This window comes from Leptodactylus fuscus, chromosome 2 (genome assembly GCF_031893055.1).
Source record: "Leptodactylus fuscus isolate aLepFus1 chromosome 2, aLepFus1.hap2, whole genome shotgun sequence".
Lineage (NCBI taxonomy): Eukaryota > Metazoa > Chordata > Amphibia > Anura > Leptodactylidae > Leptodactylus > Leptodactylus fuscus.
The window spans coordinates 89,680,799-89,734,874 of NC_134266.1; the positions used below are offsets into that span (position 1 = coordinate 89,680,799).

General features: G+C 40.8%; 1 protein-coding gene across 2 annotated transcripts; it reads right to left on the bottom strand.

The window, feature by feature from the left end:
* Nucleotides 1-445: 445 nt before the first annotated feature.
* RBBP5 (RB binding protein 5, histone lysine methyltransferase complex subunit) lies at nucleotides 446-31,412 on the bottom strand. Of its 2 annotated transcripts, none has more exons than XM_075264094.1 (14): nucleotides 31,228-31,412; nucleotides 28,227-28,252; nucleotides 25,518-25,690; nucleotides 22,780-22,920; nucleotides 19,696-19,858; nucleotides 19,504-19,613; nucleotides 17,983-18,102; nucleotides 15,733-15,886; nucleotides 14,698-14,769; nucleotides 12,752-12,869; nucleotides 6,850-6,919; nucleotides 4,055-4,284; nucleotides 3,687-3,764; nucleotides 446-1,241 (listed from the first exon to the last, which is right to left on the bottom strand). In XM_075264094.1, the coding sequence occupies exons 1-14, from the start codon at nucleotides 31,244-31,246 to the stop codon at nucleotides 1,213-1,215; spliced, it is 1,503 nt and encodes a 500-aa protein (XP_075120195.1). In that variant the 5' UTR covers nucleotides 31,247-31,412; the 3' UTR covers nucleotides 446-1,212. The 2 variants fall into 2 exon arrangements, with proteins under 2 accessions (XP_075120195.1, XP_075120194.1); XM_075264093.1 differs by having other exon boundaries at nucleotides 3,573-3,764.
* Nucleotides 31,413-54,076: the final 22,664 nt, after the last annotated feature.

Here is a 54,076-nt window from a genome sequence, read left to right on the forward strand (position 1 = left end):
TGGTATCGGTATCCTGTCTTATCTATTTCACCAGCTGTACACCAGAATTCTGCACAGCACCATAACATTTTGCATCTTGTAATGATAAAGTATTAACTCTGCCCCAGTCTACACATAACATTAATAGTCTCTGTTCTAGTGACTTCTGTGAAATATTCTTATAGTAACTTCTGTATAATCACATAAAACCACCAAAAGGCTTTTTAAATGTAGGTTTACAATACCAAGAGGAGAAAACATTTAAAAGTAGGGGGATGGGAAAGCATTTTATTTGTTCCCTTCATGAATTTTCTGTTCTGCTTTTTGACTAACAAAAGTTATTGAAAACTTTCACATCTAAGTTTTTGGAGATTTTCAAAGTGCCAAGATTGAAATAAATACATTTGTTAAAATGGATACTCGGGGATTTGGTTTACAATCCCAAAAGCAGGAATAAACTAAAACAAAATCTTACACAAAAGAAAATAATTTTATTTCCCCAGCAGCGAGGGTAGAACAGAAATCCATGGGATCAAAATGTGTCTACACAGGAAAATAAAGATGAAAAAGGTTATTAAAAAATGACTAAAGGAAGTGTCAGATGAGTTAGGTCTTTCTTACATCAGTAAGTCTAGTCTTGAAACTGGAAAGGTCACATGAATCAATTCTTTATACTGGGCATTTGTCCTGTTGAAACTTTAAAAGTGATGTCCAGTAAGTTAAAGAAAAAGTAATACAATTATGCAGAGGGCAGGAAAAGTCCAAAAATGCAACGGGAAGATGACTGCCATATAAAAATAGAAAGGGGAATTTCCTATCCAGTGACACAGCAGAGAACAGGATTTAAAGTGTAAAATCAGGCTCATGAGATTGACCGCATGCAGTCTTCATGGCGACAGACTACAAGTTACATTCATATGCTTGTCGTCTGTCGCTATGGAGTAAGCAAAAAGCGACTGTCACAAGGTTAAGCTTTAAATCTCAGCAAGACTGAACCTACACTATAAAAACCAATATGCATGTAGAGGCAATGCCACAAAACTGCTGCACGATTCACAAATGTCTGCTATTTAAAAATAGAGCAAAATTGATGGAGGGGAAAAAATATTGACATGATAAGTCCAGATATTAAAAAAAAAAAATTCCCATGTTGTCTCTGGACATGATCATATCAATTAAAAGTCTGTAAAACTCTCCATATCGGCAACTTGCACAAAGGTCCAAAGAGTCTTCTTACAACAACTCAGAGATGGCTCCTCCACCTGAAACACAAACACAGACATAGAAAGTGACACTTTAAGAGAAGGCTCCATTTTTTGTTTAACACTGGCTATGTAGCTACCAAATGTAAAATCTTGTGTCCTCCTCATACTTCACTGCAGTTTACATTTTATTAGATTTTTAGATTTTACACATGACAACTATATAAGCAATGGAAATTAAAGTTATGGCGCTGCTTTAGAATAAGAGCGAGAGCAGTGGGACGAAGCAGCAAAGCACAGAAGCATCTAAATCTCACTGGGGATCACAAACACTAGTTGTGGGCACAAACCCATACAGATTAATGCCAGGCCTACATGGTAAATACCAGCAACAAAGAAAGATCCACATTTATGTCCAACCACCAAATGAATTGTACTAAATTTATCTCGAAGGGAAAGTGAGATCTAAGTGATCTTCTGATATGTCAGACAGCTAAAGGCTGATCTCAGATCATTACGGATTTGACTCAATTGTCTCAAGCTCAAAAGGTGTTCCAAGATATGCCATAAATGCCAGTGACAGATCCCAGAGATGTAGCTTTATCCAAATCATCAGAACCAGGCAGAGAAAGAATTGCCATCTTTCCTCCCTATTTGAGTTACAGTCGAGCTGGGTCATACAAAGAATGTCAGTCATGGCCGCACCATTCACAGTGGGATCACTTCTCTACAGCAGGCGCTGATCAGGTTTCGTTTCCTGTCATCGCTAATGCTGGAGCCGTCAGCAATCCATTAGACACTGGTTATGAAATATTAAATGACCCAGGATCTACAGCCTCTACATCCCTATGCGTCTGGTTAATACTCTTGGAAGAAGCGGGATTTGGAGGTATGGGGTAGTAAGAGCTGATTTCAGAGTATTTTAAAATGCTTTCTGTGTTTACCCCGCTGCTATGTGGCATGTGCATCTTGGTCCTAGTCAGATCATATAATTTACCCATTAACTTTCCTCTCACAGTGACCTACCATCAGTAATATAAACCACTATACAAAATAATGTCCTACCAGCCATAATAAAATGACCACTAACTTATGTGGTGAAAACTGCAAGCATCCAACCATCCTGTAGGGTCAACACTTTTCTAAGGGAATGTATGGCCTCTATCATTTTACAATCTTAAACCATGTATGGATTTTATTTTCAAACTGCAAATTTCTAAGGTATATCTTGAATGAGATTTTGGGGGTGACCATATGGACCACAGGAGCCGATGGCTAATAAACTTATATGGAAGAGTGTTCTAGGCATGCCCCATGACCTATAATGGTCACTGTACATGGAGATGGAGAAAGACAATCAGATAATCCAGATATGGATTATCAGCATTTCTTGGGACGAGTCCACCCATACACCGTGCTCTCCAGAATTGGGACATTGATTGAATATATGGTGAGCCGAATTATACTTTTTTCTATACAAATACAATCAGAGTCCATCACCTACAGAGAATGATGTATCGTGTATATGGCTCCAACTTTATAACAGAAGTCTTATCATTACAGGGGTTAAAAGGCAAGAGGAGAGTACTAAAATACTCAAAAAAAAATAAAAATATGATGCTGCATGCGGAAAGTAAAATTTACAAAAGTTAACATCTGTGTATTGCACCAAGTGCATACACATCATAGAATACATTTTATATCCAATTGCCTGGTGTCCATAGCACATTCTCTCATTTAGACTGCAAAGTCATGACCAGGTCATTCGCACATTCATTTCAATACTTTATTTTATAGGATTCTTGCTCATTTAAGCAATATATTAATAAAAGGCCATTACAACAGCTCATTTTATAAGACTCACTTCACCAAGCTTTCTAGATTTGCTATTCCTTCAGCAAAGCCATTGCATATAAATCCAATCCATTCCTCCATTAACAGAATGCGTACAACACCAACGTAACACAATACAGGGGTCATTTTAGGTACTTATTACAGATAGGACTTTATTTACTGCAGTCTAGGGAGACAAGGGTGATACTTGAGTCTTAAACCAATCATTAACAGGGGAACGACATGAACAGGCGGTCAATGAGAATTACTGAACAGAACTGGCTATAACAAGTGTGTACTGCTTGCTGTAGTGGGAAATGTGTACACAAAGAAATTAGGATATTAAAATATATGCTTTTTAAAACCATAATATCCAAGCTTCTTGCTTTGCCTTATGAACATCCTTCCATATTTTGTGTACTCTACCTTGAGTTGTTCCACATGGTTCCCACCTGGTGTGAAAGGTTTAAGACGAGCGTACAAGGAGACGACGGCTGCGTGAAGCCAGAGCCACAAGAAGCAGAGGTGAGATTCTGCACCTATATGTATAGTGCTTACCTGTCAGCACTTGTGGCAGCTCACTCTGAGCTTTGCCTTTCATTGCTGAATCCAGAGGCATGCCCCTGTCACCCTTGAAGGATTTCGATTTAAATGGAGAGTCTCTCTCTTTACCTTTAGCTCCTTTTGGTCGTCCAGATTGCTTCTTCTTGGATTTACTGTCTCCTTTAACTCCCAAAAGCGGGTGAACTTCTGTTAGTAGATAAATATGTAGAAATTACAGACTTGGGAGTTTGTTTTTTTTAAAAAATATTTTTTTTTTTTTTATAAATTATGCAAAGTTTGTATGAAGTTTGTACTATTCAAAGCATATGTACATGAGGAAGGGCACAATTTCTGGTTACAATTTCGGATATCAGACAGTACAACGTAAATAGCTAAATTAGCGATGTCTAAAGCAAGTCATCTTTGAGCAAGCAGTATCTCCAAATAATCTGGAATACCACATAGCTGTTTTTCACAAAGCAGAATCTTGCACTTACCATCACTAGGTACTCCTTGCAACTCAACCATTGTGGTCTTTGGTTTCTTCTTTGGAGGCTGTGCACCATCAGATGAAGCCTGTCGTTTCTTCTCTGTTCCTGACCCATCCTCAGTCAGTGACATTTGACCTGCATCTGGAGGTGGGCCATAAGGATTTTCCTCTGGATCCTCTACTTCTGGAGCAATAGGAAGGTATAGAAGTGCTTTTGTATCTTCCAATTCTTCATCGCTGAAATAAAGTTGTTATATTAACATTTTCTTTATGGCATATGAAAAGACAACAGTCCATTTTTATCAACGCAATTACATTACATCAACTTTATAGTGTGGTTGCAATGAACAGATTGCCCTAGACAAAATATGGTTCACACCCTTGGCAAAGTCCACCCCACTGTCCCCTGGGAAAACCGCCATCAGGTCTAGATTTCTGCAAGACTGTTTCTAAAAGACCTTTGTATCCATCATATCTGAATATACTTTACACTATGAAAGGGTATATTTCATTCTAGGTATAGATACATTGTGCTTGTGGGCAAAGACCCCTCAAAACAAAAACAAAAACTATATAACAAAATCCAGCTTAGAAGTCTGCTGTATTCATAAATAGTTCAAATGCCTTTTAAAAAGTGCCCCATATCATCCCACAACTTAATGGGTATGGAGGCCTTCTGACAAGCCAAGATGCCATTGTTCAGGGAAAAGGAGAACTGTATTTTGGATTTAGAAAGCACTTCATATACTATTTACCAATAAGTATTTGGACACCCATGCAAATGAAGATATCTGCGGTTATGATGTACGTCACGCCTTCTGCCGCTAAATAGGAAAAAGCATTGGCATTAGTTGCATGCAAGATGCCACGAAGTGCAGAGTTGTCCGATTTCGAGAAAGTAGTAATTGTCGGATACCACAGAAATGGTCGATCCTTAAGGGACACAGCAAGCGAACTGAATTACCCAAAATCGACAGTGGCCTATGTGATTAGGAAGTGGAAGCTGAACGTTCATTGTCGGAGTGTGCCCTAAGTCGGCAGACCCCCGAAACTGGAAAATAGACACAGACGAGTGCTGGTCAGAGAAACCGCATCCAACCAATGGTTCAAATACACCAGGAGTTCCAGGCATCCGGGAGTATTGTGTCGATCAAAACCATCTGTAAGGAAGCATCTGCTGGGTTCTACCAACTATTGAATATGAATAAAAAAAATTTCTATTCTACCACAGGTGTCCAAATACTTATTGGTAGACAGTGTATTATACAGATCATCATACCTCCAGAGTACTATTAACAAGTGTGACCACCTCTGACTTGTGAATTCAACTCAATGTATTCCTACCATATATCTCACATAGAAATGCCTTGAGAGCCCTAACTTCTCTTGACTAAAGTCAGAGAGGAGGTTACATGGGGCAGCGGATATTTATAGAATTGGGCAATGCAAGTTTTTTTTAAATTTATGCATAACATGACAAACACTTTCAAATGGGGGAGAGATTCAAAGTCAATACATAATGTTGAATTGAAAGTTGTGGCCTCTGCAAACATCAACAAACCTAAGGATGCTCTGCAACCAATACCAAGTATCATAACCGTATAGTGGCCTATCTGGATTTACCATCAATGCTCCTAAATCTGAGGCCCTCCTGCTGAAAGGTCCTTCTAAACCAACATGGTCACATGGCATTCCAATTCAGTGAGGGTACCACTATGGCACAGTGGTTAGCACGGTTGCCTTGCAGCACTAGAGTCCTAGGACAACATCTGAAAGCAATCTGTATGTTTCCTCTGGTTATGTCAGTTTCCTTCCATACTCCAAAGACATACTAACATGGAATTTAGATTGTGAGTCAGTGACTAACAAGGTTTGTTGAAACACTGCAGAATAGGTTGACGCTATACCAGTAAGAGAAAAATATCTTGTGTCTCAGGTGAGGCATCGTATTCACAGAGTAAACTTTGGTGGAATAGCAAATAATGCTGCTATCTATTTGTGATCAGAATTCACCTACTGAAATTATTGAAATGCCTAAATCGCTTTATCTACTATAAAACCCTGCCAACCCATTTACCTCCAAAGACAAATTTAGTTTAATTTTTAATTTGCACATTTATCTTGAAGTAGAACAGTCTCAACACAAGTCACCCTACCAACTCTGCTTCATCAATCAGATGGCCACTTGACACCAGAGACGAGTGCAAATCCTTTACTGCTCACCTCTCGGAAAGCATGGCATGCAGTGTTGGAGGGTGACCTCCATTTCTCACCCCTGTAGACAACCCTGCCTTTCCATTAGGAAACCATATTTATCATGCATGGCATGTGGGATGTATTTGATCATTCTAGTATAGGGTTTCTGCTGACTGTCTGCCAATTATAACCTTGAGGACCTGCCCGAGATCGATCTTGCACTGTCTATAACAATTCTGTCAAGCACATAGCTATGCAACCAAAATATTATCTTTTGCCTGAGGCAGCTACTTTTATATACAGGGCCCAGATGGGGGCTACCCCATCCCTACTATATAGACTGACTGACTGTTTCTGCCTGAATTTGGAGTATAGCTCCCTTCCTGGAAGCTTGGACTTTACTGTTTTTTTGTTAAAACTTACACAATTAAAAAAAAACAAAAAAAACCCCACCACACTCAAAAGAAAGTGAGGAGATTAAAAGAGTGTTGCATTAAAGGGAGAATGCGCCCACCCACCCATATTATAGTATATTAAGCAAATGCAACTTGGCCAATTTTTGTAGAGGGTTGTAAATTAATGTACGAGACATATAATGTGAGGTACCTGCTACAGAAAGCAGCAATACGGTCCACGCTAGTCACATCCACCTCTTCGTCTTCTGCTGCATCACCGCCTGAACATTAAGAAAACAGATATTATCACAAAATGGAACTGTGAGACTCTGAAGTTAGTGATGTGCAGATACAGGAATCTAGATTAGTAGTTACATCATTCATGTATCACATTATTCATTCGTAGTGTGAGGTTTTAGAATTCTAAGTGGCCACTTCTATAGAAGCTTCCCTAGTCTACAAAGGGTCTTGACAAGAAAGCAAGTATACCTTCTTCAACTCTAATCTTGAAGGTATCACTTGTTTGTTACTAGTCAAATGCAACCACAGTATTTGATGGCAAGATCACATGGCTGCTATGGCAGTCAGGGGCCTTGTGAAGCATCCCAAGCCTGCTACAGCAACATAACTATTGAAGCCTTCTTGTGGCAGGAATAAATAATTATACAGAAATTTTGCCATAGACCGCAATATAATAGTATCGCAGTCTATGCTACAAGTGATTGCAAGTCAGTACATACATATAAAAGTAAATAAAAAGAATAAAACACATTAAGCATCCATGCTTTAAATATAAAACAATCTATCCCATATGAGGAACTCTGTAGCAGAAAACAAAAACAAAAAACAAAACTTGGCGAAACGTGTAATCTTCCTCTCCAGGGTCCTTGCTTGGGTATTCTTGCCTTATGCAAGTGTTATTCCTGTGCAATTGCTTTATCTGCCATTATTTTCTGATGCAATTATCGCTGTACTGGGTGTATTCTCTATATTCTTGTATATTGAGCATCTCTCTATTTGCACAATCACAATTACATTGACTATTATATGTGAACCCTACCCTTTGTATATACCCTGGTGGGAAGTTAATATATTTATCCTGTCCCAGAACTGTCCTTTAGGTGTTTTATTTATTTATTTACAATTGTACATCTTAACTTATTGAAGATTTTACTACATACTGTGGTGTGCTTCTATTTTAGTGTTGTGACTGTGAGAATGCAGATAAGTCAGAATAACCCCTTATAGTTGTACTCCTCTCCAAGATCATATAAACTTGTAGCTTAAGCTGACAACTATTTCACCAAATATTTTATTTATCTATCTTGCTCCTTTTGTTAGATACAGCAGATCTACTTCATGTTTATAACTGTCACAGAAAGAGTAAATTTAAAACATAACTTTTAATTTTTAAGATAAAAAACAAACAAACAAAAAAAGCCCCAATGTGCGCTAAAAATTGAGAAATGACACACACTATACAGAATGATGGTGTCCGTGTGCGTTAATAAATTCCTCAATATATAACTGTAGTCACTGTATAGAAGGATAGTGACCCAATTAGGAGAATGTAGATAGGAGAGCCATGAGCAACTGCCCCTCAGTCACATATATATATATATATATATATATATATATATATATATATATATATATATATATATATATATATATATATATATATATACACATACACACATATACACACACTACCCTAACCTGTACTGGTTATAACAGTCACTCTAAACCCCTGTGATTAATTACACACCTGGGGAAGGAAAGGGTATATGGATTTGGCATAAAGTAGATATTACTGCTCTCCTATTCTGACCTAATGTGGGCTATGTACTCATAGCTCCTCTACGCGTTTCGCCAATGTATATTGCATGGCTCCTCAGGAGGACGACATTCAATATATACAGCCGCTATTGTTTGCAGTTAAAACTGCAGTTCCTGCATCCTTGATGGTAGGAAGCAGTAATGTGCAATGCCGGCGTGCGCGCCCATCCGCCGGCTAGTTAAAGGCACAAGCCACACCTCCAGGCACTACCCTCCGTGACATGGCGTGTGCTGATTGGGCACACCCACGTAGTTGTCACGTGATGTCCGTGGGCGTGGCTATGATCAGTAAAGTAACCACCCATCTAGCCTGGCTGGAGAACCTCAAGTCCCAGCCAGGCTATAAACGACTAGATGTTTGTCTGTGTGATTAACCATTCCTTTTGTAAGGCCTACATCTTGCATATATATGGAAGTCTATTCATTCCCAAAGGTTTAATTCTAATAGAACTATTGCTGATAAGTCACAGTCATTGCCTTGAAACACAAATAGATACATTTATAGATCCACACGGATTAACCTAAGGTCCATCAGATTTTTATTACCATGTCTAAGGAGATATTATAAGAACCACACATGATCCGTTGAATACAATAATAATTTGTTAGTCCATAAGCGTCCCCTCACACATGTGCGAGTCGATAAAGTTATTAACATAGTTGTGCTCTTAATGATAAATCAATATTTGCACCTTATTCCATAGTAAACAATATGATTCTAGTCATATAGTTGATCCCGTACTATGTCATGTATCCATTGTGTGGACTTTCACAGGAGCATAAATAATGCCATCTTATAGGGGTGATACTCTTACAGAAAGCAACTGTAATTGATGTTTTCATTAAGTCCTAGTGGTGCAAGTGTTTTCAGTCTATATGTCCACTCTGCTTCTTTCTGTAATATTTTTTATCTGAATCACCACCTCTTGGACTTGCCCTCACCACCTCAATTCCCTGAAAAGTAAGTATTTGTAGGTTTCCCTCATGATATTCCCACATATGCCTACTCAATGGACGATCGTCCTTCCGTCTGATGTTCCCTATGTGGTCGAGGATACGTCTACAAAACTTACGGCTTGTCTTGCCCACATATGCCTTGGGGCAGCCACAGGTTGCCATATATACAAGACCTGCCGTCTGACAGTTAATAAAACTGCGGATCTCATATGTAATACCAGTAGAGGTACTTGTAAATTCTGCCCCTGGTTTAATAAATTCGCAGGCCTTGCAATGTCCACAGCGAAAGTTTCCTAGGGGAACATGTTTACTTAACCAGGTTGAATGATTTTCTGGCCCTAGATGGCTGTGTATTAGGCGATCCTGTAAATTTCGACCCCTGCGGTATGTGACAGATGGATGTGGTGTGAGCATTTTGTTAATATCAGAATCTGCTTGAAGTATGCTCAAATATTTATTGAGAATGTTTCCGACTTCCCTATTACGATTGTCATATGTACCAATCACCCGAAGTTGACTATTATTCGTTTCTTTTGGACAGGGATTTAATAACGCCGTACGATACTGCTTAGATGCATAATCAAACACCTCTTGTAGGATGTCCATCGGATATTCACGTTCAAGGAAGCGCTCAGTAAGATCGTCACACGCTATTCTAAAGTCTGAATAGGTTGAGCAGTTTCTCCTCATGCGTAGATATTGTCCTCTGGGGATACCCTTACGCAGAGAGCAAGGATGGAAACTATTCCATGAAAGGAGACTATTTGTGGAGGTATCCTTTCTATAGATGTCAGTAGTGATGTAACCCTGCTCATCTATCATGATCTGAAGATCTAGAAAGGTAAGTTCTGTGCTGCTAATTTCTGCCGTAAATCTGAGATTTAAATCATTCGCGTTCAAACTACGAACGAACTGATGAAAGTCATCCCTAGTGCCGGTCCAAAATAATAGGATGTCATCCATATATCTCATCCAGCTGTGGATCTGTGATGTATATTGTTCATTTTCATCCACAAAGACGTGTCGCTCCTCCCACCATCCGAGATATAAATTCGCGAAACTTGGCGCGGCGGGACTGCCCATCGCAGTCCCAACTATCTGGAGGAAGGAGTGACCGTCAAAGGTGAAATAATTGTGTTTTAGAACAAAGTCTAGTAGATCCATCACCAGCTGGTTATGTGATGCTAAGGTGTTACTTCTGGCATCCAGGAAGCGCCCTACAGCCCCACACCCCAAGTCATGGGGTATGGAGCTGTAGAGCGCCTCCACATCCAGTCTGGCTATCAATGTGCCAGCTGGGAACACAGCACCCTCCGGCTGTCTAAGCACATCTTGCGTATCTCGTACATACGACGGGAGTGATACCACGAATGGTCTGAGTATTTGGTCGATATACAAACTAACCCCCATTGTCACACTCCCGATCCCTGAAACAATCGGCCTGCCTTTCAGGGGATTAACCCCTTTATGTATCTTAGGCAGACAATAAAAAGTGGGTGTAATTGGTTTCTCCGGTGACATAAAGGCCCATTCTGTGTTGGTAATCAGACCATCATTTAATGCTTTATCCAATATGTTACGTAATTCTTTGGCAAAGACTTCTGTGGGGTTATTGTCCAGGATCCGATAAGCACCCGGATAATGCAATATATCCAAACACATTTTCTTGTATTGGGGTCTATCCATTATCACAATGTTACCCCCCTTGTCCGCCCCTTTGATTATAATACTATCATCACTTTCCAGTTTTTTCAGGGCTTCTAGTTGTTTTCTATTTAGATTACTCCTGACATGATATGTCTGTGTCCCAAGTGATGCTAGTTCTTGTGTGACTAATTGCTCAAATATGTCAATATAGTGTGTATCAAACATAGTACGGGATCAACTATATGACTAGAATCATATTGTTTACTATGGAATAAGGTGCAAATATTGATTTATCATTAGGAGCACATGTTAATAACTTTATCGACTCGCACATGTGTGAGGGGACGCTTATGGACTAACAAATTATTATTGTATTCAACGGATCATGTGTGGTTCGTATAATATCTCCTTAGACATGGTAATAAAAATCTGATGGACCTTAGGTTAATCCGTGTGGATCTACAAATTTATCTATTTGTGTTTCAAGGCATTGACTGTGACATATCAGCAATAGTTCTATTAGAATTAAACCTTTGGGAATGAATAGACTTCCATATATATGCAAGATGTAGGCCTTACAAAAGGAATGGTTAATCACACAGACAAACATCTAGTCGTTTATAGCCTGGCTGGGACTTGAGGTTCTCCAGCCAGGCTAGATGGGTGGTTACTTTACTGATCATAGCCACGCCCACGGACATCACGTGACAACTACGTGGGTGTGCCCAATCAGCACACGCCATGTCACGGAGGGTAGTGCCTGGAGGTGTGGCTTGTGCCTTTAACTAGCCGGCGGTTGGGCGCGCACGCCGGCATAGCACATTACTGCTTCCTACCATCAAGGATGCAGGAACTGCAGTTTTAACTGCAAACAATAGCGGCTGTATATATTGAATATCGTCCTCCTGAGGAGCCATGCAATATACATTGGCGAAACGCGTAGAGGAGCTATGAGGAGTACATAGCCCACATTAGGTCAGAATAGGAGAGCAGTAATATCTACTTTATGCCAAATCCATATACCCTTTCCTTCCCCAGGTGTGTAATTAATCACAGGGGTTTAGAGTGACTGTTATAACCAGTACAGGTTAGGGTAGTATATATATATATATATATATATATATATATATATATATATATATATATATATATATATATATAGATGACTGAGGGGCAGTTGCTCATGGCTCTCCTATCTACATTCTCCTAATTGGGTCACTATCCTTCTATACAGTGACTACAGTTATATATTGAGGAATTTATTAACGCACACGGACACCATCATTCCGTATAGTGTGTGTCATTTCTCAATTTTTAGCGCACATTGGGGCTTTTTTTGTTTGTTTGTTTTTTATCTTAAAAATTAAAAGTTATGTTTTAAATTTACTCTTTCTGTGACAAAGTTAATAATTGAGTAAATTACCCGTCAGTGAATTTATGTTTATAACTCTGATCAATGTCTTATCACTGTATGTAAATGCTCTCTCTGGAGTACCTGCGCCCACCAACCTGTCACTGAAACCAGGAAGTGGATGGGAGAGGAGACTAGAGCAGGTGAGAAAATCCCCTTAACTCCATTTCCCACAGAAAATGATAACATACCCCCCCTTACAAATATAAAAGTTACATTTTGTGACAAGAAGTTGGGATTATGGTCTGTCACTCATTACCAGTCTGTTCAGGTTCACTCTTATCTTCATCTTCAATATCAAATTCTGATTCCCGTTCCTCATACTCCACATTTTCATCTAACTCCTTGAAATCTGGAGCAAAAGCACTCCAATTTTCCTGAAGCACAAGCAGAAAGATCAGGAAACACAATGTCTACTGGGAACATTTACCTGCACAATGGCATCACCTATTGCTCAATAACAAAAAAAAAACCAAAAAAAACAAAAAACGAACAGCAGTTTTTGTTTAAAAAAAAACAAAAAACCTATATGCAGGACTTTTGAGTCCATTAAAAAAAAAAAAAAAAAGGTTTCATAACATACGCCAAACTCCCATCATTTTTCAACATTGAAGTTTACTGGTAACGGATAGAGATGACTCCTACTGACCGTTACTAGAGATGAGCGAACACTGTTTGGATCAGCCGATCCGAACAGCACGCTCCCATAGAAATGAATGGAAGCACCTGTGACGCTGACTTTGCCGGCGTCCAGCGTCACAGATGCTTCCATTCATTTCTATGGGAGCGTGCTGTTCGGATCGGCTGATCCAAACAGTGTTCGCTCATCTCTAGTAACAGACAGTAACTGATAGCCATCACTTACTGTAGGCTATTTTGTGTCTTTTCTGCACATGTTCAGAAAGCAGAAAAAGCAAAAAAAATGGACAATATAAAAACTGACACTAACTGATGTTAATGTATGTTATAGTGAAAGTGAACCATCATGCTCTGTATGAGATGGGTACGTACAGCAGACACAAAACTTCTGAGTCCCCAGTCCCCCCCTTGGCACTGATACATGGCCATGAGTGAGCGCTGGCAAGCAGCCTTAAATGGCCTACAATCCCACCCCTCCAATGAGAGGACAGGTATACACACCTTTCGGCTGAACCGCCAACAGTATTAGTGGGCTCAATGCGCAGAGAACCAATCGTGCATCGCTAAGAGGGTGACATCACACGAACACCCCCCCACAAAGACAACAGTCTCAACAGCACACTAACCGGGACGATCTTCAATGTTAGACATGAATTTCACCTCTGATGACTAGTTGTGGATTAGCGCAACTTAGAAAAGCGTTGGGTGTCTTTAGTCCGGCAATCAAATGGTTAGGAATGCTTCCATTTGCAATATAGGGACTTCGTTTTGGTGCTGTTCCCTCTAGCTAACTAGGCTGGAGTGTTAGGGGATCTCTGTTAGCACTCAGTTTAAAACATTTAGGAGAATTCAATTAGTGGGTAAATAGGTATACAACCCCGCCCCCTACATGTTATTTGTAGACCTTTAGGTAATTAGATCAATGTGGGATAAGGTCAATTCAGTTTTGGGTGCTAGCTTGTCTTATGGTTTTTAGGAATAGTACAGTGTGATATGGTTTGAGACCATTTATTACCACTCCATCTACTCCTATGAGACGAGTCCTATCCTGTTTTTCTCCCCAACAGACTGACATGGATCGGGTTGATTAATATTTATTGCCCTGACATCACAGTAGGGGATTCAGGATTAGATTTTTGGTTACTGCTCACCCTAATTTGCAGCGCTTCTGTTGCAGTGAATAGTTGCCCCGCAATACAACAAACGCAGTGGACCGTTGCTCTGAACAATGTTTTAATCACTTTGTGCACTTTTCATTCCTTATGAGGGTCTTTTTTTTCTTTAATATTTTAATGGAATTAATAATAAAGTTATTTGTTTTTAGATATGCCCTTTATGAGTGGTTATGGACTTATCCGCTTATTTTTGTACTAGATATCTGAATTCAGTAACCACCTTATGGTCCTCCACCTGCATAATTCTGTGGGAAAATATTCTGTACAGCCATCTCTGCATAACTAACAGCTATCTTAGTACTACAGAGGAGAGGCTGTCAATCACTATGTTTAAGCAACTTAACAGATTACTTTAAAAGGGGGCTGAAAAACAGATAATACAAACACATACCACTTGGTTTTGGGCCCATATGGAAACGACTCCACTTGAAATTGATGCAATAATTGGTCGGACTGGATGCCACTGAATTAAAAAAAGTATTATTGCCATGTCTTTAGAGACTAATACATACAGATATGTAAGTTACTACTGTACTAAAGGGATTCTCCAAGATAAAAAATTTTATGACCTAACCTAAGGATCAATATTAGATTAGTGGTGTCCGACACTCAGCACTCCCATTGATTCACTGTTCTCAGCAGCTGATACTTGAGTAGAGCAGAAAGCCGACAACTAGTCTGTGTAGGGGTCAGATGTGGTACTGCAGATCAGAACCTCCACACAGAACAGAGCTGTCTGCTTCCTGTTAAACTCTGTGCATTAGCAGCTGGGAGCAGCCTGGGGTGCAGGGTGTTGTGCCTCCACTGATCTGATATTAGAGACTTCTCTATGGAATAGGCCATCAATATTTTAGCTTGAAAATCCCTTAAAGAGGACCTTTCACCACTTTTGGGCACATGCAGTGTTATATACTGCCAGAAAGCCGACAGTGCGCTGATTTCAGCCAACTGTCGGCTTTCCCGATCTGTGCCCGGTGTAAAGAGCTTACGGTGCCGGTACCGTAGTGCTCTATTGTCAGAAGGGCGTTTCTGACCATTAGCCAGAGACGTCCTTCTGCCTTGCGGCGCCTATCGCGCTGTGCTGTGGAGCGGGGAGGAACGCCCCCTCCCTCTGCTCACAGCGTTCGTCCATAGACGAGTATTATCAGGAGCGGGAGGGGGGAGTTCCTCCCGGCTCCACAGCACAGCGCGATAGGCGCCGCGAGGCAGAAGGACGACTCTGGCTAATGGTCAGAAACGCCCTTCTGACCATAGAGCACTACGGTACCGGCACCGTAAGCTCTTTACACCGGGCACAGATCGGGAAAGCCGACAGTGCGCTGAAATCAGCGCACTGTCGGCTTTCTGGCAGTATATAACACTGAATGTGCCCAAAAGTGGTGAAAGGTCCTCTTTAAATGTATAATTGATGTAATCACAAACTTACAGCAACATCTAGTAACAGTTCACCACGAGTTCCATGAAGAATTTTCACCAGATTTCCAATACTCTTCTCCCAGATGTAGAGTGCATGTTGCCTTGCAGAACCTGCCACAATATACTCACCATCGCCAGAAAAGCAACACTTCTTCCAGGGAGTCCTAAGAAGAGAATGGGGAAAAGGAAAAAATAAAAGTCTGCTTAAAATGCAGCAAGTCATCAGAAATGCAACACTCTCCTGTCCTGCTAGTTTGTTACAGTATCTCAGTTTAGGTAAAATGAATGGTCCTGAGTGTCCAGACAACTTATGCTAGGTTTACATCTGTACTCTGTGTGCACACAGAGTCCATTCCACTTTAAAATGCAGAGAGAGTCTTGTGAGCAGGACTGCTCTCTGCATTTTTCAAGCAGGAACAGAGTTGACCCCACTATAGTCTAAGGCCGTGATGGCAAACCTATGGCACGGGTGCTAGAGGTGGCACTCAGAGCCCTCTCTATGGGCACCGATCTGTGGAGCAGATTGTACTGTGTGGGTGGCCACTGTGGAGCAGTTTGGACAAAGTGTTGGCTCCTTCACTATTTATATCACACAGTATCTGTTTTATAGCAGATGTGATATTGTTACAGCTCGTAACAAAATTGCGCAGTTACTATAAAACAGATCTTGTGATGTAAATCCAGTACTAAGTTGATTGTATATTGAAAGCTCGGTAAAGCCTCATTGTCTGCAATTATAGATCTGCACAGTATTAAGGTTAAATTGCCGTGTTGGCACTTTGTGATAATTTATTGGGTTTTGGGTTGCAGTTTGGTCTCTAAAAGGTTCACCATCACTGGTCTAAGGGGTGCGCAGGTTTCTGCAGGTAACAACTTTTTAAGCAAATTGAGTTTAGTTTTTTAGGTCCCCAAGCAGACCAGAAGAATGGAAACCCAAGCGCAGATGTGAACCTAGAGTCAGTCTCATTTCATAGAACATGTGACTCTGGACCAAAATGTAACGCAATTTAAAGATTTTCAGGCAAAAAGCAGTAACATTTTTAACTAAAGTTCCTCCCTTCTAGCCAATTTATATTTAACTCATTTGTTACTAGGGAAGTCTGTTCCTAGATGCATCAGTTGAGCAAGACAGAAAGACAAAGTAGTGAGGGGAGTTTTCACTCTTCACATAGTGAATTCAGATGGGAGGGACTGATTCTACTTACAGCCTGCACAGACATGTCTGCAAACTACTGAAGATTCTGTATATCTCAGCATATAATGTTAGAAAAAATAAAAACCTGTACTTGTATGTACTTCTGGCTGTTTGTGTGGTTACAGATGGGAGATTATTTACAGACCGCAAGCAACTTTACTGCCTGTGCTCAGACTGCTCTTTTCCTGCATCATACCTGGATGACAGATGCTAGTATGTTGTGGGTATCTGCATTTATCTGCTCTATATTTGCAGTTCAGTGTTCCTGGATCTCTTCCATTAGGCTCACTTGGGCTATTTATTTTTTTTTTGCTCCTGTATAGTTACTCCTGGTAAAGTTGCATGTAAACAAACCAAATTAGTTAGAATGGAGAGGGGCAGACTGCTCCTTACTGTATAAACCCATAGCCTCAAAGTAAAATATAAATAGCAGCATGATAGATTTAAAAAAACAAAAAAACAACCCCCCCCCCCCACCACAGTCCGTTTTCTCCCTAGTCATTTCCAGCGCCACCAATTTGATTCACCATATCACTGTAGCGATGACGTGCCTGTATACAGGACTATAGCAGTCAAACATTGGTCTTATCGGTACACAACACAAGACTGCTGAGAGTAAAGCAATACATAATACATAGCGTATATGAGAAAGACACCGAGAAAGTCTAAGCAATTTTTTTTTTTTTTTTTTTTTTTTTTACACTCCTAGGGCTGGCTAATTTATTAAATAATTAGGACAACCCCGTTTAACTTTGTAGTGGATTGCTTACATTTAGCACTTATGGTATATGAATGAGGAACTCAAACACTTCAGTATGTGATGTATCTAACGGTACAGGTATACAGGAACGTGTAGTCTAGTATGCTATTCAACCTCCTCTACTCCCCCCTCCCTCCCATAAAAAAAGAGGATGGATATTGTCCTAAGGGGAACGTGTAGCATCTCAGTCATATGCTAGTATCTATTCCAAAAGTAGGTTATGTTAACAGGGCCTTAGACCTAATCCAACGGCAGCCAACTCTACTCGGAGAGATAAGTGTGTAGTTTTTATTTCTGCTAAATACCTGTTCACCAAGTCTTGAAGTTTCTGCATGGGCTCAGGCTCCCCATCTCTGCCACATGTCAGTATTTCCCGTCCATCATATACTCTAATGATCCTATCAGCTGTGTTTATTAAGAAACAGCTAAAAAAAATAAAAAATAATTTAATACATATATATATTTTATACCAGTTTTAAGAGCACAGACATAAGTATTTAATAATAATAATAAAGAGGGAGATGGGATATAGACATTTTCAAGAGGTGATACAAATATAAGCCTCACACTCACTAATTGGTATTTCCAGGAGATAGCTGGAAAACAGGAAAAAAAAACTAAAATCACCAAACACATACCTGTGCAGTGATATTGCTTGCTTATAGCTACCTACCGTATATACTCGAGTATAAGCCGACCCGAATATAAGCCGAGGCCCCTAATTTTACTACAAAAACTGGGAAAACGTATGGACTCAAGTATAAGCCGAGAGGGGGGAAATGTAGCAGCTACTGGAAAATTTCCAAAATTAAAATGGTCAGAGTTTTTGGGTGCAGCAGATGCTGGGAAAGGGGGAGGGGGTGTTTTGGGTGTTTGTCTGCCCCTTCCCTGAGGAGTGGGTTCCCCCCCCCCCACTTGGAATTCAGTCTGGCTGAATATAGGGTATCTGCAGTGCTCCTATTAACCCCTTCCCGATGGAACAGGAGCACTGCAGATACCCTATATTCAGTAGACCGGGCACTTTCAGACACAGGGATACCTAATGTGTATGTGTAAGCTTTCCCCCCCCCCACCCACCCCCCCACTATTTTATGGGAGATTGTATACATTACTATTTGCTTGACTAGAGTATAAGCCTAGGGGGATTTTCAGCACAAAAAATGTGCTGAAAAACTCGGCTTATACTCGAGTATATACGGTAATTTAAACGCTAGGGCAGATTTACTAATGATGTATAGAAGACAAGAGAGTTTCCATGCAGGGTAAATGGCGTGTTTTGGCCACAGAGTTTTACAAATACTGCAAAGTGGATGGGATTCGGGCTAATCTCATCCACACATTGCAGAAAAATATCCACAGCCAACACGTTACAGTAAGCTGGTGTAAGCAGCCACAATAAAATGGCCGCAGACATGAGCAGTCGGCTCTGCCCAAAAGCCGATGGCAGAACCGACTCCGCATGCCTAGAATTTTCCAGACCAGCGCTGGAAGAAGATGCGGGGAGAGACGTTCCTGAAGAAGAAGAGGCAGGCGCGGGAGATTTTTCAAGCAGCATTGGGGACGCCCCTAGTACTGTTTGAGCGCTGGGGACCGCCCCCAGTGCTGCAAGAAAAATCATCTGCATGCAGAAGAAAACCGGGAATATCACCGGAATGGCGGCACAGAGAAGACTTCTAAAGATAGGAGAAGAGTAGCTTTTCTTAAGGTTATTCCTACGTGTTAATATTAAAAAAAATGGGATTGAAATGATCGAATCCCTTTAACTCCAAAAAATATTGGCAGACGAGGCAGAAACATTTATAATGATATGATATAATTCCACTTACCTGCCCTTGCGAGCAAATTCTATAGATTTAATTGCAGTTGTATTACTGGTCCCAGTTGTAACTCGGAAAGATGCTACCAATGCCTGAGTGTTTGTTTTCAACACTAGTATCTGAAAGGAAATATAATAAAACTTGTAACTTTATGGCTCCTTTTTTTCACCTGTTATTTACCAAACACATTCTAGCTCTTACTTTTCCCTTCGCATTTCCAGTGTAGATATACTCCCCTCGTCGATCAAAAGATGCAACTACGTTTAGGTCAGAGTCATCATCTACTGGTAAGACAACATGACTAGAGTCTGAAAGTGTTAGCATGACTGGTGCAGACTTCATGGGGCACACCAGAACTTTGTCCCTGTTGAGAAACGGACAAAATAAAAAAAAAAATAAAAAAAATCCAAAGAAACATTACTTGTATGGGTGCTATTAAAATGGACTGTTCTAAAAATAAATATTAATTTCCTGTTAAATTAATTGGCATTATTTAACTATTTGCTGTTCACCCAAAAACCTTAAAGGGATTCTACCACTAAAACGCAGTTTTTTCTGCTTTAGACATTGGAATAGCCTTTAGAAAGGCTATTTGTCACCTTTAGACGTGGTCTCCGGCGCGCCGTTCCTTAGACATACCGGTTTTTACCGGTATGCTAATGAGTTCTCCACAGCAATGAAGGCGGCCCCAGCACTCAAACGGCGATGGGGATGTCCCCACTGCTGCCCAAGACCCTCTCTCCAGCGACGCCTTCTTCACCTGCATCCTCCCCTTCTCAGTTGGCTCTACCAGTGTCTCGCTGGCAGAGCCGACTGCACAGGCATCAGAGCTGACGAAGTAGTAAGACGACACAGAAGGGGAGGATGTAGGTGAAGAAGGTGTCGCTGGAGAGAGGGTCTTGGGCAGCAGTGGGGACATCCCCATCGCCATTTGAGTACTGGGGCCCACCCTCATTGCTGCAAACTCATTAGCATACCGGTAAAACCCGGTATTTCTAAGGAATGGCGCGGCGGAGACCACGTCTAAAGGTAAGAGACAAATAGCCTTTCTAAAGGTTATTCCAATGTCTAAAGCAGAAAAAAAACTGCGTTTTAGTGGTAGAATCCCTTTAAACACCCAGAGGGACATCACTTAAAGGGGTATTCTTAGCTCAAAGATACCATCTATGCTACTAGTGTATGTAAATTCAACAGTTTTCCTAAATATATTGCTTTAGAAATTATACTTAGTTTGCCTGCTATGTTCGATTATTTCTCTGAATGTTTACACAGCGTTTCCTTGGTCACTGTTCTGTTAGTCGACTCCTTTTGGTATTGCTTTATTCACTCATCATGTCTTTGGGTATGTAATATTACTGCATTGGATTATTTTTTGATTTTTAGATTATACTATTGGTATTTTTTTTGCCCATGACTGATTATTTATGGATTGTTCCTTGTATGTTCATTAAGCAGCGAGTCTCTACGCACCACTGTGTGGTAGGGTTTTGGTGTCTGGCACTATTTATTAGTGACTAATCCTTGTAAGTTTCCCTTTATTCATATACTGTATTCCTGTAATTTAATAACTTTTTTTCCTAAATGTTTTACATATTTTTGGTTTAGCCCAATTTTTTTTGGTACTTATGATTTAATTTGGTTTTGGGCTTTTTCTTTGTTATTTTTTTTTTGGGGGGGAGTTGTTTGTTTCTACTTGTTAATTACAGATAGGATGTTACTCATAGTTAGCAAACATCTTTCTTTATAGTGATTTTTCCTTCAGGCTCACAGAGCTTTTGTGCTACATCATAACCTGTATTTGCAGTCTGGTGTCCCTGGATCTATTATTTTATACCGTATTTTTCGGACTATAAGACGCACTTTTTTTCCCCCAAATTTTGGGGGAAAAGAAGGGTGAGTCTTATAGTCCGAATGTGGCGCCTGGCACCCGCCGTAATAGAGAGGCGGATGCCGGTAAGGGATAGACGCCGGGGCCTGAGACATCGCTGCGCTCCTCTGCCCTGCATGAAGCCAGCAGCGGGAGGAGTGATGCTATTCCGCTCCTCCGTCCCCCCGCCGCTGGCTTCATGCAGGGCAGAGGATCGTAGTGATGTCTCAGGCCCCGGCACCTGTGATGGTGTCTATCCCTCGCCGGCATCCGCCTCTCTAGTACAGCGGATGCCGGGTCAGTATCGGTGGCCCCTTCTCCCCCGGGGCCGGTCCCCACCGGCCCCGTACCTCTGAAGTTGCAGGCCGGCTCCTGCGCGGCGATATCACAGGAGCCGACCTGTTCGAGTGACAGCCGGGAGCCTAATGAGGCTCCCAGGCCTGTCACTGCTATATTAGTATTCCGGCTGGGTCTATGACCAGCCGTAATACTAATATACAGAATGTCCCATAGACGGCAATACAGTTGTATTGCCATCTATGGGACTTGCAATCAAGTGACCGCAGGTTCAAGCCCCCGGGGGGGAATAAAATAGTTAAAAAAAAAAAAAAGCTTTAAAAATTATATAATAAAAATATGAAATAAATAAAAGTTCACCTCCATCACCTCCTGTCCCTAGAATATATATATAAAAGTAGAAAATCATATATCATAAACCACCGGGTTTTTTTTCAATACAATGTGATCTAAGCAATAGATATTCCCCAAAATGGTACAACTAAAAAGTACTTCTGGCCCCGCAAAAAAAAACACTCTATGCGTCCCTGTACAGCTGCAGGGTCACCTGTCAATGTGGCCTTGCAGCTGTTGCAAAACTACAACTCCCATATATTAAATATTTTACCATTTTTTGCTTCAAAATTTTTTTTCCCTATTTTCCTCCTCTAAAACCTAGGTGCGTCTTATAGTCCGAAAAATACGGTAATCATTTGACCTTTTCTTAGTATGTGTTTGTGTCAGTAGTAATCGTAAAATAGCAAAGAAATCAGTAGTAGTAATAATGAATGTGTGTGTCTGTGTGTGTGTGGGGGGGGGGGGGGAAGAGATGCTCCTTACTATGCACATCCACAGCCTCAGTGAGAAAAGTAAAATATGCTGCATCCATAATAAGGCTATTCTTATACAGCTATAAGAAGATATACTCAGCAACCCCCAGCAGATATTTCAACTTTTCAAGAAAGCTCAGGTACCCTTTAATACATATGCCCCATTGCCTATAAATATGTCTATATGCTGTGTACTCGAATCTAAAAATGGGAAACTCTTGCACACAAACCTAAAATTTAAAAAAAAAAAAAAAAAAAAAAGCATAAAAGGAGTCTATCATATCCATCTGTAAAGAAAAGTACATTACTTACTGATCTCGTGGGTGGAACTGGACTTTCAGGATAGGGGACGGAAATCTAAACCGTTGGTCACAGTCTCCAGAGAGAACATCCCACAAGGACACAATGTTATCAGTGGAAGCGCTCACAAGTTTATGCCCATCCCTACTCCAACTGTAAGGTAGAAACAAAAGTAGTTTTTGCCTTTTATTCTCTAATGGAGAGCAATAGCATACAAAGGCCTTCAAAACACTGTTTAACCAGGACTCATTAATTCATACAAATGCTGGTGTACAATTTTAGGGTGCATGCAGACTACGTAACGCCGGGCGTGTATGAGAGCCGTACACGCCGGCATTACGGCAGACTGCCGAACACTTCCCATTCACTTCAATGGGAGCGCTCGTAACAGCGGCGTTTACGAGCGCTCCCATTGAAGTGAATGGGAAGTGTTCGGCAGTCTGCCGTAATGCCGGCGTGTACGGCTCTCATACACGCCCGGCGTTACGTAGTCTGAATGCACCCTTAAATAGTTTTTATTGTCACCAACTGCTACAGTAACTGTGCACAATAGAGTCACTGGGCACCTATAAGCTTACAGAAAAGGACCTTTTACTCTGTTAAACACCTTATATACCATGGACATTATGGACTGCAGCATCTAACTGGTGAAATAGCCGGAATAGGACACCTTTGATCATTGCCATTAAAATTCAGAAAATGTCTCATGGGGATGTAGGCACAGACTCTCAGCCTGTACCGTAAATCCAACATATATGTACATCACGTGATGCATTAAGTTAAAGGGGTTGTCCCATCACAAGGATCCTATCTAAACTGCTTGTTAATGTAAATGTAAGACTTTTCCTAAATACACTGCTTCAGCAAAACTGCTTGCTTTGTCCACTATCTTACTTTATTCATTTATTTTTGACACATCCCTTGACTTATCTGGTCATAAGTCAAGTGATGTCTCTGCTGCTCTGAGGGGGGAGGAAGGAGGGGCTAAGTGCAAGGGAGCGAGTCTGGAGGGGGGGGGGGTAGTTTACACTTTTGGGGGGAGGGGGCCGCCAATACAGACCCGGCATCCGCTGTAATAGAGAGGCGGATGCCGGGGAGGGTTAGACGCCGGCACAGATGCCTGCAACATCGCTATGCTCCTGCCCTGCATGAAGTCAGCAGCGGCAGGAGCGATGCTGTTATTCCAGGAAGGGGGGGGGTCGGAGGAGCGGAATAACAGCATCACTTCTGCCGCTGCTGGCTTCATGCAGGGCAGGAGCATAGCGATGTTGCAGGCATCTGTGCCGGCATCTACACTCCCCGGCATCCGGGTCTGTATTCACATATGTAAAGCCAAGCGGCAAGATGTCGCTGGCCCTGCGTGCACTCATAGACCAGTCTAGCCTTCACAATGTGAATACAGACCCGGCATCCGCTGTAATAGAGAGAGGCGGATGCCAGGTCTGTATTCACATTGTGAAGGCTAGACTGGTCTATGAGCGTGCACGCAGGGCCAGCGGCATCTCGCCGCTTGGCTTTGCATATGTAACCAAGCCCACCAATGACGCAACAAAGCCGGAAGAAAGAAGAATTTACAGCAACGAAGACTGGTGAGTATGCGACGTGGGAATACCCCTTTAAGGTATCATGTCGTACTATGAATTTATTTAGAGCATCGACAAGGTTTACCTTTTACGCAAAAAGAATCAATTGTTCTGTATTTCTTTTACAATGCAATGTATACTCCTTCCAGTGAGCATATTGAATACTGATGCATGTAAACAGGCCTGAAGACACATCCAGACAATATGGGATCTGTCAAATACAGTCTTTTAAAATCTTATTTCTAGGTCCATTGGTGTTACTGGTTAATATATACTTCCTCTATTCTAAATCAACAGTACAAGTGAACATAAACTCTAATATATCAAAGAAAAATTATTCTTTCTCCATTTAGTTAGGCCCTCTGTTTGCTAAACAGATCAATTCAAAACAGGCTAGCAGTTCACAGACAGATCAGGTTACATAGACTTCCAAAAAGAGGTGGAGGGAGGAGGAGTTTTCTGGCAGTTTTTAACAAAGCTAACAGTAATGAAATAAATAAAGCTCTGGTGAGATAGAAAAATGTAGTGTCTTCTGTAGGACAACTGTTGCCTGTGTTTCTGCCTCTTTCACTTCACCTTTCCTCTCTCCCCTCCATAGACTTCTATCTACTGCAGCTCAACTTAACTAAAGACTAATTTGAACAGCACATTACACACTTTAAAGCCTCTTGCAGACGACTGTGGTATGGGTCAGTGTGCTACCCATGTATTTCACGGGTAGCACACTGACCCATTTTTTTTCTATGGGCCCATACAAATGGCTGATTTTTACGGTCCTGTGTGAAAGCTGGCAGTCCGGACCGAATCAGAAAGGAGAGGTCCTACTCCTGTCCAATTTTCCGGCCTGTGCTTGCGTGGCTCCTATTCATTTAATAAAAGGAGCCACGCCCCATGCACAGGTGGGCACATCCCCGTGTCCCCTGCATGAAGCCCATGCTTTTAATTCACGACAGGCCAGTTGTAGCTTGGTCATCTGCAAATGGCCTAATAGCATCCAGAGGGAGCAAGAGCTGGATGTGTGGAGAAGTAATGCAAGATATAATACAAAGTTTCTTATATTTGTACAACTAACTTGTGAAAACAGATCAATATGAATTACACTTAAACTATAGAATCCTCTAGCACATAGTAATACACATCTTTCAAAATATGCTTAAAGACACTCACCAAAGAGAGCACACGGGATGAATGTGTGCACTTAAAATCTTAGCAATTCCCCTAGTTAAAAAGTCCCAGATGACGATACGACCATCATTGCAACCTACAGCAAGCAGAGTACCCCACCTATTAAATGTGCAGGTGAGGGCCATGCTGATGCAGTCCAACGTGCCATCTGCTTCCTACAACACAAGTGATAGAACACAGTTAGTACATTGTTAAAATGAGATGTCCAAAAGATCAACCAAGTATTACAGCATCAGATTTATGCTGCTTTTGTGGTGTAAAAAAAAAAGTTGCACACCTTGAATTTAACTTTTCAAAGGCCACTTGCAACAAAAAGTGGCCCTTGCCTTTTTCTTGAAAGGAGGCATGGTGCAAGCCAGATTTAAGTGCAGATACATGGGCCTGCCAGGGGAAGTACATTAAATATGAAGAAGTCTGGCTAGTTAAATATAGCAAACCCTCCAGTGGCACAGACCAGCCTACTCCACAACAGTATTGTAGTTGATTTCTGTCATGAGCTCTTGTGATAAAATTTATGAATTTTCACTGGTTTTCTAAAAAGCAAGTAGTCTTTGCAGTGCTTCTACAAGCCGTGTCCCTCCTGCTATCTTTAATAAAGTTCATGGCAGAAGCTGGAACAAATCATTGACTTTCAGGAGTTTTTGGTGACAGAGTTGTATTTAATTTATTAAGAGCCCTGGACCCCAGTAATCCGCTAAGATGTCACATAAGTGAAACATGTCAGCTTGTCCCGCTGCTTCACTATCCCCAGCTGCCTGCACAGACCCAACCGGACATGCACTGTGAGAGAGGGTGGCCATACGCATCACAATAGAAGCAGCCCAGGGACTACAGAGGCAGTATTTCAGGAGCATTTTGATAGAGAGGAGTGGGCTTGGGTGCCAGAGGAAACCTGTCAATCACACTACAAAAGCAGAAGTATCGCTTACAAGACAAGCTGAGGCTCATTTGCAAAAGCTTAGATGACTTAAAAGGTAATAACTTATTGGCATCAGTTTTATGAATCTCGGATATTATTCTAATGTGCTACACTGGATGCAATACCTGCTGGTGGTAGTGAGGGTCCTAAAATGACCTGACTGGTGCCCTTTGACATCAACTGTAGGTTATGTGTAGATTGACACATACCTTCAGTAACATTCACTAAGTCACACAAATAAATTATTGTCCATTGCCAAAGAGTTTATGCTAAATCCTAAGAACTACACAGTTAATAGTCGTTCTTTTACTAGAGAATATTGAACATAAAAAGGTTAAAAGCTTCAGTCAAATATCAATTACTTTCATTTCATGGGGATAATTGGGCTTTATTAATCCTAATAGTTGTGTGTGCATCCTATGGATACTGCCCATATTAGGGTCATATTGAGTCTTAATAAACTAGGTATATCTTGCTCCATGGCACAGTAATATGAAACACCATTATTGATCATTTCTCCCAGTTGTATTACAGACAAACAACTTTATACAAAGTTGTCTATAACACATTTGGTAATATATTAGATTAAATGGTCACTAATTTTGCAGACAACCTAAGTCTCATTTAGTAGACCATATGATTCTGGACCAAAATATAATGCATTATAAGTAAAAACGAAGTGGGGTTGGGTTTTCTTCACACAGCGAATGGAGAGCTAGGTTTCCACACAGCTTTCCTGGCTTCTAGGCTACACAGAAGTCTCTCACAGGTCAAACTCACTTAGTGATTTCTGACTAGATATTAGTGTTATTACTGGGGAGAGGTTAGTCACAGACAGCAAGGAGCTTTCCTTATGCTCAGGTTTCTTTTCCTTTGGCAGGTACCTTTTTATGACTGCATTATAACCTGGATATGAAGTTCATTTTACCTGGATTTTCTAGATTATGTTCACATTGGGCTAATCTCAGCTAGAAGGAAACCGTTCTTCTCGATAAACATTACAAAGTTTATTTTATTCACCTGTACTATTCATTTCTGAAACGTTGTTTAACTGGAGGTACACCTTAAAGAAAAACTCTATCATAAGCTTAATATACACAAGGGTTTGTTTCCCAAAAATGCTATGCACGTGAAAAGGTTTTGTTTTTGTTTTTTTGAATGATTAGGTCTTGCATTTTGATACCACAGCATATCCTATTCTGCTGCAAGAAGTTGGTGGCTAATTCTGAGATTTCCACCTTTGGTGCAATTCACCAGGGCTGTGGAGTAGGAGTTGAGACCAATTTTGCAAAAAACAACTATGGACTGGACTTCAAAATAAAATTAGTCAATATGAATTCTATTATACAAATACAAATATATTATATCTAATATATATATATATATATATATATATATATACACACACACACACACACAGTATATTAGATAGATGTATAGTTTGTTACACATTTACTTTTCATAGAAATTCAATCACTGGTTTTTTAATGAATTAGAGGATCTTTACAGTTTCAGCCTGACAATGGCTGTGAGCCATGTGTGTTGGTCTGTGAAAAAAAAGAGGAATCTGTGTCTTGGCCCATCAACTCCACATCCCTGATATCCACTAAGTTAAAATCTTTGCACTGTAGATCTGCTGCAGATTATTTTCATATGGATATATCCTACGAGTCTTTCATATCACACAACTGCAAACTGAACATTGGGAGGCTGAACTGAACAGAAAAGCCTGCCGTAAAGCCAGTGTGCAATGTAATCCTGTATCCACTTACCTCTGGGTAATTCTGACCAAATGATTCTGGAGAGAGAAAAAAAAAAATATGTTACATATATACAAAGAAGCCAAGATGACCACAGATTTGCAGTATGCAAACTGTTACACTTATAATTATTGGGTGGATAGACTCTACCTAGGGTGATAAGTGAGTGTTCAGCACTATGACCCAGTTACGGTACAACACAACACGCACACACACACACACACACACACACACACACGGTTTGTTGGCTAAATCTGGGACCAGCCAGTCATCTAATTTGTCGTGTGGGGGCTCTTCTAACATGCAGATCATCTATATAAATCATAACAGAAATCACAGAAAGTATGGACTTCTCCAAAAAGCCATGAGGGTTTTTGTAATGGCCTATAGAATAGCCCCCAAAGCAATATCATTTTGTATAAATTTGTTGGAGATTTTGTTGCGGAGTTCTAACATAATATGAATGTCATAAATGCACCTTACGGAGCTACTGTAAACTACCACAACTCTGTACAGAATCTACACCATGTCTGGACCTAATGTTAGACTCTACATGTAGCCAAAGAAAGTGGACTATAAGTTAAAGGATGGGCAGGTTAGATCTTCCCTGTCTTACTATTCTGTACTACAAGTACGAAGACGATTGCTTACATGTTATAGTTGGACAAATTGTAACAATTTAAATATGTTTGATCGATTTTTTGGGGAAAAAAATACAATCCTGAATCATTTATTTGTTCACAAATTGGCCAATTATTGTTATAAACACTGAACGTACAACTTCTACAGCCTCTGCTGTGTTGCAAGACAGATGAAATCTATAAAAACTGGTAGCAACCATTTAGAATCCAGCAACCATTTTTCAAAGCAGTTTGCAAGTGAAAGCAGCCAGTCAGTTAGTTGAACAACTACTGTACTTTTTCAATGAAGCAGAAAGATTGTAAAAAACACATGAACAGACTTGCAAATATATCCAAACATTGTGAAAAAGTACAATAGATATTCAAGCGTTCTAAAGTGATAAGATCACACTAGGACATGCCAGCACTTTATCAGTGGGGTGTGACCTCTTAGATCCTCATTGCTCCCAAGAATGAAGGGTCACAGTGCTGTGTAGCCTAATTATTTCCTGCAAAGAAGTGACCACGATGCTACAGAAAGTTCCCATTTGCTTAAACGGAGCTGCACTTCCGGGGCACAGGCTCAAGCTCTTCAAGGAAATACAGTTCGAATTGTGTGCAGTGACCACTTCAATCTCGGGAACACTGGGGAGGTGGGTGTGCCAGGGGGTCAAACTCCCATAAATCTGTATTCTAGAGTTATTAGAACAGAACACCTCTGTAATGCCCAACTTCTACATACATTAGCTTGTTAACTGAAACAGTGTGGTGTACATGTACAAACTTTCTACATGTAACATACATGCTAAGTATTGCAATGTATTATGTAAGCAAGTAATGTTCCATCTCCTTTCAAAAACAAATAAAAAGGTTAAAACAAAATTTGGGGGCTTTTACATTACTTGTAGTCATGTGTACTTTAGAGCACATTTCTTCCCTTTAACTTTGCTTGCTACTTCTCAGCTCCCCCTAACTCTGATGGGCAGAGACATGCTGCTTTCACACAGGAGTGTGGTCAGTAATTGCGAGACAAAATTAGGAAAGGAGACTACACAGATATCAGGTATGATACAAATATTTGTACCTGTTTTTAACCCAACTCCTAGTTTGGGCACACAATCACTGACCATGTGAAAGCAGCCGAACTGCTACAATGTCTACCAGGACAACATGCAGAAGGTAACAGAGAATCTGCTCCATGGTTCTCTCACAGAAACTGCAGCGGAATAGCCTTATGCTTCTGGAGTTTAGGGCCTCGAATCTTGTAGGTGCAATCCTCATCTTCAACTGATTAAAAGTAAGAAAGTCCAGTAACTAACTCACAGATGAGACTGACCTTATGTTCAATTGACGAATAGATCTCAGAGTGAATGTCAGTTTAGGAAGGAGAGGGGTTTAGAAGAAAATTTGGTTAAGTGGGGGAAAGAAGCATTCATAGTGTGAGATTTCCTATACTGCACCATTGATTTATGTAAAGTTAGTTGAAGAGCTAATGTATACAACTTCTCACCTATCCACAGGACAGTGGACACGTGTTATCAGTGCCTTAGTGCCTTCGTGATCATGAGAACAGGGGTTCCTTATACCCACATCAGGGCACTGTACTCGGTTTCTCAACAGTGTCACAGACCAAGATACCACAACAGTGTGCCTGCAAGACCACTTCAAATGTGGGCACAAGAGACCCCTGTTCTTGAGGTCAATGAATAGACTCATTATGCAACCTAAGGATAGCTGTAATTTAGTTACAAACCCTTTAGATGTATCATTCATAGAGATTGTAAGAAACAAGATTATTATGGGGTGTCTATTATACTCATGGCAAAAGCAGACACATTACAGCAAAGAGGCCCTGTGCAAGAATAGATGGGAGCCTTGGTCTCTCACAGCTCCTCACAAGACCCTCTAAGGTCGATCTAATGATATAGCAGTAATTCTAAGCTATGCAGGTAACTAGCTGGAGTGTAAGAGACATTAGGGGTCTGCAGCTGGTCGGCAGTGAGCCCCCATACCACCTTGTACAGCTGAACAGATTGTGCATACGGTAGGTCTGCCCCTATGGAGTCACAATCTGCACACAATTATCTTCCTATATAGGATTGTAAGACACTGAGGAAGGTAAAGCAGCAACCTATAGCTGCCAGGAGGGATTCCTCTGGTTTAGTACCACAGGTCTTTCAGGTACAGCATCAGTGGAAAGTGGGATTCTGTGCTAAGACTTGTTACAGGAAACCCTCAGTATTCAGACGATCCCCTCTGGCCAATATGAATTGGAAGTACATGGAGAGAAGCAGGCAGACGACTAGCTACGAAGCACCAGCCCCCGGTCGCCAGGCCGCTCCGGTTCCTTCCATCTTTCATACATCCCGCTCCTTTCCTATTGTTGCGCTTACCCAATAGCTCCAAATTCATGGCTCCGGCTTCTGCCTAACGTTCTGTATCTTCGCCGCCCCTAAAACGGGGCCGACGCCTCCTGCTCCCGGTAACGTCAGGCGAAATGGAGAAACCGCGGCTGATGTAAACAGCCTCCTAACGTTAGCGGCAAGCGAAATTTCAATATGGCAAATACAGGGGCAGCTGAAGATATTAAAACAGGCATCTACAGTAGTCAGCCCGGGGCCTCCAGAGCTGCTCAGCGCGTGTTATTGTTCCTACTGCAATTCTTACACTGACTGAAAGGTTCCGCATGCTGTACACGTTCCTACCCATGTCCTTCCAACTCACCGAGTAACAATGTGCAGGCTCGGAGCTGGAAAAATACGGATCCCATTATGATACTACTACATAGAAGGCAGCTATATATGTGAATAGCTGTATCACTATACAGGGCTTCAGTCACTAATAATATGCTGTCTCTTCGCAGTACAACAGAATGAATGCAAACCCTCCCGGCACCACCGGCTCCATGGCCACTTATAGCTAAACTAGCCAATGACAGACAGCTGACAGACTGACAGACAGACTTCCAGCCTGAGCACACTGAAGATATAACTAGTGGATTGTTTAGGGCCTAAGGGAAGCTAGTACAATTGTTGTAAGTGTGAAAAACACATGTAAATGGAAACCTTAAAAAGCAAGTATTTCACTCATGCGTTTTTTTGCAAACAAAACTACTTCTGGCTGAGACCCCATGTTGCGGAAACTCAGCTTTTATGTTGCAGAATTTGTTGTAGTTTTTTTGAGCCAAAGACAAGAGCAGATTGAGCAGAAGGTAGAAGTATAAGGGTATGTTCACATGGAGGAAAAGCTTGCGAAAACCTTTTCTGCCGTGTGAACACTCCACTGCGATGAAATGCCAATGCAGCATTGGCATCCTGCTCCTGTGTAGGCTCGAATGAATGGGCCTATACTGGAGCGTGTCTCAAGCTACGACACCGTGGCTGATTCAGCTGCGGAATCTGTGGCAAGATAGGGCATGTCACTTCTTTTTTCCGCTCCTAGAAGCGAGTGGCTTCCACTGAAGTCAATGGGAGCCGTTTTTGGTGGCGGATTCTGCGTCAAATTCCACTGCCAAAAAAACCTGTGTGAACATACCTTAACAGCTTTCTTTATAATCCAAATACCTTTTGTAGTCATTCCTAGCTTTGGCTAAACCCCCCCCCCCAAAAAAAAAAAATCTGCATAAAAAAGTCGTGTTTCCGCAATGTGGAGCCTTACCCTCTGTATAACAGCATCCATCAAGGAGACACTTGGCATTAATGTCCACAGTTGGTGCCCGCACTGATCAGGGCGCCATTTTGTCGGGGATAGTTGGCACCCAGAGCAAGCTTCGGGGCCAGCATCCCATTTCCATGACAGCCGGGAGCCTTATGAAGGCTTCCAGGCCTGTCTGTAATCATTTTCTAGTGCAGGGTACTCTATGTAGGGTTTTTTTTTTTTTTTGCAATGCATTAGCCTTGTAATGAATTGCATGAGTGATCAGACCCCTTTGGGTTCAAGACCCCTAGGGGGTCTAATAAATGCAAAAAATAAAAAAAAGTAAAAAAAATATAATTAAGTTCAAATCACCCCTTTTTCCTAGAACACATATAAAAATACTTAAATACTCTGAAACACATACACATTAGGTATTCTTGTGTCCAAAAACACCTTGTCTACAAATCTATACAACTATTTTGCCGTATGGTAAACGCCGCAGCGGGGAGCCATTTTTTCACTGTTTTGCCACTGAAAAAGACGTCCTATGCATCCCCCTACACAGAAGTGTAAAAAAAATTAAAGGCGTCAGAATATGGCGACTTTTAGAAAAAACATCTTTGGCACAGTTTTAGATTTTTATTAAGGGGTTAAAATGTTAATGAAACCATATATATTTGGTATCCTCGGAATCGTAACGAAACATAGAATACAGGTAACAAGTCATTTTGCTGTTCAGTGAACATCGTAAAAACAAAGCCTGTAAGAATGTCGCACAAATGCACTTTTTCTCCAATCCCATTCTGATTTTTTTTTCCAGCTTCCCAGTATATTGTACAGAATAATCAATAGTATCATCATGAAGAACAATTTGTCCTGCAAACATTAAGACCTCATATGGTTCTGAGAGCCGGAAAATGAAAAAAAGTTCTGAGGTTTGGAAGGGGGAAGGGGGTGAGTCAAAAAACGAAAATCAAAAAATGCCTGGGCAGGAAGGGGTTAATATCTCAGCAACGTAGGCAGAAATTTTCATGGGGAAAAAGGCGTTAGCCTGACCTATCTCATTGTATTTCTCCCTAGATGTGACTGCAAGAGGAAAATTGATGACATATTGAACTGACAAATAATAGATATGGTAACCAAAGAGCGCAGAACAACTTCCAAAGAGATTAGAGGTGAACTCCAAGTCAAGGTACATCAATGTCAGACCGCACCATCCAGTGGTGTCTTTGCCAAAGTGGGCTTAAAGTGGCCGTCCTCGGGCACATGCGGTGTAATACACCGCTATTCTGAGTGGCGTAACATTTTTATTTTTTTGCTGAAAGAGTTGGTTGAGGACTTATTTTTGGCAGGATGAGCTGTGCTTTTTATTTGTACTGTTTTGGTAAATACGACTTTTTGATCACTTGAATTGAAAAATGAAATAATTACTTCCAGCAGTTTTTTTTTTTTTTTTCATGACATTCACATTGCAGTTTGAATAATATTTCAGTTTTATCCAATGGGTTATGACAGACAAGTATGTATTGTTTTTAGTACTTTTTAGTTTTCACTTTCCACAATTCATTTTATATAATAGGAAAGGGGCATTTTTGGGCTTGCTTGCGCTAATTTAGTAATACACACTGCAATACATGTGTATTGCCATTGTATACAGGAAGTCAGCCTATGTGGATACATAGAATGACTTCCTCCTTCGCAGGCAGGATCAACCAGGTATTTGGCTCTGGCAGTCCGGGGTCACTGATCAGACCCCAGGCTGCCAAAAATAGGCATCAGCACCCCTCCCCCCAGACTTGCTACAGAAGGCGATGGGGGACAGTATAGTGCCAAAACCCCCTAGATGCCGCAGGAAAAAATCATCTAAGGGGTTAAAACCCCCATCTGAGCTCAGCTCTGACCGCTGGTTATGGAGCTAAGGTGTTAGCTATAAGTTACAGTTAATACTCACACCAGAGGTCGCCTGCTCAGTGTCTGAGTAGGCAAAACGCTTCCGCCATACCAGTACAGCGTGTTATGTGTTATGTTTAGACACTGACGACAGCGCTATACTATTACGGACCGTGTTGTTGAGGGGTTAATAATTATGGCATGAATATTAAGCTTCTTTCACTCATTCATTCACAAACAGCATCCCTTTTTGCTCATTTGTGGGTGATGTGCTGCCCAAGGTTAATCCACTATTCTGTGCGTGTCTCTGGTATATAAAAAACAGATGACACACGGATGTCATCCGTTTTTTTTTTAAGGACCCATGGACTTTCATTGCTATAACCACGGACCTATAGGACAAGTGACGTCACTCACTTACCGCTCTTGCTGGCTTCAGCTAATTGAAGTTAGCTGATAAAAACTGGTCTGTTATCTCTCTAAGTATACACACAGATAACACTGAGTCTGTTCTGTACGAGAATCTGCATAATATCTGACCTGCAGTGTTGTTTATCCCGTTCAGCAGTAAGGGAGGGGCAGGGAGAGAAATACAGGAAGTGAGAAGCAGACACTGCAGGCAGCCTGGATGAAAGGGTGAGATGAGAGAACCCCTTTAATGTTTTTCGTTCATGATGCATCAGTGGAAAAAATAAAAAGGGCGTGCTTCCAAAAAATGAACGCCTGAATAAACACTTTGAAATTAATGTGTACGTATGCCATCCATGAAAAATGTGCGCAGAACACAAACGTGATATGTGGAAGTGTGAAGAAGGCTTCACACAAACTAATCTCTGCTGGGATACTGTTATAAGAATAGTGGATTGTTGATTCTGCTTACCTAAGATCCACCTGTGAAATACAACATAGGCTGATTCCTGCTGGTGGCGACAGCCAGGACTGCACTGGTTCCCTTGCTTGTATCCAATTGTATCTGCATCTTTAAAAACTGGATACAATTGAATATACTAGCGCTGTTGGCACCTCCACATGCAAGGGAGCCTTACTAGGCTTCCTAGGGTATATTGCCTTAAAAACTACACAGGACTAAAGCTACAAGTGCAGTGAGTGGGTTACAGCAAGGAAACATTGGAAGGTGAGAATTACATTTTGTGGTAGCAGGGCCTCCGTTTTTGAACTGGTGGGATCAGAGGGGGGCACATTTAATTACAGGGCCTAATGTAGCCATTGTCTTTTTTTTATAACCAGGGCAGACATTAATCAATGGACAAGGTGAGATAGATTATTTGAACCAACTTGGATGGGGGGTATTTTTTTATTAATGAGACTAATGACATTAGAGAGCCTTATTTTAATCAATATAGTGAGGCTCGTTCTGGTGTTGTATTTATATGTTGAGGTAAATTCTTGTGCTATACTTGGGTAGTGAGGCAGTTTCAGGTGTTGTGAGGTTGGTTGGGGTGTGTGTTTGTGTAGTAAGCTTGGATCTGGTACTGTATTTATGTAGTGAGGTTGGTTCTGGTGTTGTTTTTATGTAGTGAGGTTGGTTTCTGGTGCTGTATTTATTTATTAGGGTCCATTCACACGGAGTAAATGCGTGCTCAGTTTGGCAAAATACACGTGTAACGAATACACGTGTAAAAATAAGACTCCCATTGACTTCAATGATATTTTAGGGAGCCTTCACACGGAGTTTACGTTCTGCTCATTCACGTGTCAAAGTGCCCACTATAAAACAAAATCCCATAGACTTCAATGTGCGCTGGTCTTACGCGCACTACACATTGAAGTCAATGGGAGTCTTATTTTTACACATGTATTTTGCCAAAATGAGCGCGTGTTTACTCTGTGTGAATGGACCCTCCAGGTTGGTTCTGGTGTTGCAGTTATGTATTGCAGTTGGTTCTGGTGAGCTGTCACTTACCGTATTTTCCGGACTATAAGGTGCACATACAAACCTACGATTTCTGAGGAAATCGTAAGTGCGGCTTATAGTCCGGTGCGGCTTATATATGGATGGAAGCGGCGGCAAAGTCTGCGTGCCGCTTCCATACATACATAAAAGGCACCGTAAGGGTGCATTCACACTACAGAACGCCGGCGTGTAATCACAGCCGTACACGCCGGCGTTACAGCAGGGCTGCCGGACACTTCCTATTCATTTCTATGGGAGCCGGCATGCGAGCGCTCCCCATACAAATGAATGGAAAAAAGCAGTCCATTAATTTCTATGGGGAGCGCTCGCATGCCGGCTCCCATAGAAATGAATGGGAAGTGTCCGGCAGCCCTGCTGTCACGCCGGCCTGAAACAGAACGTGAAACTTACCCAGCGGTGCAGGGCGGGCGGGCGGGCATTCAGGCCTCCTCTTCCTCCGATGTTCCGTCCTTCTCCTCCGGCGCTTGCTGATAATGGCCGGGGCGCATGCGCAATATCATAATGCTTCTACTACGGCTACGCATGCGCCCAGGCCATTATCAGTTAGCGAGCGGCGGAGGAGGAGGACGGAACATCAGAGGAAGAGGAGGCCTGAATGCCCGCCCACCCTGCACCGCTCGGTAAGTTTCACATTCTGTTTCAGGCTTTTATTTTAAAACGGGGGGGGGTAGTTTAATCTAACTTTTACGGTTGGGCTCTATCAGCATGATTTTGCTGATAGAGCCTCTCCTCGCCTGCCCAGCGCTTCCAGTAGAAGCGGCTGGCATGCGGGGGGTTAAGCGGCCGCTGGCAAAGTCTGCGTGCCGCCGCTTTCAATAACATATAATGCGCACCGGATTGCGGCTTATAGTCCGGTGCGCCTTATATATGAACCGAGACGGACTATAAGGCGCTCATGGGCAATGCGGCTTATAGTCCAGTGCGCCTTATAGTCCGTAAAATACGGTATGCCTGGAAAAACTTCACCAGTTTTGATTGATGCATACTGGAGTTCTGACTCTTTCCTTAGATATTTATGTGGCGCTGATACCAGGAGCTCTGGACTAATTCTCTGGTGCGGCTGTGGACTTTCTTTACTATATACAGTTAGGGCCAGAAATATTTGGACAGTGACACAATTTTCGCGAGTTGGGCTCTGCATGCCACCACATTGGTTTTGAAATGAAACTTCTACAACAGAATTCAAGTGCAGATTGTAACGTTTAATTTGAAGGGTTGAACAAAAATATCTGATAGAAAATGTAGGAATTGTACACATTTCTTTACAAACACTCCACATTTTAGGAGCTCAAAAGTAATTGGACAAATAAACATAACCCAAACAAAATATTTTTTTTTTCAATATTTTGTTGCGAATCCTTTGGAGGCAATCACTGCCTTAAGTCTGGAACCCATGGACATCACCAAACGCTGGGTTTCCTCCTTCTTAATACTTTGCCAGGCCTTTACAGCCGCAGCCTTCAGGTCTTGCTTGTTTGTGGGTCTTTCCGCCTTAAGTCTGGATTTGAGCAAGTGAAATGCATGCTCAATTGGGTTAAGATCTGGTGATTGACTTGGCCATTGCAGAATGTTCCACTTTTTTGCACTCATGAACTCTTGGGTAGCTTTGGCTGTATGCTTGGGGTCATTGTCCATCTGTACTATGAAGCGCCGTCCGATCAACTTGGCAGCATTTGGCTGAATCTGGGCTGAAAGTATATCCCGGTACACTTCAGAATTCATCCGGCTACTCTTGTCTGCTGTTATGTCATCAATAAACACAAGTGACCCAGTGCCATTGAAAGCCATGCATGCCCATGCCATCACGTTGCCTCCACCATGTTTTACAGAGGATGTGGTGTGCCTTGGATCATGTGCCGTTCCCTTTCTTCTCCAAACTTTTTTCTTCCCATCATTCTGGTACAGGTTGATCTTTGTCTCATCTGTCCATAGAATACTTTTCCAGAACTGAGCTGGCTTCTTGAGGTGTTTTTCAGCAAATTTAACTCTGGCCTGTCTATTTTTGCAATTGATGAATGGTTTGCATCTAGATGTGAACCCTTTGTATTTACTTTCATGGAGTCCTCTCTTTACTGTTGACTTAGAGACAGATACACCTACTTCACTGAGAGTGTTCTGGACTTCAGTTGATGTTGTGAACGGGTTCTTCTTGACCAAAGAAAGTATGCGGCGATCATCCACCACTGTTGTCATCCGTGGACGCCCAGGCCTTTTTGAGTTCCCAAGCTCACCAGTCAATTCCTTTTTTCTTAGAATGTACCCGACTGTTGATTTTGCTACTCCAAGCATGTCTGCTATCTCTCTGATGGATTTTTGCTTTTTTTTCAGCCTCAGGATGTTCTGCTTCACCTCAATTGAGAGTTCCTTTGACCGCATGTTGTCTGGTCACAGCAACAGCTTCCAAATGCAAAACCACACACCTGGAATCAACCCCAGACCTTTTAACTACTTCATTGATTACAGGTTTACGAGGGAGACGCCTTCAGAGTTAATTGCAGCCCTTAGAGTCCATTGTCCAATTACTTTTGGTCCCTTGAAAAAGAGGAGGCTATGCATTACAGAGCTATGATTCCTAAACCCTTTCTCCGATTTGGATGTGGAAACTCTCATATTGCAGCTGGGAGTGTGCACTTTCAGCCCATATTATATATATAATTGTATTTCTGAACATGTTTTAGTAAACAGCTAAAATAACAAAACTTGTGTCACTGTCCAAATATTTCTGGCCCTAACTGTATAACGGTTGTTTTCTTAATGGTTGTCACATGGCTGCTTTAAAACCAATTCATGTGAAAGGGGCTACTCACATGAATGATTTTCTTCTTTTTTTTGCTAGTCCCTTTCAATGGACTGTTAAAAAATAGTTCTGTTGGTATTTTTTGCCATTTTTGGGGATCCCTCAATAAACTCAGATATGTGAGAGACAGGCAAACTCGGGACTGGCTCACCGATCACGTATGGTGACCAATTACAGGAACTGGGGCCCATGGCTTTAGAGGGACCAGCTGGCTCCCACTGCATTTTAATAGGCCATTTCCTGCTGAATTACAGGTAATGACTGCTATTCACAACCCACCCCATTCTTTCTTCAGCCGTCAGGTAGCCCAGTACATCGCATATCATGTCCAGGACATCAATGATGCTGTTAAATGGATCCTATTATTCAGATGCAATTTTTTTTTCCTTACCTTTTCGGAATAGCCTTAACCCCTTCCCGCCGATGGCATTTTTTGATTTTCGTTTCTGACTCCCCTCCTTCTAAACCCCATAACTTTTTTATTTCTCCGCTCCCAGAGCCATATGAGGTCTTAATTTTTGTGGGACAAATTTTTTCTTCATGATGCCACCATTAATTATTCTATATAATGTACTGGGAAGCAGGAAAAAAATTCAGAATGGGGTGGATTTGAAGAAAAAATGCATTTCTGCAACTTTCTTACGGGCTTTGGTTTTACGGCGTTCACTGTGCAGCCAAAATGACATGTCCTCTGTATTCTGTGTTTCGGTACGGTTCCAGGGATACCAAATTTATATGGTTTTATTTACATTTTGACCCCTTAAAAAAAATCCAAAACTGTGTTAAAAATTTTTTTTTCTAAAAGTCGCCATATTCCGATGGCCGTAACTTTTATATACGTAAGTGTACGGGGATGCATGGGGCATCTTTTTTTGCGGGGCTGGGTGTACTTTTTAGTTCTACCATTTTCGGGAAATGTTATTGCTTTGATCACTTTTTATTAAAAATTTTTATCAGAGTCAAAACAGTGAAAAAACGGCGGTTTGGCACTTTTGACTATTTTTCCCGCTACGGCGTTTACCGAACAGGAAAAATATTTTTCTAGATTTGTAGAGCGGGCGATTTCGGACGCGGGGATACCTAATATGTATATGTTTCACAGTTTTTAACTACTTTTATATGTGTTCTAGGGAAAGGGGGGTCATTTGAACTTTTAATACTTTTTATATTTTTTTTTACTTTTTTTTTTTGCATTTATTAGACCCTCTAGGGGTGTTGAACCCCAGGGGGTCTTATCACTAATGCAATGCATTACAATGCTAATGCATTGCAAAAAATAAATTATTATTCAGGCCCTTGGGGTGAGCCCTAAAAAATTATTTTAAGGCCCTTGGGGTGAGCCTTAATGGGATGATTTTAAATGTTTTTCAACGGTGATGGTGGTGGAGGAGGACGAGGAACTTGTGAGCTGGCACAGAAACATGGAACTATGTCTCGTCATTAGCACTGAGGACAGGACATGTTGGTTGCGGTTCCACAGCGCCAGGAGAGGCAGACTGTTATGTAGTAACACGCTTCGAGGTAGTGGCTGACTGGCTGGTGCAAATGTCACTGGAAGCAATATCTGCTATTCACTGTAACACCGATTCCTGGTGCTTGGGCCTTGTCAGCAGGGTACCCTGCACCTTGCTTGACGTTGTGGATGAGGGCACTGCTGGCTGCCCCTCTCCAGTAGCCATTGGATCCGCAGTAGCTCGACTGCGGCCTGGATCCACAGCTAGATTTCCACGTCCCTTTGTGCTACCCTGACGCATTTTCAGATGTGTACCGGTGATGACAGTATACAGGTTTCTTCTCACCCCTATGGGACAGTTAGAATGTATACCAGTGGTAGGGAATTTGAGCCCTAAAAAGGGCTTTTGTGAAATTTTGGCAGGTTGAGTGTATATACTGGAGGTGTATATACTCTTCCTGCAGTTTAGCTCTAAAAAGAGCTGTTGATTTTCAGTTTTCCTGCCTAGCAGAAGCTAATCGCTATCTGACCCTCACTACGATGTCTCTCCCTATCTCACCACACTGTATCTGACACAAATATGGCTGACACTATTCTTATAAATCTGAGGTCACCTGATTTAGCCAACCAATGACTTTTTCCTATTTTTTTTCGATGCCTACGTTTTCCTGCTTCCTGTCCCACCTCCCCTGCACAGTTATTGGTGCAAAAAAAGCGCCAGGGAAGGTGGGAGGGGATACGAATTTTTACTGCGTTTACCATGTGGTATTTGATCGAAATCGAATATCGTAATGTTCGATCGAATACCTACTCGATCAAACGGTATTTGCTCATCTCTAAATAGCAGCACTTACCTCTGAGAGTAGTCCAGCAGGCTGCAGTCTAAAGTCACTGTAAGGGGATAGTTACCATATGGTGGCCATTACTGGGGGAACTTACTGCACGGTGGTCAATAAAGGGGCAGTATACTGTGTAGTGTTTCATTTGAGCTGTAGGTTATATTACCCCTGTGCTGGTGTGTATCCCATGTGAGCTGTGTGTGTTATGTGCCCCCTGTGTTTGCTATGTACCCCTTCTGTAAGCTAGGCATGTGCCATGTGCCCCCTGTGTGAGTGCACCTTGTATCCCGTGTGCCCTCTCTGTGTTGGCCATGTCCACTGTGTAAGCCTTGTGTCCCCAATGTGGGCTGTGAGTGTGCCTTGTCTCCTCTGTATGTGCTTTGCATCTCATTTGTTAATTAGAAAATGCATAAAATGTAATAGAAATGGTAAAAATGTGGATGCGTTATTTTACTATTATTTGTGAAATATATGTTACTTTTAAGAAGTAATAAATAAATATAATTTATAAGTAAGATTTACACTAGCACTTTTAGGTTACCGTTTTGTATATGAGTAGTGGTATGCAATTATTTACATTGTTGTACTTTTTTCTATATGCATATTCAAGTCTTTAAAACAACCCTTAAACAAAATTCTGTGTACTTTATTAATTATGCCAGAAAATTGGCATAAATGATGCTGGAATTCTATGTCAGGTATGAGCTGGCGTGGATTTCTCTCCAGCCGCCTAGCCTGTTGAAGGGCGCATCTAATTTCTGAGCAGATGTGCCTGAGGCAAACCCTCTGCTGATGAGGTTATAAAGACCGGTGTTAACAATAATAACGCCAGGCTTTTTAAATCTACCTCATATAGTATATCTCTTATAATATTTCTGGTTCAATCTGGAATTTTAATGTGTTTGTAAAAACTGTTGTCTGTCCTTAATTTTTGGATAAGTTTTTCAGAAAAAAAAATTAAAAAATCAGTCTGGCAGGTCTAATCTCAGTAGATAATAAATTCAGTCCAGACATTATGGTGACTTTTATTAGTAATAAAGTCCTTGTAACATGTTCAGTAGAGTCCCCTCTATGCTTCTTTTCCCTCCCCTTTCTTCCAGGTTTTGTGTGCAGTTCTAGTACATAGAGGGAGATTTATGAAGACTGGTGTTACCAATGACAGTCTTCATATCCTCATCACACTCCAAAATCTTGCATAAAGTTTTCTCAGAAGAATAGAAGCAATTTGACTTGCAAGGAGAGGCCAACTCCATATTATTACCTATGAGTTTAGAATGAAATGCCATAAAAGCTCAATGTGTATGTGTCCCAAAACATTTACCCATATAGTGTATACGGAGTATCTTTAAGTTTTTATATTTTTGCTGTATAGATATTTAGATTATTTTTCTCAAAAAAGGACTTATGATCTTGAAAATTTCAGCTAAGCTTTCATACAACTTTTCACTTTTCTGGCAGTATTATGCAATTAGTAAAATTTGTAATATACTTTAACACATTTTGGTTCCTTTACGTAAAATCCCAAGCTTGCTTCTTCTCACTGGAGTATGAAGTGTATGGACTTTTGTATTATGCAGGGAAGCTGGGCCTGAAGAATTCACTTTCTATCATGCAGGGAAGCTGGGCCTGAGGGATTCACTTCAAACTGTTATATAAGGGGCATTATAAAGCATAGAACAGTGGTTTTGGTATCATATGAAAGAGGAGATTCTTCCTAAAGTTCTCCTTATATTATTTCCATAAATATTGAGTTAAAACACGGCTGGCGTATCTATATGTGGCTGTGGCCGGTCTTAATCATGACTGTGTTTTCAATGAATGATATGTCTGGACATAATACAGGGAGAATTGCAGTCACGATACCAAAACTACTGGTAGCTCTAAATTTTACAATACCCAGGATATAACTGTTTGAATTAACCCCCCTCCCAGATTCCCTGCATTATACAAGAGCACGTACTCTCTATTCTCCAGTGAGAAGCAGGGTACAGATTTCAGCTGACAATACAGAAACAGGGGACAGAATAAACAATGCAAAATTTCATTGAAAGTTCAATGAAATTCATAAAAGAAAGTATTAGAACGTTTATTACACAAATTCTGCCACAAAATAAAAAGTTGATTGAAAGCTTATGCTGGCTTTATATTGCAAATTTGGAATATACTTACTTGCTAACTTTGTCTGAGGTTCTGGGCTGCTGCTATGAACATCCCTAGTCCTGTTTTGCAATTAATGTCGCGTGATAACATTTCATACATCAATATAAGACACAGTTATATATAGGAAACTAAAGTGTGTATACCTTACTTTTATATGTGTCTAATGGTGACTCTAGTGTTATTTTCCAAAGTGTCTACCTAATGCATGCAGTGTTGGTGAAAACAAGGTGCTCCTAGTTCTTATTGATAGGACTGTGCAAAAGCAAGAGTCATACTGCTTGTGTACAGACGGATTCAGGCGATGTTTGTCTATCTCACTTACCACATTCATCAAACTGGGCAATATATTCATTTTACATCATTGAGACTAAATCAGTTTTCTTTTTTGGGTCATCCTCTTTGATTTTATGATAAGAGCATAAAATATAATGACTATTAACATACATAATTTGTATTACCAGCAGTAGAATATAGAAGGAAGAGAAGACTATAAGTAGTTCTCTCATTGATTGACATAAGGATGACAAGTAGGTCATATGATTGAATGAAAAATAAAATGGAAATAAAAAGGAAAGTGCAAGAAAAAAACAGCGAGAAAAGTAGGAAAGATCTGGAGAGTCTTGTCTGCTGTGTTTACTCAATAAAGGAAAATATCTCTCTGCTCCTTGTCTTGTATTGAAATTACTCCCAGATTTACATCTCTTCAAGCTATCTGAAACTGGTGAAATAGAGGAAGGCAGGACAGAAATACCATCACATAAATCATTTTATTTCTGTGCAACACAAACAAAAGTTGCTTATTTATCAAAATTAGAATTTTCAACCCGTTTTGTATGGGAGAGCCATCAATATTTCCCATGACCATAAAAAAACATAACAAAAGCAAAATAAGTGGCTTATCTGCTTATAACATAATGGCAAGCAGCAAGAAGCAGGAACTTTTCGGCAGGGTCTTCTTTGGGTACAGAGTCACAAAGAATTAACAAAACTTGATGTAGTTGACAAAAGTCATGGTATGCAGAGTTCAAGTCACTTTTCCAGTGTGTGTAGAGTCCATTTCCAAAGTGTTGAGGGCACCAGACCCCTTAGGAAGGATGCCAGGGACTGCATGGTGGGATTTTGAAGGCGATAGGTCCTTCCCTACCCTCCTCCATTCATTCCTCTGGGTGGTTGGTTCAGTCCATTTGTTTGGGCTCCTTGGGTTCCCCCCACCCCCTCGTAGCTAAGGGGCATGCCTGCAGTTGGTTGGGCCCAGGGCTTAATATCCCTGTGCGGGGAGGCAGCACTTCCTCTCTCCGGATGCTTCCTCACAAGAGCTCCCACTTTCCCTCCCTCTTTTGTTTCGTGGGGTTGTATACAACAGTTTAAAAAAAGAAATTAAAAAAAAAAAAAAGTTCTGTAGGGCATGGTATGGTGTCTTCCTATATGGAGTTATTTGTTGGATTGTGTCGCGTTACGTCACCTTATGATTTCTTTTTACAGTGGATCCTCATTATGTTTTGGCAAGTCACAGCTGGCGTTGCTGGTGCAGAGAAGATGACGGGTGGATGAGGAGTCAGACGGAACGTTGGAATACCTCTCCTGTTCCTGTTTTAGTAAAGTTAAACATTTTTATGAGAAAAGGAATAAACAGCTGTGGCCGACCTTCTGCCCACGTAAAGGTTATTGTTGTGTGGAGGCCAGGAGAGCTTCTCCTCCCGCTCTGTCCCAGACCCCTCCTTCCTTAGCTTCTTGACCGTTTGATGGTAATGGTTAATACATCTTATTTTGCCTATTTGTCGGTGGCTCTGACACATTTAGTCCCAGTTTGTTTGTTTTTTTGTGATTTCGAACCTCTTCCAGGTATGATGTTTTGGTTATGTTCTCTTGTTTTTGTTTATATGTTCATTTGTCCTATCCCTGCTTTTTTTCTCCCTCACTTTTTCCCTCCCTTCTTTTTCTCCCCTCCCTTCTTACTTTTGTCTTTCTTTTTCTTTACTATTTCTTCTAGGTTCCTGTCATTGTGCAAATTGTTTATTGTATATGTGTTTTATTGCTGTCCATGCTTTGTAATATGGGGAGCTGTTTTTCTCGCTCCCTTATCTTTGCTTAGTGTGTTATTGGTATCCTTTGCCTTTCTGAATATATTGTAAAATCACTTTTTCTCTCAATAAAAATCAAATTTAAAATAAATAAAAGTTATTGTTTTGTCTAGGTCTTTATTTAAATAAGGGGAAGTCTGGGAACAAAGGGTAAATCCAGGCAGTCTGTAAAGTCCAACTCACAATACAGAGTTTCTCCACACAAATGAAGAAGCTTGAAATAATCCATATAAGGTAGGAAGCACGTGGAGGCTCGGCGTCGCTGGGATCATGTATAAGAAATGGGGAAGATATACATTTTCATGGGAAATCATTTTCTCAAACAAAAAAATCTCTAGTGAAAAATTCCTAAGGTTACAGATAATATTATTGAGAAAGTAACCCAATTATTTAATGGAGGTAAAATACAAATGGAAATAAAAAGATTTCTTATGAGTATGGTCACCTTATCCGGGACAAGGATGCCTTCAGTGCTTCAGTGTTACTATAGTTAATTTTCAAATGAGAGGATCGTCCAATTCACTTGAACTCCTTTCCGGATCTCTTTATATATGTGTGTTTTAAATGCACCCAACTATACAAACACACCAACACAGAAGTTTGGAAACATATACACACACGTGCACATAGACACACATATGGCCTTTTCTAGCAAACTTAGCTAATTTGCTACCTTTGTTCATACCCCTTAGGGAGCATTCACACAGAGTAAAGTGGTACGCTATTTGGCGCGTTTGCGCCACGTGTTTGACGGTGCGTGTTTGCGGTCGTGTTAACGCCGCGTTTACGCCGCTTTGCGCGGCGTAAACACGGCGTTAACGCGACCGCAAACACGCACCGTCAAACACGTGGCGCAAACGCGGTGCAAACGCGCCAAATAGCGTGCCACTTTACTCCGTGTGAATGCTCCCTTACTCTTTAAGAATTAGTGTTCGCTCCTGCATCTGTTTTCCTAGCCACACTTTGGCTGAGCAAAGAGTTCAGTTACCTGTTTATAATCTGTTGGGGACATGCTGTTCAATTGTCTGAAGCTGGAGTCTCAGTCTGCAGTGCTTGGATGCAAGTCCTTGTGTCTGTTATGTTTGGACTATATCCTAGTCGCTGCCTGCCTACTTTGGATGCAAGTCCTTCATCTGCTATGTCTGAACTATGTCCAAGTTTTTGTCTGCCATTATTGGAAATGTGTCCTTCCATTGTGGATGACTGGCCTTTGAGCGTCTGCCATGGATGCATCTGTTATCACATGGACACATAGTCATTTGTTGATTATTCCAATGTGTACATGTTGTCCTGCTGCCATGTTTGCATTTTTGCTGAAGTTTAGATGTATAAGTCCTCCAGAATACCATGTCTGTACCACGTCTTAGTGCCTGCCTGTTAAGTTTTGGAGTATATCCTATGTATGCAATGTCTCTTCTACCTGTGGCCTTCGGTCTGCTGATATGTTTGTAACTCTGTTACCTGTGTTAAAGTTTTGCCTCAGGATATGTGTTTTAGCCTAAGCCCCACGTATCAAAGCACAGCTAAAAACATTGCAGAAAAAAATCATTAAAAACATTGAGTACTTTGAGTTTTTGCTACATTTTTCTTCTGCTATTAAGTATATCGGAAAATACTTGTGATTTTTTTTTAAAAAAACACAGCTTTTCAGCAGTTCTTTTGTTCTACAATATATGGAAGAGATTACTGAAATGTCACAGCAGCTAAAGACAAAGTGTTTCTGCAATGTAGGGCCGTAGCCCTGGCTTACTATCTTATATGTGTGTTCTGGTCTAGTTCTGGACCCTAATTCTGTACTTTTTTCCAGTCCTGATCTGCTTCATCTGCTGTTACTAAAGTGAGACCATCCCAATGAGGTAACAACCTGGCAAACCCTCTGCAGCGAAGTCCAGATCCTTGTATGGGGGTTAAAGGGTGAAAACCAGGAAGTCTGCTTAGACTACGCCCTTAGAGATGGCCCTAAACCAATCCACTGTCCGTTACATGCAGATAGTTTTGTTTGGAATTTGACAAACTCTCTGGAAACACTGCATAGTGGCCAAACACACCATTAAAAGATGAAGGAAAACACCATTATTTACACCAAATAGGAACTGCTTGTAAATTACATTATATGACAAGCTGAATTGTTGTACTCAGTAACAACTACAGTAGTCCTAAATGAGTGATTTCTTTTTTAAAGAAGTTTTCTGGGGACATAAGTTATTTGTAACCTTTGGAAATAGAAATGAACTTTCTAAAAGTCAAATTATGAAATTGGCACCACTGGCCTTATTTCAGCCCCCTTCTCCTGGTACAGGAAGCCACAATTCTGAGGAAGCTTCCTCTGTCAGTGACCTGCTTGAAGGGGACAGGGTGCTCATTTTACTACCTAAGCCAGCTCCTTTTCCATCATGGCTGATGCGGAGACAAAGAATAGGGTTAGTTTATCTCATGATTTAAACCAGGCAGCTAAACCCTTTCAAACATGTCAACAAAAAGAGGAGAAGACATACAAGTGTTACTTTATGGACAAGGAAAAGGGGTCTGAAATCAGGACATGGAATCATCCAATGGACAATTTCATTATAGGAATATATTAGTAAGCTCAATTCTTTTGTAAATGAAAAAGGGTTTTTCTACCAGTGAAACTGATGGCATGGCCACAGGCTATGCCATTACACCCTGGTATGTTCTGGGTTATTCAGACATTTCTAGCTGAAACACAGTTATATTCAGGATCGTACTAATTTCAGATTACGAGAAAAAAAATCCTGCTCTGATATGGTGTGACATTCCTCAAAGCTGACATTTCTTCAGCTCTATTTATGTTTATTAGGGTTAATGGTTAGGAATTGGGCCCTCAGGTCAATAGAACAGTGACATGACCTGGGGGCCCCCAGAATAAATACATACAGTAGATATAAAACACCGCTTTTCAATCTTTCTGGTATGGTTTCTCTGACTGTTGTAAAAAATAGATTCCAGCCTCTCACACTACTCAGACATATTCCACCTGTTTTTGGCTGGTCCATCTAAGAGCAATGAGCAGTGTCAGCGTGCGTAGAGTTGTCTGAGAAGCTGGGGACCATTTTGTATAAATGAAGACTGTGCTGAAAACTACTAGAAACCACCCAGCAAGGTTGAAGGAAGGGCACCAAATAATGTATATTGTGAGCCAGAGGATAGCTTTAAGTATTACTGTATGCCTTGTTCACATTGAGAAGTGCTGGTCCAGGAATGCAACCATAAAGGAGAAGAACTTCTTTCTATTGCTCCCCATCTAAGAGCTAAATGATTGGATTTCCACCACTCAGGACTGAATTCTTACCTGTCCTGACCTCTTTTAATGATCTCCTACCTGTAAAAGATACAAGAGACAGATTGTGATATTCAATATTTAAGTCTAAAAAGAACATGCACAGTATGTAAGTGTCCAAACCTACACAATTCTATTTATAAGAGTGATAACAAGCTTCATAATAGTTTTGCAGCAGGGCTAGTACCTTGATTTACCCTATTGCGCTGCTCCTGAAGGGAGTCTGTCACCAGGGTGAAGCAACAATTAGATAGGTCAGATTCATCAAAATTTGATATCTTTTCCCCATGAAAATACATGCCTTTATTGCTAAGACATTCATTTAGTTCACAAAATGCAAATTAGCAGTCTGGATGGCTAAAACTAGGCTCTACACTGTTTTAATACGCCAATGCGTCCTCTGTCCCTCAAAGAGGAAAAGGGGGGAAGGAGGGCATATTAAAGCAGCGTGAGGTGTAGCAGTTTGGAGCAACCGAGGTGCACTTAATGCTTCAGACTGCTTAGTTGCATATTGTGATCGGCGTTACATTTTAGTGAGCCTGACCTATCTACACTTCCCCCTAGCACACATTCCCTTTCAGCTACACTGAAGTACATACAATTATCACTAATTACTAAGCCCTTAAAAGGTTTCTGTGTAAACCCTGTGTAAAAAAAAAAATAATAATAAAAATACCGGAAAAAATCCTCAGTTTAAATTTATTTCTAAATAGATTTTCATTATATATTTCTGCTCATTTTGTGGGGCAAACACTGGTACGACTAAGGTAAATAAATAAGGGCATGTTCACATATAGCTCAATTATATCTGAATACTTCAACACACTTCTTACTGCAAAATCTGTGGCAGAATCTGCGGCAGTGGCAGAAATCTTTCCAGAAACGTCCTACATGTAAAAGGGGTTGAGGATTCTCAATTCACATTCACTTAGCCTACATTCAGAAGAACGTGGGTCAAAATGACTGTTAAAAACATCCAATATTCATGGATGTTTTGCACCCTAGGAGGACCCATTTTCATGGATCTCTTATACATTTGAATGTATTGAGGGGTCCGTGAAAACAGACAAAAGTTGAACATGACCTATATTTTGACTGTCAAAATATCAGTCATATGAATAGCCCCATTCACAGACAGTGACACAGCCATGTGTCATCTGTTAAAAAAAACTGCAGTCACATGGTTGATTTTTGAGATTGTGTGAATATAGGGCTAGGTTTGAGTAATTATTCCAATTAATCATTTATTTACAATTTTATAGAAGCTCAGTTCTGATTTTCATCAGAATAGCAAAATCAATCCTAACCCCCACCATGTCTGATATATTCCATGCAATTTGTTTTTCTAAACATCTAACATCAAATATGAAAATATTTGTATCATACAGTGAAGGCCGCATTAGGAAATAAAATAATAAAATGGTCAGATGGCTGTTTTTTTCAATGTTTCGCCTAAAAAAATGATTTAGGGACTTGGCCTCATTTTTAAAAGATGTCATGTCATTTTAGGGCTAGTTCACACGTAAAAACCATCTGGCTTATTTTGGTCCCGAAAAAAAACGGTTCCTAATTAGGAAGCGTTTTTTTGACCTTGAGGGGTTTTTTGCAGCGTTTTCACAAAACGCCAGGTGGTTTTCTCCTCCCCTAAAGTGAATGGACTGTAAAAAAAATGCTAGGCGTTTTCGGTCGCGTTTTTTTACATAAAAAAAACACTAGGCGTTTTTCACCTCCCATTCACTTCTATTGCTTTCCTCAGGCGGAATCTGCCTGAAGAAAGGTCATGTCGCTTCTTTTTTCTGCCAGCAGCAAAAAACTGCTAGCAGAAAAAAAGAGCTAGCAGTCTCCATAGATCACCATTTTGTAGAGGTAGATTTTGAATCTGCTGTCAAAATCTGCCGTGTGAACTAGCCCATATGTGGCAATAACTTGGAGACACTTTAACTCACCAAAGTGATTTTGACATTGTCTTTTCATTACTTCATGTTAGTAAACTTTCATCAATATTTTTTGAATCTATTTAGAAAAAAATAGGAAATTTGGTAATATTCACAATTTTCAAAACGTGAAATGTTCTGCTATTCAGACATAGTCATACCACTCAAATTTGTTACTAAATATTAACTACCATAGCTCCGATTTTTTATTGGCTTTTAATGGTTCTTCATTTCTGGAAGTTAAAAGGCTTACGAGTTTAACAGCAAGTTGGCAGATTTACAGGAAATTGTCCCAAACCTATTTGTTAGGGACCACTTCAGTTCTGAAGGGGATTTTAAAGACCTATATATTACAAACCCCCACAGATCACCCCATTTTCAAAATTGCAGCCCTCAAATAATTCAAAACAGCATTTGGGAACATTGTAACCCTTTGGCTAAGCCCCTTGTTGCAGAAACGCAGCTTTTGTTATTGAAGATGTTGGTGTTTTTTTTAAGCCAAAGCCAAGAATGGCTACAAAAGGAATGTATAGGAAGTTCTTATACTTCTGCATTCTGCTCAATCCATTCTTGGCTTTGGCTGCGTTTCCGCAACGTGGGGCCTTAGCCTTTAAGTGATTTAGGCAATTAAAACAATATGGAGACGAAATTTAGACATTTTTTTCAATAATAATATGATATTGGCTCTATAATTTACACATTCACAAGGGGTTAAAGTAGGAAATGCATCAAACAATTTGTTATACAATTTCTCCGAAGCAGAGAAATACCTCAGATGTGGACTTAAACTTCTGTTTGGGAATATGGCGTCACGGCAAAAGGAACGAGAGCTACTGGGAGTTTCAAGAGCAGATTTTGAAATAGTTTTCACGTGCCGTGTCTCACTTGTAGAACCCTAAACAAATTTATTGAGGGGTATAGGGAGCATTTTGACCCCACAGCTCTGGCACAGATTTTTGTAACATCAGTAAGTTAAAATATTAAAAATATTTTTTTTCCCCAATAAAATGTCACTTTAGCCACAAATTTAAAATTTTTACACGGGGTAAAAGGAGAAAAAGTACCTCACTGTTTGTTGCACAATTTCTCCCAAAAGTGACCCCACTTTGGAAACTTCATCACTCACAGAATTTATCAAGGGATATGGTGAGCATTTTGACCACACAGCTGTTTCACAGATTCTATTAACAAATGGACATGAAAATTAAAAATAACTAATTTCCACTTTCACAAATTGCACCTCACAATTTGATATATAATTTCTCCCAACTACGGAAATACCCTACACATGGATGAAAACTGCTGTTTGGGAAACAGCAGACCACAGAACGTAAGGAGACAAAATCATTACCAGTTACCATGAGGTATGTGCAGAACCCATAAGGTGCCAGTCAAATGGGAAGCACCAAGAAGTGACATCATTTTGGAAACTGTTTCTCTCAAAAAAATGTATCTATGGGTGTAGCGATCACTTTGACCCCAGAGCTGGTTTCCAAAAAAGAAATGCACAGTGCGCAATGTAAAATACACTGCATTGTCAGCCATTGAAGCACGGTAGCTCTGAGACTAAATTAAAAATTACTAAAGAAATTTCTCAAGGGGAATTATCATCATTTTGAACCTATGTGTGCTTCCCAAAAATGAATGTGCAACGTGAAAATTAAACTTTTTAAGAAAATATGCCATTAAATGCAGAATATGTTGTGCCCACTTTGTGTCAATAGACACAAGCACTAAAAACTTTTAACCCCTTAAGGACCAGGCCATTTTTTGGTTTCGCATTTTCGTTTTTCCCTCCTCACATTTCAAGAGCCATAACTTTTTCATTTTTCAGTTCACAGAGTCACATGATGGCTTATTGTTTGCGGGACAAATTGTACTTTGTAATGGCATCATTCAATATGCTGTGCAATGTACTGGGAAGCTGGAAAAAAATTCAGAATGAGGTGCAATTGGAGAAAAAATGCATTTGCGCCATTTTCTTATGGGTTTAATTTTTACAGCGTTCACTGTTTGGTACAAATGACATGTTACCTGTGTTCTACGTGTCAGTACGAACGCGGTGATACCAAATTTATATAGTATTTGAAATGTTTTGATACTTTTAAAAAAATGATAAACTTTGCAAAATAGAAAAAAAAATTTGTGTCATCATGTTCTAACACCTGTAACTTTTTCATATTTCCATGTATGGAGCTGGTTGTGGTGTCTTTTTATGCGGGACAAGATGACGTTTCTATTGATACCATTTGGGGAAAGATCTGATGGTTTGATCACTTTTTATTCAATTTTTTATAGGAGGCAAAGTGTTGAAAAAAACGCTTTTTGGCTGTTTTTATTTTTTTTGCCGCTACGCCGTTCGCAGTACGGGATAAATGTTTTAATATTCTAATAGTTCGGGCATTTTGGAGCGCGGGGATACCTAATATGTTTATGTTTAATGTTCTTTAATTACTTTTATAGCTAATCTAGGGAAAGGGGGGTGATTTGAACTTTTATATTTTTTTTATTTTTTTAATACTTTTAAAAACTTTTTTTTTCCTTCTGTTACATTTATGATCAGACCCCTTAGGTACCTTGAAACCTAGGGGGTCTGATCGCTCATACTATTCACTGCAATACTACAGTACTGCAGTGAATAGCAGAATCCCAGCACTTCTATTAGACGATGCCTCTGGCCTCGTCTAATAGATCTCGGGCAGAGACAAGCCTGGAAGCCTTCAATAGGCTTCCGGCTGTCATAGCAACCGATCACCGCCCTCATGTGACGTTCAGGAGGGCGGCGATCGGGGAAACATGGCGGCGCCCATGCCGCCTTTGCTGTTTACACGCTGCGGTCGCGTTTGACCGCAGTGTGTAAAGGGTTAACAGCAGCGATCGGCTCGGGCACCGACCGCTGCTGTTATTGGCAGGTCCTGGCTGTATTATACAGCCGGGATCTGCCGTGTATGGAGCGAGCTCAGCGTGTGAGCTCGCTCTATACATCCCCATGCGACCCATGACGTACAGTTACGTCAAGGGTCGCTAAGGAGTTAATCTGCCTCAAAATCTGCCTGCAAAAACGCCTCCCATTCATTTCAATGGGAGTCGCTAGCTTGTTTTTTCCCGCGTTTTTTTTTTTTTTCAGTTAATGGGAAAAAAAGCAACATGACCTATCTTCAGGTGGAAAAAGCCATTGAAGTCAATGGGAGGCGGAAAACCGCAATGCGTTTTTTTAA

What these genes read in the sequence shown, in the direction of transcription:
- RBBP5 (XM_075264093.1), bottom strand. An exon ending in TATGGGCCCAAAACCAAGTG is followed by an intron (nt 12,870 to 14,697) that starts GTATGTGTTTGT and finishes CTTGTGCTTCAG; the next exon opens with GAAAATTGGAGTGCTTTTGC. An exon ending in GCAAGGAGTACCTAGTGATG is followed by an intron (nt 3,765 to 4,054) that starts GTAAGTGCAAGA and finishes ATCTACTAACAG; the next exon opens with AAGTTCACCCGCTTTTGGGA.